The sequence below is a fragment of the Xyrauchen texanus genome, chromosome 8 (assembly GCF_025860055.1).
Source record: "Xyrauchen texanus isolate HMW12.3.18 chromosome 8, RBS_HiC_50CHRs, whole genome shotgun sequence".
Classification (NCBI taxonomy): Eukaryota; Metazoa; Chordata; class Actinopteri; order Cypriniformes; family Catostomidae; genus Xyrauchen; species Xyrauchen texanus.
In genome coordinates, this window is record NC_068283.1 from 47461436 (window position 1) to 47532389 (window position 70954).

The 70954-nt window shown below is 41.4% G+C and overlaps 6 protein-coding genes and 1 non-coding gene across 7 annotated transcripts; 1 reads left to right on the forward strand and 6 right to left on the reverse strand.

Moving 5' to 3' along the window:
• The first annotated feature begins 4858 nt into the window (after nt 1-4858).
• gucy2ca (guanylate cyclase 2Ca) lies at nt 4859-23240 on the forward strand. The gene is made up of 27 exons (XM_052132876.1): nt 4859-5166; nt 5799-5911; nt 6116-6183; nt 8728-8946; nt 9022-9140; nt 9262-9358; nt 11933-12047; nt 13183-13324; nt 13461-13543; nt 13658-13769; nt 13846-13927; nt 14059-14161; nt 14242-14304; nt 14384-14455; nt 16053-16157; nt 16251-16337; nt 16876-17008; nt 17135-17272; nt 17817-17905; nt 19504-19595; nt 19690-19848; nt 19926-20118; nt 22067-22241; nt 22496-22594; nt 22676-22770; nt 22895-22971; nt 23066-23240. The coding sequence occupies exons 1-27, from the start codon at nt 4971-4973 to the stop codon at nt 23238-23240; spliced, it is 3201 nt and encodes a 1066-aa protein (XP_051988836.1). The 5' UTR covers nt 4859-4970.
• A 133-nt stretch (nt 23241-23373) lies between these two features.
• LOC127648351 (tumor necrosis factor receptor superfamily member 13C-like) lies at nt 23374-29406 on the reverse strand. Its single transcript, XM_052133013.1, has 4 exons — nt 28396-29406; nt 28064-28240; nt 23901-26298; nt 23374-23468 (listed from the first exon to the last, which is right to left on the reverse strand). The coding sequence occupies exons 1-3, from the start codon at nt 28493-28495 to the stop codon at nt 26066-26068; spliced, it is 510 nt and encodes a 169-aa protein (XP_051988973.1). The 5' UTR covers nt 28496-29406; the 3' UTR covers nt 23374-23468; nt 23901-26065.
• A 376-nt stretch (nt 29407-29782) lies between these two features.
• Nucleotides 29783-37110, reverse strand: plbd1a (phospholipase B domain containing 1a). Its single transcript, XM_052132959.1, has 11 exons — nt 36811-37110; nt 34886-35108; nt 34620-34703; nt 34351-34489; nt 33804-33944; nt 32778-32922; nt 32469-32669; nt 31534-31674; nt 31185-31370; nt 30585-30691; nt 29783-30490 (listed from the first exon to the last, which is right to left on the reverse strand). Exons 1-11 carry the CDS (start codon nt 36875-36877, stop codon nt 30314-30316), a joined length of 1611 nt encoding a protein of 536 aa, XP_051988919.1. The 5' UTR covers nt 36878-37110; the 3' UTR covers nt 29783-30313.
• On the reverse strand, nt 37050-37122 carry trnar-ccu (transfer RNA arginine (anticodon CCU)). Its single transcript has one exon. It is a non-coding gene; the product is annotated as a tRNA-Arg (tRNA).
• Nucleotides 37123-37743: 621 nt separating this feature from the next.
• On the reverse strand, nt 37744-46571 carry pick1 (protein interacting with prkca 1). The gene is made up of 13 exons (XM_052132978.1): nt 46428-46571; nt 46176-46278; nt 45977-46088; nt 45774-45902; nt 45618-45684; nt 45411-45500; nt 45135-45188; nt 44971-45033; nt 43835-43968; nt 42221-42313; nt 42081-42131; nt 39912-40056; nt 37744-39837 (listed from the first exon to the last, which is right to left on the reverse strand). Exons 2-13 carry the CDS (start codon nt 46214-46216, stop codon nt 39596-39598), a joined length of 1221 nt encoding a protein of 406 aa, XP_051988938.1. The 5' UTR covers nt 46217-46278; nt 46428-46571; the 3' UTR covers nt 37744-39595.
• Nucleotides 46572-49938: 3367 nt separating this feature from the next.
• On the reverse strand, nt 49939-57332 carry LOC127648282 (alpha-2-macroglobulin-like protein 1). The gene is given in 35 exon segments (XM_052132870.1): nt 49939-49979; nt 50058-50163; nt 50253-50338; nt 50418-50503; nt 50606-50727; nt 50803-51021; nt 51109-51293; nt 51381-51543; nt 51622-51696; nt 51780-51936; nt 52016-52091; nt 52185-52361; nt 52450-52533; nt 52631-52682; nt 52766-52887; nt 52970-53096; nt 53172-53397; nt 53502-53568; nt 53571-53636; nt 53862-53949; nt 54062-54187; nt 54345-54494; nt 54567-54779; nt 54847-55074; nt 55155-55325; nt 55402-55511; nt 55604-55724; nt 55803-55917; nt 55997-56081; nt 56155-56320; nt 56407-56427; nt 56549-56601; nt 56694-56850; nt 56932-57115; nt 57250-57332. Coding segments are annotated over 35 exon segments (4308 nt in total).
• A 6080-nt stretch (nt 57333-63412) lies between these two features.
• Nucleotides 63413-70773, reverse strand: LOC127648281 (alpha-2-macroglobulin-P-like). The gene is given in 35 exon segments (XM_052132869.1): nt 63413-63453; nt 63530-63635; nt 63724-63807; nt 63891-63972; nt 64065-64186; nt 64262-64480; nt 64568-64752; nt 64839-65001; nt 65080-65154; nt 65238-65394; nt 65474-65488; nt 65490-65547; nt 65641-65817; nt 65906-65989; nt 66083-66134; nt 66218-66339; nt 66422-66548; nt 66624-66849; nt 66957-67092; nt 67304-67391; nt 67504-67629; nt 67787-67936; nt 68013-68225; nt 68293-68520; nt 68601-68771; nt 68848-68957; nt 69051-69171; nt 69250-69364; nt 69444-69528; nt 69602-69767; nt 69854-69874; nt 69996-70048; nt 70141-70297; nt 70379-70562; nt 70691-70773. Coding segments are annotated over 35 exon segments (4302 nt in total).
• Nucleotides 70774-70954: the final 181 nt, after the last annotated feature.

The following is a 70954-nucleotide window of genomic DNA, read 5'->3' on the forward strand; positions in this document are numbered from 1 at the left end:
AGCTCTTTATGTTATAAAGATTGGAATACATTTACTGCCTCTTATGTTAAAATGATTATCCTACTCAAATGCATGTGACACACAATAACATAGAATTATGTTGAAAGTAATCCGAAAGTAATCAGATTACATTACCATAGACATGTAATGTACAAGATTACATTACTGATTGCATTTTTGTCATGTGATTTGTAATCAATACCAGATTACAATGCAATGATTGTTACACAGATATATCTGTTCCCATCATGATATCACATGACTTCCTCTTTCTCAAAACAGACACGATATCAGAGACTAAAGACTGCGCACAGGTGTGTGACATCAACAGATCAGTTAATTCAACTTTGGGAACGCCCCTGAGTTCTAGCAAATACTGTCATCATCAGCGTATAAAACATATTGTATCTATGCAATTGAAACTAATGTGTTGGTTAGAAAGTGAAACACCTGAAGCGACAATAATCGTTCTTTCTGCATTAATGTGCATCTGTTCCTGCGGCAGAATGAGTTACAGACTTACTGGAACATGCAAACGGCCGTCACGCTTGAACCTCATCACACTTTTAATGCAAGTCAGTGTACAGTCTCTGTTGCAGACGCACAAACGGGAACATTTAAAGGTGGCTTCTGGATTTAAACTGGAAATCAGATCTGACCCGTTTCCAACTTCTGTTATCAGATCAAGTTTGTTTGTTTGTTTGTTTGTTTGTGAAGACATTCTGGGTCACGGGAATCATTTGCTCAATGTTGAGAAGTGTTGTGATGATGAATGTTTTGATTTTCTACTCAACTCTGACACACTGTAATGAAAAAGCCATTTCAGCCATTTAACGATTATTGACAGACAATGGAAGACACTTTACAACAAAGCAAACGCTAATAAAAGCATTTTATTCTTCATTGGCATGATAAGGTTGTATGAAACGCAGCCGGTTAGTTAAAGATCTGTGTAGTTAAAGGTTACAGGTGTAATATCAGGAGCTCAGGTTGAGTGGAAATTCACTACAATCATAATTCTGACAACATTGTGCTCAATGATCGAATCTTACGTCACTTTTGATGGAAACTACCTGATTATTTTGTGTACACGGACAGCCATCTATTTACTACTGACAGATGAAAGGGTGAATATCAAAATAACATTAGCACGTCACTTTTTCATCCAAAAGTCACGTTTTAAGGACCATTCAAACCGGTTTCGTGACAAGTCTTCAGAAAAGTACGAGATGGCGAAATCATTAGAAATTATACGAAACATTTAACCCCTAAGTCTAAACTTTTGTGTACCATGGAAGAAAGGAAATATTGGGCTTTGGTATGAGACGAGGGTAGCGTTCGTGATTGGTTGGCCTAATAGTCATTTTGTGCGATTTCACCATCTAATATTTTTACGTTGTGCCATTAAATTCAAGGCAATTAAGCACATTTCCCCCCAGAATTCACATTACCGTAATGCATCCATTTAACTTTTATGTTCTTTATTAATTATGTTGCCTCACAAAGCCAAAATACTGTTAGTCAACAAACATTGTTTAGGATTTTTTCAAAATCCCCAGAATTTCGAACTTTAATTCCCCCTAGAGCCTTCAAGCTACATCCACAAGATTTGGTACAGACCTTCAGACTGTTCTGGAATTATGTGCTATGACTTTTCTAGCTGATCAGACTTACAGTTTTCGCAAAGCGGACGATGAAAAATATGAAAAATCCCTTTGATTTACATTGGCGGAATGTTCGAATGGACCAACGGAATCCTCGTTAATTCAAACTCTAACATCAAAAATTCAAATGTAAACAAACCCACAAAAGGTGTTTAATATGCTTTAAGTTGCTCTCTCTCTCTCTATCTCTCTCTCTCTCTCTCTATCTCTATCTCTCTCTCTCTCTCTCTCTCTCTCTCTCTCTCTCTCGAGCTGGCTGTTTGTCTAACTGTAATATCTGTATAACCATCTAACTTACAACTTTTCAAACTACTTTAAACTTTAAACATTTTCAGACAAGCTCTGTCAAGCCAACATCAAAGTTTGTTTACAAATGTTACTTATTTAGTTCTAATTATTCTCAGTCTGGAATCTCCAGTCTGTTCATCACCCTTCTTTCTGACTCTTCGAAACCGTCCTGTCCTTCAAACATCCTCTCACGTTATAATTCAGCTATCTCAGCTGTTCTTGAAGAGCATGCCCACATCAAGACAAAGCTGGTGCCCTCTTCTCGCACATCTCCTTGGTTAACCCCTGAACTGCAGGCATTGAGGAGAGTGTGTCGTCGTCTTGAACATTGCTTAGCTCTTACTGAACATCAACTGAAGAATAGAGCAGCACTCAACACTGCACGCTCAATTTACCTCACCTCCATCAGCCAAAAGGCAAGTTGTAGACCTAAAGGCCTCTTTTCTAACCTCACCTGCCGGCTCAGGACTCACACAGCTCTGATGAACTTTGTGACTCATTTCTGCACTTCATTCAGGATAAAATTGTTTCCATTTAACAAACATTCACGTCAACCATTTCTGAAGATCCTCTGCACGAATGTCTGTCTGAACACCCTAACCACCCTTTCTCCTCCTTCACTCCCACTAGCCCATCATCAGTCAGTGATCTAATTTACATTCCAACTCATCATCCTGTCAGACCCTGCCCCAACCTCCCTTCTTAAACACTGTGAGTCAGTCCTTTCGGCACCTCTTTTGCACATGATAAACACACCTCTTGCATCTGCCATTGTTCCAGCTGATCTTAAAATTGCCGCTGTTATGCCAGACCCTAAAGGTCCTAACTTAGATCCATCTTCCCTCTGCAACTATCGTCCTATTCCTAAACTTCTGGAAAGAGTTGTAGCCTCCCAGTTACAATCACATCTTGCAGCAAATAATATCTATGACCCTTTCCAATCTGGTTTTCTTGCTCTCTGTCAAGGTTAATTTCTCAGTATTCTGATCTTGCTTGAGCTTTGAGCTCTGCTTATGACACTGTATGCCACAAAACACTCCTTTCCTGATTTTCAGGTACAGACAATATTTCACCTCTATTAAGAAAAACAAATCCCCTACAGCTCCTCTCACTCAGGGTATCCCCCAGGGCTCTGTACTAGGTCCACTACTGTTCATCATTTTTGTTCTCCCACTAGGTCAGATCATCCGTCGTCATGGTCTCAGTTATCACTGCTATGCTGATATGTACATTATAAATACATTTACAAAAACACTGTATCGACATATGCAGCCAGCATTGATGGAAATCTGACCACACACCCCTCGTACAAACTCATTACGACTCCTGGCCCATCTGGCTAGAGCTATCTCGTAGCATTTGAAGCCCTCACGACCAGACTGATAACAGCTTTCTTCCCCAAGCCATCAGACTTCTCAACTTCACTCCGATTCTCAGTTTGAGGCATGCACGAGTCACTGAGTTGCATGCTTTAATCGACTGTCACATTTTAACTGTCTGCTACTCAATAACTGCTATGTGCATAGAACATGTATCTCATAGTATGTTACGCTCACAATTTTAGAAACTGTCATCTTTCGCACTGACTGAGTACTAGTATAGGTCATAAACTGCCTATTGTCCATGTTCATTGTCAGTAATTTGTTGTGACTGTCCTATACTTATTAAATTATGCTTGCACGTATCACTTTATCCATAGGTATAGTATCGGTCAGTTTATATAGAGTATTTTATTTCGTTGATGTCAGTCTCATGTGGTCCTATGTTTGTCCAAATTTGTTTGTTTTTATGTAGCACCATGGTCCTGGAGGAACGTTGTCTCGTTTGCTGTGTACTGTACTAACTGTATATGGTTGAAGCGACAATAACAACCTACTTGACTTGACTTGACTTGAGGATATAAGAAATGTTGACATTTGTGTTAATATTGATGGAAATCTGACCAAACCCTCTAAAACCATTAAGAATCTGGGAATCACTTTTGAGCCATCTCTTACTTTTGAAGCCTACATCACTAAAACGGCTTTCTTCCATCTACTTCACATTGCACGACTTCACCCCATTCTCAGTTTGAGGGATACAGAATCACTAGTTCATGCTTTCATCGATATCGTCACATCTCGACTACTGTAACTGCGTCTTTACTGGCCTACCGGCTGAAACTATTGCCCGATTACAATACATCCAAACTCGCAGCTACAGTTCTCAGCAACACCAACCGTTCTGCACACATTACTCCCATCTTGTTTAGTCTTCACTGTCTTCATCTATTTATTACTGATTGATATTTTCTTTCAGCAATTTTGGTGAAATTCACCCACAAAAAAATAAATGATGTATATAGATACTGTATGTAGCTATCAGATTTCTCCTGGACATCCCACTGAGATCTTCCTGACATCCATCTGTCTGTAAACACTGATTCCAGATCTTAAAGAGAGATTTTTATGAGCATTTGTCCAGCAGTTTTACGGACATGCAATCTGTCTGCTTTTACAACACACAATTTATCTGACGTGACTGTTTTACAGCCCCGCACGACCTTTGGCCCCTCTGTGGTCTTCCAGGACGATTATTAGGCGTTCTGGTACGTTCTGTGACCAGCAGAAACAGAGATATATTATACTGAAACGATTTATGGGATATGTCAAAACTGAAGGATTTACTTTAGTGTGAGAGACTTGACTTCTAATAAATTAATTTCAGTTGATGGATCTCCATGAAGACCGTTGGTACGCTCAGATGAAGTGATTCTGATCAGGAATGACCACAGAGGTATGATGCATGAAGGTTTTTTTCAGAGGCTGATGTTGTTTGTTCGGTGTTGGTTGTTCATTAACACACAGAGACACACCTGTACATGTATTTCCTCATCAAGTTCCTGTTAAAACACAAATCGCTGCAGTTAAAAGAGGACATGATGTCTGTTTAGAGGCTTCATGGGACGTGTGGAATTAAGCGGGTGGACTTCAGGAATTACATTTACCGAGCTGTGATTCACTGTAGACGGAGAACGTGATGTTGGGTTTGTTGTGGCTCTGCTTCGCGTCTGTGTTCTGGGTCTCTGGATTTGACATTTTATCCTGTAGAAACTCGTCAGTCACAATGAATGTGGTTCTGCTGGAGGATGAAGGTTCGCCCTGGAGTCTGAAGTTTGTACAAAATGTGGTCGATAAAGCTGTCGATGAGGAAAACCACAAGAACAAGGTTGCAGGTGAGCAGAAGCACGCTTGAAAAGACTTTGAGTTGTTTTTGTTGGAGCTCCAGTAAAGTATGGTAGAGCATGTGAGCGTTTAATGTAAGTTCAGCTCTGGTATCGGGATTCGAGACCCACATCTGTGAGCAACATTGAGACTCTCAGTGTGTTTGTGAGGATATAAAGTGAAACATAAAAAGCATTTCTGCAGAGACATTAGATAGGAAGACATTAGTTGACAATCCTATTATGCACAAACACTTGAAGTAATTCTTACCATATTTTAAAGTGCATTAGTTAACAGCTTTAAAGCCGTGTAAAAGATGTATTCATTTAAGATACTTTTATTTTGTTCTGTTTGGGGAAGTTATGGACTATATTGAAAAGAAATATCTGACAGCGTGACATACGTGTATTGAGTTGTTTGCATGGGAAAAACACAGTTTGAGAGAGCATTAAAGAAGCAAGCGGTACCAAAACATGAATTAATACCTTCGACCGTGTTGAACAGCTTCTGTATATACAGAAAATGTTTTGTAGCCTGTTTAGTGACAGTACTGAAGAAGGGCCTGAAACTCATGTGGTCAAATATCAATCAAATATCCACAGCATGAATAATAATAAACTGTTGTGCTCTTTTATTCTTGAAGGGTTGGACTTCGTGATCAAGGTGCTGTTCAGTGGTTTTAACACGACCCTGTACCGGCGCAGAGGTTGCAGCAGCAGTACTTGTGAAGCCGTGGAGATCCTCAAATCCCTGCATGTAAGTTCTGCATTATTTCACTCTAATGTCCTGAAACTGCAACTCAAAGGACATTTCAAGGACTTTCCACTGCGTTCATGTTAATAAGCGTGTTGTCCTTCCTCAAGCGCGCTGGAAACCAGCGCTCTACTGGGCCGTGTAAAACCCTGCAGCGGTAAATAAAGTGACATTTTAAGAGATTTTTCTCTTTGTTTTGTCCACTAGAACAACAGTGAGGTCGGCTGTGTCATGCTGGGCCCGTCCTGCACATACGCAACTTTCCAACTGGTCGAGTAAGTTACTGATCATGGCTGTTTATCATTACTAACCCTAAAGCACTACATCAACCCCGTCACAGTGAGCTTAGCTTCAATTGGTAACCGAGTACATTCTGGTGGTATCACTGAATAATCACAACCTTAAGAAAACTGTATTTTGTCACACCCTATTATTTACAATCAGTATAGAATAGAGGTCGTCTGCTAGTGGAGTTTGCCGATACCGATATTTAAGGTGTTGGAAATGGGAGATTGTTTGCCTGATTTAAAATCGATTTATACTATTATTTAAAAAATGTATTTACTGTACCTTGAAGGGCACAGACAGGGAGGCAACAAGAGTCCAAAATGAACCAAATCCCAAAAGCTGTTTATCGTGCTGCCAAAATCCCAGTAATAATCGGAGAAATTAAGATTTGGTGGATCACGTGGGGATATTTGATTATAAATAAGCTTGAAATACACCAGGGACTCTTCTTCAGATATAATGCTCTATATGTAAGTATTTCCCAAGTGAGCATTTTATAGCTTATAGATTCACCAGATGAAGTTTTGTATATACGTTATACATATATACTGTATATATAACCAGATGAGGTTTATTGATGTGGAATCAAAAATAACACGGATTAAAAAAGTACTATCGACAACTACAACTACTGTAAGGCGGGGTGCCAATGTGTTTGCATTCAAAGGTAAAGAGCAAATGTATGATCTTTGAGAAAATCAACATATAACTTTCTCGCAATTAGCAACTCTTCCTGAGGCACCACACCCCACTGAGCGAAGACTGCAAATTCACACCTCATTGTTGCCCTTCCACATCTGACCCATTCTCTCCTCTCTCCCCTTCATCCATTCCCCTTCAGCTCAGAATCACCTCAAACTCACCTCAGATCTGTATGTAACAAAAGATCTATATCTGATGTCTACAAATAATGTAACTAGTGTAACATGTTTGGTATCATTTAAAATGTCTCAGTGCGTCTGGTATAGTGCTCTTATTCCCAGGTTTGTAAAACTTAATGACAACAAAGTTATAAGGTCTTTGCCAAATGCTTTATAATTCTGGGAGGTCTATCCCCCTCCTTGAAGGTTTAACACCAGGATGTCAAAGGATAATACCATTTGGTACACAATGTGTATTCTGTCTGGATATTTAGGGAGGGCTGGTCCAGAGCTCATGGTTCTCTGTAGTCAGAGGATCCAACACAGTTTACTGTGTGTAATTTAGATCAGGTGATTGCAATTCGAATTTCTTATGTTTTGATAAAATGTCTAACTTTGACTTATCACTGTCTAACTGGAATTGATGAATTGATTATGTTACCTGATCAATAAATTGTAAACATTTGATTTTATTCTGACTGACTCTGACATTGTGTTTCCCAAACAGATTGAACGATTCGTATGTTACCGCAAGTCTGCGTCAGATTAGTGACGACTAATATTTGGCATCGATTCAAGTGTACTTGGTTTGCAAAGACAAAAAGGGAATTTCCGTTTAGAACAGCAAACGCTGCTTGACCAATCTAAATTCGGGTGTCTAACCTCTGTTTTGATTTGATGTTTCTCCAGATAAGTGTACGTGGGAAACCACGCATGGCCAATCCAAAGCTATTATAAGAGAAGTTATGTTGGTCAACTTACATCTGTAATAGTGGCCGTGACCTCTACTGAAGAAAACGTTACGTTACATTCAAGTGTGTGCAATTCCATGGGGCTATACTGAAGTATCTTTGATTGTGTATACGTGAACGTGACCGATCTCAGGTATATAGCAATTACCTCTGTTTGATGATCCAATACTGGCCGCTTGTGATCGTGAGACCCGCGGTGTAGAGAAAAACACGCGAGGACCTCAAAGCGACATAGTTTCCTAATCTGAACTTTTAATGATGCTCAGATATCATTAAAACCGTTTTCATTTATGGAGTCAGATGAAATAACGAGGTAATGCATAAGAGAAAATGTATTTCATTTAATATTGTTGTGTTGCGTAACAAGAAAGACAGTAACGCGCAGAGACCTTCACCTGTATTATTGGAGACCGCCATTGGACCGATAAACGGGCTTACACTACAATATCAGGAAGATAAGACCCTTCCTCTCTGTACATGCCACACAACTGCTCGTTCAGTCCCTTGTCATAACTAGAGTGGACTACTGTAACGCTCTCATTGCAGAACTTCCTGCATGTGCAATTAGACCCCTGCAAATGCAGCAGCACGTCTGGTCTTTAATGAACCTAAGAGAGCACATGTTACACCACTCTTTGTCTCTCTCCACTGGCTGCCGGTTGATGCACGTGTCAAATTCAATGCTCTGATGCTGCATACAGAACAGTCACTGGGTCTTAAGAGTTAATATGTTGTAATGTTAAATAGTTTCGCCATCAGTCAAGTCATAGGCATCAGAAGTTTCTGGTGGGGTTTGAGGCAAATCTAGGTGGGCATTGCCCCTCCAGCCCCCTCCCCATACCCAGTCATGCATACAACACACAAATGACTCCGATAACAGAAATGAAGCCAACTTTCTGTCTTTCTCTCTCTCTCTCAGTCAAGAAATTGGTTTGACTTTAACTATCCCGATCATCTCAGCTGGTAGTTTTGGTCTGTCGTGTGACTATAAAGAGAAACTCACCCGTCTGTTGCCTCCTGCACGCAAAATTGCCGACTTCTTCGTCCATTTCTGGAACGAGGACATTTTTCATCTGAAACCGGAGTGGAAAACAGCATATATCTATAAAAAACCCAACAACACAGAGGAATGCTTCTGGTAAACACATGATTACATACTACAGACAACATAAACACACATAACACAAACATACACTAAGATGTTTTCTGGCAGGTATATAAACGCTCTGGAGGCGCCGTCCGCTCTGTTCTCATCCAATGTCTCCAGAGAGATGCTGAGGAGCCAAGGGGAGCTGACAGCAGCCCTCAGAAACCCTGATCGCCATAGCAACAGTTGAGTAAACGCCTTATCTATCTGTCTGTCTAATTTTGATAATAACAAGGTACTTTGATATAATTCATTGTATTACATTTTTCATGGTATTTACATGGTACAACGGTGTGTTTGTTGCAGTTTTTGTTGTGTGTGGAACTCCAGATGATGTTCAGTTCATTAAGAACACAAGCAGTGTTCCAGCAGAAGTGCTGTTTGTCCTCATTGACCTGTACAAGTGAGTCCATGATCTTCATCTTCATAAAGCCACCTCAGATCCTTTCACTCACTCTGCTGCACTGATGGGAAGTCCAATTTATTGTAGTGAATCAGTTCATTCTGACATTTCATTTAAACAATCAGGTTAAAATTAACGACTCACCTATTCACTTGAATGAGCAGCGTAGTGGCAGGCTGAAGTAGCAGGAACAAACCAGATGATGAAGATATGTGAAGAACCCAAGTGCAGTTTATTTACAAGGTGCAATAAATCCAAAAAACTTAAATACCAAACGTGAAATAACTCCAAAGTGAAAACAAAACTTAAACATGAACTTAACTAGACTAGACTACTAGACTTGACTTGAATAAGACTTGATAAAGTTGCCACAAAGAATACCTGACAAAGAACAAACAAGAGGGTTTAAATACACAGACTGGGGGCGCTGTGTACATAGCTGAGGGCGCTACAGACAACAGGGGACCAGAGGGCGCTGAAGACCACAGGGGACCAGAGATCACTACAGACCACAGGGGACCAGTGGGCATTGAAGACCACAGGGGACCAGAGGGCGCCACAGACCACAGGGGACCAGTGGGCATTGAAGACCACAGGGGACCAGAGGGCGCCACAGACCACAGGGTACAAGAGGGCACCACAGACCACAGGGGACCAGTGGGAATTGAAGACCACAGGGGACCAGAGGGCATTGAAGACCACAGGGGACCAGAGGGCGCCACAGACCACAGGGTACAAGAGGGCGCCACAGACCACAGGGGACCAGTGGGAATTGAAGACCACAGGGGACCAGAGGGTGCTGAAGACCACAGAGGACAAGAGGGCACCACAGACCACAGGGGACCAGTGGGAATTGAAGACCACAGGGGACCAGAGGGTGCTGAAGACCACAGAGGACAAGAGGGCACCACAGACCACAGGGGACCAGTGGGAATTGAAGACCACAGGGGACCAGAGGGCATTGAAGACCACAGGGGACCAGAGGGCGCCACAGACCACAGGGTACAAGAGGGCACCACAGACCACAGGGGACCAGTGGGAATTGAAGACCACAGGGGACCAGAGGGCATTGAAGACCACAGGGGACCAGAGGGCGCCACAGACCACAGGGTACAAGAGGGCACCACAGACCACAGGGGACCAGTGGGAATTGAAGACCACAGGGGACCAGAGGGCATTGAAGACCACAGGGGACCAGAGGGCGCCACAGACCACAGGGTACAAGAGGGCGCCACAGACCACAGGGGACCAGTGGGAATTGAAGACCACAGGGGACCAGAGGGCGCCACAGACCACAGGGTACAAGAGGGCACCACAGACCACAGGGGACCAGTGGGAATTGAAGACCACAGGGGACCAGAGGGCATTGAAGACCACAGGGGACCAGAGGGCGCCACAGACCACAGGGTACAAGAGGGCGCCACAGACCACAGGGGACCAGTGGGAATTGAAGACCACAGAAGACCAGATAGTGCTGAAGACCACAGGGGACCAGAGGGCGCTACAGACCACAGGGGAACAGAGAGCGCTGAAGACCAGAGGGCACTACAGACCACAGGAGACCAGATGGCGCTACAGACCACAGGGGACCAGATGGCGCTACAGACCACAGGAGACCAGATGGCACTACAGACCACAGGAGACCAGATGGCGCTACAGACCACAGGGGACCAGATGGCGCTAAAGACCACAGGGGACCAGAGCGCGCTACAGACCACAGGAGACCAGAGGGCACTACAGACCACAGGGGACCAGAGGGTGCGACAGACCACAGGAGACCAGAGGGCACTACAGACCACAGAGGACCAGATGGCACTAAAGACCACAGGAGACAAGAGCATGCTACAGACCACAGACCATATTAGGATGGCCAGAAGACTGGGGTGGAGCAGGCTGGGGGCACGGAAACCAAAGCTGGAAGAGGACCCGGAGACCAGGTCGGACCAGGCGATCAGGGCAGAGAGTTTAATGACCGGTGTGGAACAAGAGGGTTTAAACACACAGACTGGGGTAATAAGATAACAAGAAAGCCAATCACAAGACTAAACTAATAAAATAACGACCAATGACAGAACTGAAGTGATAAAAGACCAATAAACCAAAGACCATAAAAAACAAGACACATGAAACATGAGGAAAACAGGAAACCACATGACTAAGACACATGACAAGAAACAGGAAGTAAATGCATTTCAAAATAAATCACTTGAAAACAAAACATGAACAAAAACACACATAGATGTGACAGTAGCACTGGGAAGTCCAATTCTGTTTAGTGACTTGGTTCATTCGGACTGTTCATATAATTACTATGGTTCAAATAAACGATTCACCAATTCACTTGTATGTAGTGTTGGGAAGTCCAATTCATTGTAGTGAACAACATTTATATCGACTAAACAATATAACTATATTTAAAAAGTAGTATTATTTAATTCGGTAATCAGAACATACAATTAAATCAGCTGACAGTTACGAATATACTGTAGTTAAATATAAAGTTTCTCCCCTAAATCTGTTAGCTTGTAGTGTAGCTACAGTTTCTCAGTGTTTGAACCTTCCTGTGTGTTTCAGTGAGGGATATCACATCAACCAATCCAGCTTTGAGCACATGAGGAACGTGCTGGTGGTCACCACACACAACTTCAGGAACTTCTCCAACAACAACTTCTGGAAAATAAACAGCACGGTAAATCTCGCTCTCTTTTATTTCAAAGCCATTCATGTCAAACGGCAAAGTTAACACAGAAATGATTATTATGACATCATCTGTTCTCCCTATTGTTGTTCCAAATTACCTTCTTTCCTCATTATTGAAGAACACTTGGTCACTCTTTTGCACATAATGAAAGTGAACGAGTCTGGACACCCATCTTTGTGTGGGAGGACCCATATTTAAGCAGTTATTCACTGGTAATCATCCTCTCCAGTGAGCTGTTATCCGCTGCCACCAGATCATTGAGTCATTGAGTTAAACTCAAGAACCGGACCTGATTCGCAAACAAATATTCGTTAAAAACAGCAATTAATGAAGGTCTCCTTAGCAACCAAATTGGCCCGGTTGCTAGGGAGGGTAGAGTCACATGGGGTAACCTCCACGTGGTCGCTATAATGTGGTTCTCGTTCTCGGTGGGGTGTGTGGTGAGTTGAGCGTGGATGCCGCGGAGAATAGCGTGAAGCCTCCACATGCGCTACGTCTCCACGGTAACACGCTCCTCAAGTCACGTGATAAGATGCGCGGATTGACGGTCTCAGGAAGCAATTGAGATTCGTCCTCCACCACCCGGATTGAAGCGAGTCACTACGCCACCACGAGGACTTGGAGCGCATTGGGAATTGGGCGTTAGGAAAAGCGGAGAATAAAAATGCATTAAGGCGTTGCCACGATTTTTGCCGTACTTCTACGACTTTTTGTAAACAATAAAATTACGTCACTGTGACTTCATTGTGAGCAACAACTTGGTTACAAAAGGTAAGTGCTCACAATGATGTCACAGTGATGTACCACATTTGTTTTTTTGGCCACCTTGTATATGACATTTGGTACACATATTTTATTAGACAGGGAAAACAATGTGGTTGGAGCCGCCGCACGATACCAGACGATCAGGGATGCTCGACAACTGAACGCGTGTCTCATCGCCACATCGTGTGTTTACAGTGTCAATAGCTTTAGTGTAATGAGATCGATCAAGCTGCCGTTGTTTTGAAAGCTTTGATCCGACATTATCCAATCCAGCATTATCCAGTTGGTGGAATAGGGGCATAAGACTCGTGGCTACGCCAGAGGTTTGAGCACAGCTAATTAAATTCTCACCCTGCAGGTGCTGAACGATTACGTGGTCGGTTACCATGACGCTGTGCTTCTGTTTGGTCATGTGATGAGAAAGAATCTACTAGCCATTAAGTCGTCCGACGAGACCAGCGGCATCATCGAAAACCCCTTCAGAAACATGTCGTTTGAAGGTGAGACTCGTTTACTACCTAGTGTCCTGAACAAACACTGTCACGCTGGATGAGTGAGCAGGAATCAGGGCCGTATACTACTGAAAGTGTGTGTGTGTGTGTGTGTGTGTGTGTGTGTGTGTGTGTGTGTGTGCAGGGGTTGGTGGACACTATGAATTAGATGCTAGCGGTGACAGAGATCTCAATTTGTCGGTAGTTTACACGACTAGTACAAACCAGGTGAGACGCTTTATAAACTCACGTCCTTCCCTACAGTTTAACATCCTGTTTTGCGTGTATAATTGTGACATTATGGCAGTAAAATGTCTCTTGCGCTCTCTTGTTTGTCTTCAGTATAAGACGCTGTTTGTGTTCGACACGTCCAGTAACAAAACGAAGCAGAATCACTCGAACCCTGACCTGCCGTGGGCCGGATCCCGTCTGCCCAACGACAAACCCGCTCACGGTAACTGCATCACTCCGACTTCAATAAACTCCCGCTATTAAAGGAGCTCCATGTCATTTGTGTGTTTGTTTTTCAGCATTAGAGGTTCAGAACATCATCATGATCGTTCTCGGCCTCAGTGTTGTCATGGCGACTGCGATTGCTTTTATCTTGTACAGGTACAGCACGAGTAAATCTCCACATTTCACCCTCACATCAGGTTATAGTTCACATGAAGAAGATGAGCCAATTTTGAATAGCGACTTCGTGGTTAGTAAGAAGTGCAGTGACTGTATGTGTGTGTTTTCAGGCAGAACAGACGAGTGCGTTTCAATCAGAAGAAATGGTCCCACATCAATCCAGCGCTCATCACACCACTACACGACAAAGCCACAAACTACATCAGTCTCAGAGTAAAGCTGTCTGCGTGTCTTATATACGATGATCTGTTTGTCCTCTCTGAACATGTGTTCACTGACTGTGTTTGTTGTAGATTGATGAAGATAAGAAGGGGGACAGCAGCATGCAGATACACAAGGGCCGATATGACAAAAAGGTGGCGTTCACTCTCTCATGTGTGTGTGTGTGTGTGTGTGTGTGTGTTGTGTAATCTCTCTCTCTCTCTCTCTCTCCAGCCGGTCATCCTGAAGGAGTTGAAGAACACAGATGGGAATTTCTCGGAGGATCAGCGGATTGAACTCAACGCAGTAAAACACTCGTTTATACTTTATTATAAATCTCTCCATTATATCCCGTCTCAAACTCAAGCATTCTCATGACTGTAATGTCAAACAATTATGATATAGTATTTACATTTACAGTATTTTTACATCTTAATAGTATTTGTGGTACTGCCGTTAATTTACAATTATTTAAATAAAATAGTAAATTAGTGAATTACAGTAAGATTGTTTTACTGTCTTTAATTTACAATAAAATAGTAAATTAGTGAATTACAGTAAGATTGTTTTACTGTCTATAATTTACGATAAAATAAAATTGTGAATTAGTGAATTACAGTAAGATTGTTTTACTGTCTTGAATTTACAATAAAATAAAAATAAAATAGTAAATTAGTGAATTACAGTAAGATTGTTTTACTGTCTTTAATTTACAATAAAATAAAATAGTAAATTAGTGAATTACAGTAAGATTGTTTTACTGTCTATAATTTACGATAAAATAAAATTGTGAATTAGTGAATTACAGTAAGATTGTTTTACTGTCTTTAATTTACAATAAAATAAAAATAAAATAGTAAATTAGTGAATTACAGTAAGATTGTTTTACTGTCTTTAATTTACAATAAAATTTTAATTAAATTGTAAATTAGTGAATTACAGTAAGATTGTTTTACTGTCTTTAATTTACAATAAAATTTAAATTAAATTGTAAATTAGTCAATTACAGTAAGATTGTTTTACTGTCTTTAATTTACAATAAAATAAAATAAAATAGTAAATTAGTGAATTACAGTAAGATTGTTTTACTGTCTTTAATTTACAATAAAATAGTAAATTAGTGAATTACAGTAAGATTGTTTTACTGTCTTTAATTTACAATAAAATAGTAAATTAGTGAATTACAGTAAGATTGTTTTACTGTCTTTAATTTACAATAAAATAAAATAAAATAGTAAATTAGTGAATTACAGTAAGATTGTTTTACTGTCTTTAATTTACAATAAAATTTAAATTAAATTGTAAATTAGTCAATTACAGTAAGATTGTTTTTACTGTCTTTAATTTACAATAAAAATAAAATAAAATAGTAAATTAGTGAATTACAGTAAGATTGTTTTACTGTCTTTAATTTACAATAAAATAGTAAATTAGTGAATTACAGTAAGATTGTTTTACTGTCTTTAATTTACAATAAAATAAAATAAAATAGTAAATTAGTGAATTACAGTAAGATTGTTTTACTGTCTTTAATTTACAATAAAATAAAATAAAATAGTAAATTAGTGAATTACAGTAAGATTGTTTTACTGTCTTTAATTTACGATACAATGTAATTGTAATAAAATAAATACATTGTGTATAAGATTATATTTCAGTAATGAGAATCACCTTTGAGAACTTAAAACAGCATCTGAACACGTTACCGTACTGAGAACAAGATTGTGACATACAAATTTGTTTAATTGTCATGAAAATGTCACAGTTTCAAAACAGCTTCATGGTCCTAAAAATCAGATAAAATATATTTTCTCACAAAAATATAATTTGTTGTTGCTGTCTTTGGTTTTGGGATGCAATATGAGCACATGATGGTGAAGATAACACTCTCTGTCCCTCTCAGCTGCTGCGCATAGATTACTATAACCTCACTAAATTCTACGGGACGGTGAAGTTTGAGTGTGGGGTGTTTGGAGTTTTTGAGTTCTGCGAGCGAGGATCACTCAGGGTAAAACTGTCAGTGTTATTAAAGACAACAGATGAACACATGAGATCACTGCTGTCCTGTATCAATGTTCTCTCTTGTTGTTTGTTTTCTCAGTATGTGCTGAACGATAAGATCTCGTATCCGGACGAGAGTTTCATGGATCTGGAGTTTAAGATCTCAGTCATGTACGACATTGCAAAGGTGTGTGTGTGATTTATATCTGCACAGATGTTTTACTGCGGTGTCCATAAACACACTTTTAGAGTTTGAAGAGTTTATGGCACTGGGAATATAACTCTCATATTATGTTCTCATAAACATGTGAATGGGGGGCGTGGCCTAAAGTCAACATGAAACGAGACATTAAACCAGAAGAAAGTGTAGGCGGGGCTTAATTTGATCCATCAGGACTTGATTGGATGGCAAAAAGTGGGCGTTTCATACCAGAGTTTGCAGGAGACTTTAAAAGGGGCGCTTAGTGATTTTTTGCTAATTGCTAAATGAGTGGCGGTGGCATAGTGAGCTAAAGCACATAACTGGTAATCAGGAGGTTGCTGGTTCGATCCCCACAGTCACCACCATTGTGTCCTTGAGTAAGGCACTTAACTCCAGGTTGCTCCGGGGGGATTGTCCCTGTAATAAGTGCACTGTAAGTCACTTTGGATAAAAGCGTCTCCCTAATTCACATGATGTTGTGCGTGTAAATCTGCTCACTGTCTCCCTCTGTTGGTGATATCAGGGAATGTCGTACCTTCACTCCAGTAACGTCGGCGTTCACGGGAGACTGAAATCGACAAACTGTGTTGTGGACAATCGTATGGTGGTGAAGATCACGGACTTCGGCTGTAACACGATCCTGACGCCCGGGAAAGGTCAGTTTTGCAATCTGAGACGATACTGAGACATGCATGAGAATAATACAGTTTACCCAACTGCAGAAATACCATTGAAATAGGTTACATCAATGAACATCATTTAATTGTGTCTGTGTGCGTTAGACTTGTGGACGGCGCCCGAGCACATGCGTGTTCAGGGAATCTCTCAGAAAGGAGACATCTACAGTTTCGCCATCATCTCTCAGGAGATCATCCTCAGAAAGAGTCCGTTTCACACCAGCTGCTGCTCTGATACTTCAGGTACAAACACAACACATTCATGCTCTTTAAAGGTTTTCTGAACATTACAATATGACTGAAAGGACTCCAGCCAGGTCTCCTTAGCAACCAAATTGGCCCGGTTGCTAGGGAGGGTTGAGTCACATGGGGTAACCTCCTCGTGGTTGCTATAATGTGATTCTCGCTCTCGGTGGGGCATGTGGTGAGTTGTGCGCGGATGCTGCAGAGAATAGCGTGAAGCCTCCACATGCGCTACGTCTCCATGGTAACACGCTCAACAAGTCACGTGATAAGATGCGCGGATTGACGGTCTCAGACGCGGAGGCAACTGAGATTCGTCCTCTGCCACCCGGATTGAGGCGAGTCACGACGCCACCACGAGGACTCTGAGTGCATTGGGAATTGTCCGTTCCACATTTGGGAGAAAAAGGGGAAAAAAGGATGTTCCATTAACGTTATTTAAATATTTGTTCCTAACCTTTAAATAATGTTAGCCAAAGTTGGTGGAACACACAGTATCCTGTGACACTCATCTGATCTACACATCTGTCTCACTCTGTTTCAGAGAAACTGTATCATGTTCAGAATCCGAGAGGGCCGAATGTCTTCAGGCCGGATCTCAGTTTTGAGTCCGTTGGAGAGACTGAGGCAGAGGTACAAATATCTTCTTAAACATCACACAATGGAGCGCAACGGTCTGGCTGCAGAAGTTACAATCATATTCATTTTCTTCACAGACAAACAGAATTTAATGATAAATTATAAATATATTATATAGATATTTTCCCTTTTCTCCCCAATGTGGAATGCCCAATTCCCACTTCTTAGTAGGTCCTCGTGGTGGCGCGGTTACTCGCCTCAATCCGGGTGGTGGAGGACGAGTCTCAGTTCCCTCCGCTTCTGAGACGTCAATCGGCGCATCTGATCACGTGACTCGCTGTGCATGACATCGCGGAGACTCTCAGCATGTGGAGGCTCATGCTACTCTCCACGATCCACACACAACTCACCACACACCCCATTGAGAGAACCACTAATCACCACCACGAGGAGGTTACCCCATGTGACTCAACCCTCCCTAGCAACCAGCCCAATTTGGTTACCCCATGTGACCCTACCCTCCCTAGCAACCGGGCTAATTTGGTTACCCCATGTGACTCTACCCTCCCTAGCAACCGGCCCAATTTGGTTACCCCATGTGACCCTACCCTCCCTAGCAACCGGGCTAATTTGGTTGCTAAGGAGACCTGGCTGGATTCAAACTCGCGACTCCAGGTGTGATAGTCAGCGTCAATACTCGCGGAGATACTTAGACCCCCGCACTATAAATCTTTAAAGTCAGTAAAGTGATCTCTGAGCTTGGTTCTACTAATTATTAAAAAATAATCGTGTTTAATGGCGCAATTCCTGTTGAAGAACTACACTACCCATAATCCTGAGGAGAAATCCACCAATCAGAGAATCACAGCTAATAAAATGCACCAAAAGAGCTCTGCAGCGACGAGTCGCTCTCCTGATGCTCTCAAACTACCTACTGTATATATTTGCATATAACTGAATATTTAGCAATGAAATTTAAATATATTGTTTCTATACTTATACTCAACTTTAAATCAATCCTTGTATTTTTACATTTAATTCGATTCCATCATTCACAATGATTCATGGGATTGTAGTTCAGACTTATTTTCTGGTTAATATCTAAACATTATTAAAACAAGAACAATTACTGGGCGATAAATGACGATTTTAAGTCTTAATTTCAGAGAAATGGAACAAAATTTGGTGGGTTTTATGTTTAAAACAAGACAAAAGTATTTGCCAATGGAGGAATAAAAATACACTCTTTTCCCCTTTGAATCAAGTTTTTATTCTTCCCAAATTGGCGAATAATTTTTTCTTGTTTTAGGCATAAAAGTTCCTAAATTTGGTCCGATTTCTCTGAAAACACGACAAAATATCTTGTCATTCTGCTTCTCAAGTACATTTATACAGTTTTAAGAATGCTTAGACATTCGTTCAATAAAACAAGACAAAAATACACATTTTTATCCGTGTTGTTGGTTTGGTTCATGGGTTACAACTCTTCAATGAAGGACTTCATGAAGCCCCAATGGAGAACACACTTCTGTAAGCGAGACCTGCTATAACAGTGTATCTGTGTGTGTGTGTGTGTGTGTATCTGTGTGTGTGTGTCTGTGTGTGTATCTGTGTGTGTGTGTATCTGTGTGTGTGTGTGTGTGTGTGTGTAGCTGTTTGTGTTGATCAAGAGCTGCTGGGAGGAGGATCCAGAGAAGAGACCGGACTTCAAGAGAATCGAGGGCACTCTGGGTAAAATCTTCAGGTGTGTGACTGAAGCCAGACTCGTGTGTGACGTTCATCTGATAATCCTCCAACATAGCTGACGTCCTGCTGTGTGCTTGAATGTGTTTCTGCAGTAACCTCCACAACCAGGCCAACGCCAGCTACATGGACAACCTGATCCGCAGACTGCAGATGTACTCCAGAAACCTGGAACACCTGGTGGAGGAGAGAACGGCGCTGTACAAGGCCGAGAGAGACCGAGCCGACCAACTCAACTGCATGCTGCTGCCGGGGTCAGACACACGGCCAAATACACCAGTTATAACCAGTGTAATGCAGTTAGAAGTAAACAGCTGTCTCTCTCTCTCAGGCCGGTGGTGCGTTCACTAAAGGAAACTGGCCGCGTGGAGCCCGAGCTGTATAATGAGGTCACTATCTACTTCAGTGACATCGTGTGCTTCACGACTCTCTGTCATCACAGCACACCGATGGAGGTGGTGGACATGCTCAATGACATCTACAAGAACTTCGACAGCATCCTCGACAACCATGACGTCTACAAGGTACATGCTAAAACCACCCAGAACACCTTAGCAACCATATAGCAACATCCTAAAACCACTTACAATGCCCTAGCGACAACATAGCAACGCCCTAGCAACACCCCATCACTGTGGTAGTGAGTCAGAAAATGTAAAAGTCCAGTTTGAAATGAAAACGATGTGATATTTCATGGTTCATTACACTTTCTGTGGCCCGCTCGGTTCTTCCGATGGCCAGTCCGCCCCTGATCGGCCCCAAAGTGCGTCGACCCACCGGGAAAATGCCCGGTATGCCAGATTACCAGTCCGTCCCTCTCCCTACCCTAAACTTTAAACCTAAACCTAACAGATAGTGTCAGAAAAAGCACATGTGAGATGAAAAACACAATTATGTTATTTTGAGGTGCTTCTACGTCACTTCGGGCTCACGTGTTGAGTCACGTGTTGAGTCACGTGTTGAGTCACGTGTTGAGTCACGTGTTGAGTCACGTGCTCTTCAGGACTCAATCCTCGATCAAGCTTATAAATATAGTTGATTATGTGAGGAAAACATTATAAGTCATGCGCTATAGTAAAAGTGTTTAGATGTCATAAAATGGCACCGCGTGAGGAGCAGAACGAAAAGTGTTTATGAGCCGTTTTACTCGTGAGTTGAGTGAAAGTGAATAAAAGGAATTGGTGCTGCGGAGCCGTTAGGGTTCATCTCACCAGGAATACTGCTGCGGTACGAACAACGAGCCACTTAAAAGTCATTTTGCAAACATGTAGATTTAGAAACATTTACAATAGAGCAAATGTTAAAGGGGTAGTTCACCAAAAACATGTAAATTCTCTCATCATTTCCTCACCCTCATGTCATCCTGGGTGTGTTTGACTTTCTTTCTTCAGCAGAACACAAATGAAGATTTTTAGAATATTTCAGCTCTGTTGGTCCATACAATGCAAGTGAATGGTGACCAGAACTTTGAAGCTCCTAAAAGCACTTAAATGCAGCATAAAAGTAATCCATAATTCTCCAGTGGTTTAATCCAAGTCTCCAGAAGAGTACATGATAGGTGTGGCTGAGAAACAGATCAATATACAAGTCCTTTTTTACTATCAATCTCCACTTTCACTTTTACATTCTTTTTGTTGATTCACATTTTATTTTTTATTAAAATTTGTATTGATTCATATGCACATAACAAAACTCAACACATATACGAAGAATGAACATTTTACATTTCAACCCCACTAATACAATCCCACCCTGACCCCCAAAGAACACCGCTGTGGTCCCACATAATAACACACACACACACACATGTAGTGTTTCCATGTTTTATGGGGACTTTCCATAGACATAATGGTTTTTATACTGTACAAACTTTATATTCTATCCCCTAAACCTAACCCTACCCCTAAACCTAACCCTCACAGAAAACTTTCTGCATTTTTACATTTTCAAAAAACATAATTTAGTATGATTTATAAGCTGTTTTCCTCATGGGGACCGACAAAATGTCCCCACAAGGTCAAACATTTCGGGTTTTACTATCCTTATGGGGACATTTGGTCCCCACAAAGTGATAAATACACGCTCACACATACACACACACACACACACACACACACACACACGCACACACACACACTCCAAAAATCCCCCCAAAAAATAAAAATAATAATTGCATTAATTCTTCATGCATATCGCCCCCTACTGGACAGGGAGAAGTATGTAATATTGATCTGTTTCTGACCCACATCTATCATATCACTTCAGAAGACATGGATTAAACCACTGGAGACTTATATATGACTTTTATGCTGCTTTTATGTGCTTTATGGAGCTTCAAAGTTCTGGCCATCATTCACTTGCATTGTATGGACCAACAGATCTGAAATATTCTCCTAAAAACCTTCATTCGTGTTCAGCAGAAGACAGAAAGTCCAGGATGTTGATTACTTCAGGATGTTTTCTCTCTGATAGGTGGAGACTATCGGTGATGCGTACATGGTTGCGTCGGGTCTGCCGAGACGCAACGGGAACAGACATGCGGTGGACGTTTGTCTCATGGCTCTGGACATTCTGGAGTTCTTGGGAACGTTTCAGCTCAGACACCTGCCGGGAATTCCGTTGTGGATCCGAATCGGAATACACTCAGGTACACACACACACACACACACACACACACACACACACACACACACACACACACACACACACACACAATAGAAACTCATGGGCCTCATTCATCATGAAATACCAGCAGAATACATTTCGAGGAAAAGGCGGAGAGAGTGTCAATGCAGTTCATTTAAATGAGTGGAACTGAAGAACGGGACAGGCTTTTGGGCTTCACTGCTAGTAGATTAAATGAGTTACTGTATTATATACACGTGTGTGTGTGTGTGTCAGGTCCGTGTGCTGCAGGTGTTGTGGGTAATAAGATGCCGAGGTATTGTCTGTTTGGAGACACAGTCAACACAGCGTCCCGAATGGAGTCCACAGGCATGCGTAAGACACACAAATACACACAATCTCATATGCACACATATAACACACACACTGTACAGTAAAGCATCAGTGTTTGTGCAGCTCTGAGGATTCACGTGAGCGAGTCGACCATTGAGATCTTACAGAGAACAGACTGTCAGTTTGAGTGTGAACGCAGAGGAGAAACTTACCTGAAGGTCAGAAACCCCAACACACCTGTACTAGTGCTGCACTGTGTAGTGTGCATACTGCACTCATGTATACTCCTTCCATCCACACTAATCCATCCTCATAATGTAAAACCGTGTGTGTGTGTTTCAGGGGAAAGGGAAGGAGATGACGTATTGGCTAACTGGAGTAACGGGGCGGAAATACAACCTGCCGACTCCACCGACAGCGTAAGAAAGCACACGCGCACCTCTTGTGATGAATCAAGTGCACTAGTCAGATCACACGTCATACTGAACTCACACACTGTGTTTGTAATGTCAGAGAGAACTTCCAGCGTCTGCAGCAGGATCTGGCCGACAGAATCATCTCTGCGCTCGACAAAAAAGGAAACGAATGGAGGAAAACACTCTCAACACGGCAGAGACGAACACAGAGACACAGCAGCGATAACCAGCCTGAATACCTGCACCTGACTGACCCCAACACACACCTGTAACACACGCACCTGTAACACACGCAGAACCGTAACACACGCACACACCCGTAACACACACACACCCGTAACACACACGCACACCTGTAACACACACACACACCCATAACACACGCACACACCCGTAACACACGCAGCACACCCGTAACACACGCGCACACCCGTAACACACACGCACACCCGTAACACACACACACCCGTAACACACGCACACATCCGTAACACACGCACCTGTAACACACGCAGAACCGTAACACACGCACACACCCGTAACACACACACACCTGTAACACACACACCTGTAACACGCACACACACCCGTAACACCACACACCTGTAACACACGCACTGTAACACCACACATAACTGTAACACACACACACCGTAACACACACACACCTGTAACACACACACCGTAACACATAGAACTGTAACACATGCACACACCTGTAACACACACACACCAGTAACACCATGAGAACCGTAACACGCATACACCGTAACACTGCACACACACCAGTAACACCATGCAGAACCGTAACACTACGCACACACCCGTAACACACACACACCCGTAACACACTGCAGTACACCTGTAACACACACACACACCAGTAACACACACACACCGTAACACTACGCACATACCGTAACACTGCATACATACCCGTAACACACACGCACATACCCGTAACACACGCACACCCGTAACACACGCACACCCGTAACACACGCACACCTGTAACACACACACACCTGTAACACACAAACCCGTAACACACACACCTGTAACACACAAACCCGTAACACACACACACCCGTAACACACACACACACACATCTGTAACACACACACCCGTAACACACAAACACCTGTAACACACACACACACATCTGTAGCACACACACACACACACACACATCCGTAACACACACACACACCTGTAACACACACCCGGAACACACACACACCTGTAACACACACACATCTGTAGCACACAAACCTGTAACACACATACACACACACGTAACACACACACCCCCGTAACACACACACACACACCTGTAACACAACAGACACAACCGTAACACACACACTCGTAAGACACACACACCTGTAACACACACAGACACACCGTAACACACCTTCATGTTGAATGACTGTCCCAGTCACTATTGACTTACACTGTGAGGACAGAAGACGCAATTAAAGTGAATGGTGACTGAGACCGTCATGCAGGTCTGTAACGAGTGAATGACGGCAGAACATTCATTTGTGGTGCAACTGTCCCTTTAAGAATCCTTCATGGTGTTTTTGTGTAAATCATATTTGATATTCATTGAGCCAATATGATGATTTTATTTTGTATGTGTCTTTTGTGCAATATGACTTCATAAACACTCTTTTCTTACCAATATATGAAGAGACAAACTGTATTGTATTACTCAGAATGTTTTATTTATCAAATACAGGAATATACATTATAAACACATGACACTGTTTCTGAACATCTTAAAAACAGAATATATCATTTTATCAGTCAGCAGAAAATCTCTCTTCAGAGACTGTTATTATTTTTCATGTTTGTGACTTTAAAGTAACAAATAGTGACATTTCAAACTGAATTCATCCCATATGATGATCTATAACTGTAAATAAACTATTATACACATGACAATCAATATGCATATAGCTGAACTCAATATATATAACTGAATATTGCGGGTATCGATGGCCTGATTTCAGATATAAACACAGTTTAATGTGTGCAAACGTCCGGTGTAATGTTCATTTAGCTCACATATAAAGACATTATCTTTCAGTGCTTTAATTATTCAGGGAGACTTCTAAATTTCACATTATGACAATATCAAAACCATACAGTAGATATAAACACAACAACTCTGAAGTGATCTGTAAAGAACAAGATCAGGATTAAAGAGATAAATCAATATTTCTACCCAGTTTTTAACCCTTTGTGCGTCACTTTAACAGAGTTACTCAAAGGTGCTTAGAGGAGAGCATTGTCCACGCCAAAACATCTGCCATAATAATATGATATATTAATATTATTTTCCACTTTCACTGACTTTAACCAACATCAGTCCTGATCATTTTCACCAAATATTCATTTTCAGGATTTTAACCCTTTAAATGCCAGTTTGTTTACATAATGAAACACAAAAAATGTATAATTTTCCATATACTAAATGCCAAGGGGAAATTATATAGATACACACTTATATCTGCATCATGTATTCAGTTGTCCTGCAGGTCTCTATAATACAGTAAACAGAGAATACACACACACACACACACACACACACACACACACACACACCTCTATAATACAGTAAACAGTGAATAGGGGAAAAGCTTGTATTTGCTCCACAGGATAAACATGAGGAAAATGGCGCCATCTGGTGGAAAATATTTAAAATGTACATTTTAAAGTCAGGGCTCCGTAATGAAAGTATAATATCATATAATTAATTTATGCTTTAATGGCACTGGGATCAAATATTGCAGTTTCAATGGGGACATTTTTGTCCTGAAGGTCCCGAGTGAAACTATTGTGTGTACACAGTGTGTTATAGATGTGTTATAGATGTATTATAGGAACTGAGGCTGAAATATCAAAATTACACCAAAATACACACCTTTGGCAAAATATATGCCGTTGGTATTAACAGCCAAAATTATCGAAAAAGCAAAAATGAAAAAGGCAAAAATGTCCCGAAGATCGCACAAGGGCTAAAATTTGAAGTTTGCACATATTTGGTTGCCGTTCGGATGTTTATTATTTACCATCAGATGATATTTTTATTCAGACGTCTACAGGTTGTCCAGTTTTGGTGGTGACGAGGGCGGAGTCTCCCAGTTCTGTCGCAGGAAGTGGCAGTCCATGCTCCGCCCTCCCATTACACATACTCCGCCCACACGGCCCCTCAAAGACTGGCACTTCCTGTGTCTTTCCGTTGAGGTGCAGCCAGGGAGAGAGCACTTCCTCTTCCTGATGTACTGCTTCCGTGGCATGAGGCGTCGAGTCCTTCTCACCAGCTGGACACATGCAAGAATAAACCAACACATAAATCAAACGCTGCTTTCCCTCGGCAGAAACTCCCTCAAATCATCGTTGCTTTACCTGGTCAACATGGTGTTTCTGGTGTGCTGGTGTCCACACCTGGCTTTACACCATCTTAACCAGAAACCATCGACCAACAGAGACAGCACCAAACCAGAACTACCCAACATAAACCAGTCTGGACCAGCATAGGGAAAACTAGAGAGAATAAAGGACCTGTACTTTCACTGTTGAAGCTGAAATGTGTCTTTTATGCACCACAAGTGCCACCAAACAGTTGGCTTGATAAATCCTTGTCTAAAAGTAAAACAAAATTACAAGTAGAGGTCATATACTCTCTCTCTATATATATATACACACACACAGAGAGAGAGAGAGAGAGATTTAAAGCAGATTAGAGGTCTTTATAGAGATTATTCAGCAGAGACGGGCCACTTCTATTAAAATGAAGGGAGAAATTGGAACGAGTTCAACAGTCAACAAATGTAGAAAGGAAGTCCCGCCTTAAAGTTAAAAGAGCCAATCACCTTTTAGATACAGACATCGCCTGTCAATCAACTCTAGAACAAGCATGAGCATTAGATATACAAGCCGGGGAAATGTTGTTTTTTAGCGAGATGTGAGGTCAGATTTGATTGCTGATTTTGAGATTTTGGTCTCTCTCCATTCAAGAAGACAGGAGCTCTGCTGAGAGCGGTCCAAAGATGGCCGACAGCGGAATGACTTTGCCTTTTGTGGGTTTGTTTACATTTGAATTTTTGAAAGTCATGAGCATTCCGTTGGCTGTTTTGAACATTCCATCAGTGCGAGTCTATGGAACTGTTGTCACGACAACACAATGATTTAAAACTCCCCTCATCTGCTATTGGTCGAACACACAGAACGTCCCACCTCAAACTCAAGCCATTGGTTGAATCAGTGTGTTTGGTTGGGCTGGATGGGTCAGAGGAATGCTTTGACAGCCTCAGAGTTTCACTTCAGGTCAAATCAGCCAACGGAAAGATGTTCTTATTGTTGACTCTGATACGATATGAGAAGGAATTGTCTCATTTAAATCAGCTTGTTCCAGCATATTCTTCTGACTCATACTAACTATGCTTCAGATTTCACAGCTGAGTTTACTGACGTGAAACTAAAGCGAACGCTCCAGAAACCAGCGAAGCTCACACTCGTGTTTGCTCACTGTCAGTAACGCTTTTAATATTGCTCAAGTGTAAGACAAGAGTCAGACAGAGTTGCCTTGAATTATGGCAGATAAATACACAAAGAGAACAGCAACAGTATGAAACACAACGCTGTCAAATTAGATCAGATTTGTCCTCTTGTGAACTCATCGGCCTCTTAACAACACTAAAACTGTTGAGTTAAATTTAACACAAGAGTGTCGTTGTGTTCTTCCTCTGAGAGCTGCAGACCGGCGTATGTGTGTGTGTGTGTGTGTGAGAGTGAGTGAGTGAGTGTGAGAGAGAGAGAGAGAGAGAGAGAGAGTGTGTGAGTGCGTTTATGTGTGTGTGTGAGACGGAGGCATGGGTAATGGGTGCATCCCTGAAGACCCCAAACACACACAATATTGTTCCCAGAAGTGAGCTAAATCCCTCTTTTATGGACATTCAGGGACGTCCTCAATTGGAAAACTGATTTATAAATGAAGCAACAGCAAATGCTGTTTTAAATATCTAAGAATGCTCATATTGCCTTTAGTAATTCTAATGATCAAGTCTACATGTTCTTGAGTCTCACCTGTGTTCTGTGAGGTCCTGTTGTGATGTCTGTAGATGATGAACCAGAACAGCAGCACCAGAACCGAACCGCTCAAGACCAGCCCAACACAGATCCACACGATGGGACTGACGGCAGACCAGGACTCTTCTGGACCTCTGGTGTTGAACACGGGCTTCAGAACCGGCGGAGGAGCTTCTGCACACACACACACACACACACACACACACACACACACACACACACACACACACACATGAGCGGTCTGGACTAGTCTGATGGTTTTAGAGAGCTTTGGGCACTTCTGAGCTAATAAGGAACATTATAAAGGGCAAGTACTGGCGTTTACTCACTGGTGCCGTGTGAAGGGGTCCGCTCCAGGGATTGCTGAGAGATACAGAGCTTGAGCAGAGAGTCCCACACAGAACCTGAAGAACATGACCTCCTCTCCATCACAACCACTGAAGACCTGATACAAGACTGAGAGAACGACACTGACAGGAAGAGACAGAAACTTTCACTTCTTCTTTTGTGATGAGGAAAGAGTGAATCACGGTCTCCAGAGACACACCAAAGAGATAGAGAGACACGACACGTGTTTGAGCTTCATTTCAAATGCTGTGTGTATTGTTTCAGACGGAGGTTACTGGAAGGTTGCAGGCTCAACCTCAACACAACTGCCCCAATATATGAAACCAAACGTAAAATCACAAGTAAACACACACCTGAAGGCAGAAAACTAATCGATGAGAATAAGTGAACGGTTCGTTGCTAAAGAAATGGAGGGATTATCTAAATAATGTTTTGGTGTAATCATCATTCTGGCACAAATGCTGTCGATTGATCTGAAATTACACCTGGAATATTCCCAATCCGAGTAATCACTATATGGTTGCTATGACAACGTGCAGTTAAAGGGATATTTCCCCCCATAAAGGATCATTTACTCACCCTCATGCCATCCCGGATTTTAGTAGAATATTTCAGCTCTGTAGGTCCATTCAATGCACGTGAATGTTGACCAGAACTTTGAAGCTCCAAAAAGTACATAAATGCAGCATAAAAGTAATCCATAAGACTCCAGTGGTGTAATCCATGTCTTCAGAAGTGATAGAAAAGGTGTGGGTGAGAAACAGTTCAATATTTAATACTTCAATTGTTTTTTTTTTTACTATAAATCTTCACTTTCACTTTTACATTCGTCTTCTTTTGTTTTTGGTAATTCACATTCTTCACACATATCGCCACCTACTAGACAGGGAGGACAATTTATAGTAAACAAAAGGACCTAAATATTGATCTGTTTCTCACCCACACCTATCATATGACCTCTGAAGACATGGATTACACCACTGGAGATGTATGGATCACTTTTATGCTGCTTTTATGTGCTTTTTGGAGTTTCAAAGTTCTGGTCACCATTCACTTGCATTGTATGGACCTACAGATCTGAAATATTCCTCTAAAAATCTTCATTTATGTTCTGCGGAAAGCAAGTCAAACACACCTGGGATGACATGAGGGTGAGTAAATGATGATCATTTTTGAATGAACTATCCCTTTAAGGAACCGGTTTCTTAGATCTCCATCCCGAGTCTTCACTCACCAGGAGATGGCGTCAGCTGGATACATGTTTTCAGTGTTTCTCCTTCATCAGTCACAAGATCTCTTACATATGAAATATCGTGACTGATCTTCTCTTGCTCAGGGCAGAAAAACACATTAAACGGGTGAAACTGTATCAAATAAAGACCAGAAGATCAACAGGACATCTTGCTCGTTTTATTGGTCAACACTAACAGATGATCACAAGCAGCGTGCATCAACAAACAAGAGCATGATCATGAGTAAATAAAGAGCAAAGGCTCGAGTACGGACAGACAGAAAGAGTCATTTTCATCCTCGTTCCCTGAGACTCACAGAAGGACCATTAAAGCAACATTCATTCAGAGCAACTTGTGCTTGATTGTGTTGTGAGAAATATTTCACAGAATCAGTTTCTGCATGATTACATCTGGAGAATAAGTGAGGAGGGCTTGATCATCGGCTCTTGTTCATTAACACCGACTGGATTGAACATGACTGAATGAATCTACTGAGCATTATCAAGCAGAAGAGACCAGAACAGACTTTGGAGCAGGTGTAATGGCTCCGGGACAGATTGAAGAGTTCAGATGGACTCCGGCGGCAGACTGAAGTGGATATTGGACAGAAAATGAAAGAGGAAATGAGATCCGTGTTCTCCGCTCACTGTCTCCCTCTGGTGGAGCATCATGGGATGAACAGCTGCGGCTGCATACTGATGAAGCTGAAGTTATACAGTCGAGGAAGACCCTGATGAGACGTGCTGTTAAACTTCTCCCAGGAGAACATGGGAAGTCCCCCCTCTGTGGTCGGACCGTTCAAGGCCTCCGCTACGAACCCCTGAGCCATGTGAAGATCCGTCACCTGCACAGAGAACAAGAGGAACCAGCAGTTTCAGTGGCACTGCAGGACTGTCAGTTAATGAGAGTTTAAGTTGTTTTGGGGTTGTGGATCTGACCTTAGTGTCGTAACATCCTCCAGGACTGGCGTGCTCCTCACGCAGGTCGTTACGGCAACAGATGGATTTACAGGGGTCACCCTTCGAATATGGATCATTCTTATAATCTGAATGATTGACAGGAGGAGTGATTGATGTGTGTGATCAGAAAGGCATTATATCACACACACACACTATATAAACTCGAGGTTCCAGTGATGCACTTACAATGGAAGTCAATGGGGAAGTTTTTAAAGGGTTAAAAAAATTGTCATCTTTCCACAGATGTGATTATTAAGTGATTTTATGGCACTGAAATCATGTTAACACACATATTGTTTACATCTTGTGTCTATACTTATGAATCAGTGAGTATTTTAATGTGTACAGATTAAACCCCATTGACTTGCATTGGAAGTGTCTCACTGGAGCCGCCATTTTTATGAAAAGGAGGGACAAGTCGGAAATATTTTTTGGTGGTAATCAACACTACACCACAGAAGCTGTGGACTGAGCTGAACCGGTGTTGAACCCAGAATATAAGCTCTAATAAACAGCTTGTAATGACTAGTAAACGTGTACTGAACTGTACAGAGGTCATGGGGTTGTTGCTATGGTTACCGTTGTATCTCATGATGTGCTTGAGGGAGGTCAGGTTGCTCACGGACGACTGATCTCGACGGAAGATCTTGGCGCGGGGGCAAAGGTCATAGGAGAAATCATCGCCGTACGCTTTCCACATCTTCTCGTATCCGCTCCGAGAGTAAATCTTGCGGTGAAACGGCACGTTATAGGACGGCCAGTAACCTACAGATCACACACAAGTACTACAGTACAAGCAGGAACATGTTTAGCCCACTTACATTTGTATTCTTCAGACATGTTATTTCACAGTAACCAGAATGAGATGTTTTGATTGAGGTGCCTGCGAGTGTGTGTGTGTGTGTGTGTGTGTGTGTGTGTGTGTCACCTCTCCTCAGCGTCTGTGTTTGATCCGAATACTCCACCAGTCCTGGGATCTGTTCCACTACAGTGAGCGCCCCATCATCCAGACTGCTGCCCAGACTCACTTTACTGACGTCCACAACCATATACTGGTTATTATACGTGCCTGACAGAGACACACACAAAAAATATTTTCCACCAGATGGCGCCATTTATCTCATGTTTGTCCTACGGAGCAAATACAAGCTTTTCCCTATTCACTGTTTACTGTATTATAGAGACCTGCAGGACAACTGAATACATGATGTGTGTGTGTGTGTGTGTGTGTGCAAGTGCATGTGAATGTGTGTGCGTGTGCGCAAGTGCGTGCGGATGTGTGTGCGCAAGTGCGTGCGAATGTGTGTGCGTGTGCCCAAGTGCGTGCGTGTGCGCAAGTGCGTGCGAATGTGTGTGCATGTGCGCAAGTGCGTGCGAATGTGTGTGCGCAAGTGCGTGCGAATGTGTGTGCGCAAGTGCGTGCGAATGTGTGCGCAAGTGCGTGCGAATGTGTGTGCGCAAGTGCGTGCGAATGTGCGTGCGTGTGCGCAAGTGCGTGCGAATGTGCGTGCGTGTGCGCAAGTGCGTGCGAATGTGCGTGCGTGTGCGCAAGTGCGTGCGAATGTGTGTGCGAATGTGCGTGCGCAAGTGCGTGCAAATGTGTGTGCGTGTTTGTAAAACAACAGTGGTATTATATAAACAAACTGGCATGTAAAGGGTTAAAACCCAGAACATGTATAAATATTTGGTAGTTATGATCAGGACTGATGCTGGTTAAAAGATTAACTCATTAAAAGTGGAAAATAATATTAATATATAATGGCAGTGTGTAACTTTGTTAAATTGATGCACAATACCTACAAAACAGATGACATCCAAAAATAAGAGTCTAAATCATATGCATCACTGAATGTTGCTGCTCACCGGAGTTGTATTGAGAGAAGATCTTCGCCCACTGATCTCCGGTGTCTGCCAGCACGTTTGCCAGTCGAACCCGCTGCCATGCGAACAGACTGGCAGGAGTGATGAGAGAGTAAAGTGACGTGTTGAAGACGTTATTAGTGGTTTGAGTCATCATCAGACCGCTGCCCAGAAGATAGAAATCATCCAGAGACACCAGAAACCCTGCGCAGTCCCACACAATATGAACACAACATGAACACAACATGAACACAACATGAACACAACATGAACACTGCAGTGAAACAGTGAGTGTTTGTGTGACGTGTGTACCAGGGTAGCTGCTGAAGGACACTTTTCCAGTGGCCGTGTGCGGGTCGATCAGTTTAAAGTCCCAGTGTTTGTAGATGCGCATTGTAGCGGCGTACGTGTACCAGCTGGAGTGAGCGAACAACAGATTCTCAAAACCGGGCAACATCTGAAACACACATACAGAACTGATGGACTGAATGATCGGCTGATTGACTAATGAAGTTATGTACAATTGGGCGATATGGCAATATATATGTAGTGAAGTAGACTCAAAATGTTAAATGCATGAACTTAAACGTTTCTCCCCTTTTCTCCCAATCTGGGATGCCCAATTCCCAATGCGCTCCGAGTCCTCGTGGTGGTGTAGTGACTCAATCCGGGTGGTGGAGGACGAATCTCAGTTGCCTCCGCGTCTGAGACCGTCAATCCGCGCATCTTATCACGTGACTTAAGGAGCGTGTTACCGTGGAGACGTAGCGCATGTGGAGGATTCACGCTATTCTCCGCGGCATCCACGCACAACTCACCACACGCCCCACCGAGAGCGAGAACCACATTATAGCGACCACGAGGAGGTTACCCCATGTGACTCTAGCCTCCCTAGCAACCGGGCCAATTTGGTTGCTAAGGAGACCGTATCAAGTTTATGACTATAATACAACACTGAACTGCTATTCATATTTGGAGGATTAGACTGGTTTGATTGGACATTTCTGTCACTTTTATTTTGGCGGGAAACTGAAAGTGCCGTAAACATGCATGATTGACAGTTTATATATCAATATTCCTCATTTCAAATCACTGTCGTGTATTTGTTTATGGTATTTGAATAATAACTTGTAGCAGTTCCAAACGTTTGGAATTCTGCAAATGTATCAACCTGCGGAACTTTCTTCTTTCACAATGAGCGTATCAGCGTATCACTCATGCACTGCGCTACAGAGTGTCGCCCCTTCACTCTGAAGCACTCTCAGACAAAGTGTTATTCGTTCAATCTTAGCCTCATGCAGTTTAATAATTACACGACTATGTGAATGGGTTCAGTACCTTTATAAGCGCAGAGCAGTGGCCCATAGGTGGAGCTTCATATTGACTCAAGCTGGATCTCGGCCTGGGCACCAGTGCTGGAATCAGATCCAACAGATCGCCAACAGCATTCAGAAACTGAACGGCAAACTGTGACAGAGGCTGCAGAGAGCGAAGAAGACATTAAACAAATCGCATTATGTTCAAAGATGGTGGAACGATGCTCTAAACGAGTCTCTCACAATCTAAAGAAAACCATTCGAAACCTCCCTTCTTCCTTTCAATCTTAACGGTAATGTTATGTTTAAACCGTTCCACCATGACAGTAATCGACTTGAGAGAGAAACTCGCCATAGACGTGGACCGTTAATAACGAATAACCACTAATCTCGCTTTAGCGCCCCCTGTGGCAACACTGAGAATGCAATGAATTGTTACGTACAGCAGACCGACACATTTCGGAACGCAACAACGGATAAATTGAGCTTGTGTAGCTGGAAGAGTACGTTTCTGCCTTTAGGATGAACAAACAAATGAACAAACGCAACGATAAGCGTAAACCGTTCACCTTCTTCCCCTGTTGTTTGGCCCATTCGGCCACTCCGGCCTGAAGTCCGTCCAGCTGCGCCAGAATCAGTCCGGTGTGAATCCAGAGCGGATCAGAACCGTTCCGCTTCACCATACGACGAGTCCACATGTCCTGCTTACTGCCAAACACACATAATTAACCATCAAAACCCGATACAGGATGCACGTGAATTGGGGAACGGAAAGCGTTCATGCAGCTGGAACTGCAGGCGAGAGTTGACGTTCACAACGAAGAAGAGAAATACTCACGCCATGAAGCGCTTCACTGCCACCAGCGTTTTAGGGTTTGCGATCAGCTGCGGGTACATGTTGTCGTAATGATCAAAAATCTCTCTAAAACACACACACACACACACACACACACACACACACACACACACACTGTTATTAATCTCAAACAACAGGGCTGAAAATGTGACCCCTTTTGAACAACATCTGAAGTACTCCGGCTCAGACGTTGGGTTTTAAAGGGTTTTAAGAGGTTTAAAGGGTTCAGAGACAATCAGCAGACGTACGGCGCAGTGAGGAAGCCCTCCAGATATCCCGCCATAAACATGGTGACCTCGTCCTTTTCTGGCGTCTGTCCATATCCGGCCCGGATCTCCAGCACACCCCAGCCCGTGGAGAGGAGCGTGTCGTTATAGTAACCGTAAGCGTCGCTCTGCGGGTCCAGAGCACCTTGCTTCAGAACAACGGTCTTATGGGTCGAGTCCCAGTACGCCGACGCCTTCAACAGCTCTGGATCAAACACACGGAGCAATGATGTTAATGTGTGTCATGTGCAGAGTGTCTATGTGTGTCTCCAATCAACATATAGAGAACTAAGAATAATCATCAACCACAAAGTTTGAACATCATATTTAAATGTGATCTACTTCCTTAAAGCGACTTCTGCTGTTTTTAACCACATGAGGAACCTTTATGAGGATATGAAGACGTAAAACACAACTCAAACTTGTGCACATTTAGCTGAAGAGACCGTACGGACCGTTTATCCACGAGACAATAAAACACTCCAATCTGCTTCAGTCGGAGACTTTAATTGGGTTTAATGTTGATTCTACATTAGACATTGCTTGATCGATTCAGGGTCGCAAAGGGTTTTCTGTTCCTCTTATTATGCCAGACAAATGTTTTATTCATGAGCTTTAATGTGCACTTCCTTCTTAAAGTTTCATCCAGACATTTAAATGAAAAGCGCTTTATAAGGTACTAGAGAACATGCATGCTAAAAATGCAATGTTTATTATATCATGTACTCAGTGTTGGGTGTAATTAATTACTGTTATTAAATTACTTTCTCATTGGCAAAGTAAGGGATTACTCTACATTTTCAGTAATTTAATTACAGTTACTTCTGATATAATTGTGTTAAATACTGTATAGAACAATTCTCTATAAAACAAATGTGCATGTAAAATAGAAATGTAACATCTAATATATGTTTTCTAATTTAACGCCGCCCCTTTAAATTCTTTGGCCAGTTCATGAATAATTAATTAGATTTTATATGATGTAGTTGAAAGAATTAAAAGAACAGTTTTATGTCCATCCTTGTATTTTTCATCTGGTCGAGGCTGATCAGGGTTTAGAAAGTAAATACTAATAAGTAATGACAGAGTTATTATTAAAGTAATTAATTACACAGAAGATGATGTAATTAGTAGTTAGTAATTATTTACTTTTTCATTGACAAAAGGGATTAATCTGCATTTTTCAGTAATTTAATTACAGTTAGTTCTGATGTAATTGTGTTAAATACTGTATAGAACAATTCTCTATAAAACAAATGTGCATGTAAAATAGAAATGTAACATCTAATATGTTTTCTAATTTAACGCTGCTCCTTTAAATTCTTTGGCCAGTTCATGAATAATTAATTAGATTGTATATGATTTATTTGTATATGATTTATTTGAAAGAATTAAAGGAACAGTTTCATGTCTATCTTTGTATTGTTCATCAGGGTTTTAGAAAGTAATTAGTAATGCAATTACTTTTCAGCCAGAGTAATTATTACACTGTAGAAGATGTAATTAGTAGATAGTCATTTGTTACTTTTTCAACACAACAATGCTTTTATTCTAGCAAACACCTCTGAAAGAAATAAACTTGAACTTCTCTGTATTTGCAACTTTATCTCTTAGATTCATCCTAAAGTAACCAAAGTATCAGATTTCAGATTTACTTCGGGTGTAATTTAATCTGTCGAAGATCACGTGCTTTTCCAGTTTGTTAATGATCATTATTATGGATTAAACGACCTTAACTTAAACCTCCATGCTTGGAATAAAGCCAAAGCACAACAGGTGTTGCACTGCATGCATATAAACACAAACAAATATACACTGAAGTTATGCTTTTACTTCAAACATGTCTGTTTGAATGAGGCACGAGCGCATTATTAAAGTCAATGTTTAATCAAGTGAATGTTACTTACTGTCGCCTCTCACCGATCCTGCAACACAACAGGCGAGAATAAAAACACAAAAGTTGTTGTTTGTCATGTTTATGTCGCGGCCGTTCAGAAACCGAAATTAAAGTGTAAAATCCGTCAGGAATGAGATTCCTCGTGACTAAACAACATCCATGAAACCCGCTCCACGCACGCGAGTTTAAGAGTTGATAAAGACGCCACTGACACGCTGAAAACACTCTCCAGAAAGAAAAATCAATCTTCACCCCAGATGGGACTCGAACCCACAATCCCTGGCTTAGGAGGCCAGTGCCTTATCCATTAGGCCACTGGGGCACGTTGCAATTCTAGGTGGGCGGAGACATTTATTAACGCTCCAATGAGAAATCAGTACAGAGTCACATGACCTCTTCAGCCGCTCTATGCGGAAGAAAACACTACTCATAATTCAGAAATGTAATTTAAAGTTTCAAAATATCCTTAAAACTCAAGTCGACATGATTGTACCAAAATAACGTCCACTGATATTTTAGTTTGATTAAAGTGAAAAAGATTTAGCAGTCATGTGTATTTTCCATGTTTCTTTGACTAATCCATATTTATTCCGCCTTCATGGAGTTGTGGCAGATTATTTGATTTTTTTGTTATTAAATACATAAGAATATGGTTAGCTAGTCTCTAGATTGCTTAAGATGGTCTTCCAGCCTTAAAAGCTTTGAATCCAACTAAAACCAGCAGTCAGACCGTCCTGACCAGACTTGAATACTAAGACCGCTCACTATTTGTCATATACCATTAAACATTTATATTTATACACCTGTTAAGACCAGCAAAGCGAACCGGTTATGCGGTTGGTGACCAGCTTAAACGACCAGTGAAAACCAGTTAAACACATTGAAATATGCCATTTAATGCATATTTGTACCATACATATATAGGTTACATTAAAATGCTTATAATCCATCCATAATACACGTTTCACCAGCTAGAAAAAAAAGGGTTAAACCAGCCCAAGATTGTTAGCTAGTCTTTAAAATGGGTTAAAATGGTCTTTCAGTCTGAAAAGGGCCTAAAATCACTTTAAACCATAAATCTGAGTGGCCTGACCAGGCTTGGATTATCCAAATTGGATCTAAACTAAGGCCAGCAAACCATGTGTCATACACCATTAAATCAACATATCTATACACCAGTTAAGACCAGCAAAGTGATCCAGTTATGTGGTTGGTGACCAGATTAAATGGCCAGTGAAAACCAGTTAAGACGACCATCATTTTGCTACCAGTGGAACGTTTGATTCGGGCACTTTCATGCTGGTTTTAGCTTGTCTACCTATAAAAAAATACCAGCTTACCAACCAGTGCCAATAACAGAACATCCATACCAATTTGGAACCAGTTAAGACTGTCTAAGACGGTCCAAACAGGCTTACACTGTTTTCATGAGCTCAACATTTTTAAAGCCTCCAAAAAGGGCAAATCCCATTGACAAGTGCCAAAGTGACTAACGTAGGGGTTTTGGTTACCAATGGGTCAATGGCATAAAATGGACAATAGTTAGTGATTTTGACTAGAGAATGTAACTAAAATGGGTTTTTAAGCAGGACTGATGTTTACATTTGGATATTTTAACAGATGGAGTTTGAATTACGGAGCATCCCATTGGCCAGTTTGAACACTCTGTCAATGTATAGTTCATCTATGGGATTTTTCACGTATTTGGTCTTCCGCTGTGTGAAAACCACTATTCCGATCAATTAAAAAAGATACAAAGAAGCGAGACAGACCAGTCTGAAGGTCTGTACCAAGTATGGTGGATGTAGCTCGAAAGCTCTAGGAGTTACAGCACAATTGATCATTTTGGTCCCGGTTTAGGGATTTTGTAACAACCCTAAACAAAGCTTGTTTGTCAAGCCAACATTAAAAATGGCACAGACCTTTGACTGGTTAATTAGATTTCATACTTTGCTTTAAAAAGTAAAAATGCCAACGAATGCCCTCAGGACTGAACTTGTGTCAGTCACAAGAGCACTGTGAATAATTTAGGAAGTAAAACCCCTACAAACATCACAATGATACTTTCCACCCATCTGTGTAAGATCAGCCTTACAACAATTAACACCTTTCAATTAGACTCATTTCTCAATGTAAATAAAATCTGATTTATATTATCACTCACACAAAACACATTTTACAAGCATTGCCTCTTTACAAAGCTTTTTAGTCTAAATAATAAAAGTTTTTCGTCCCTTCAACATATTTATATCTTAGGAGTACATCAACCCATTTTCACAGCGTTCTCAAAATGACCCACAATTTAAACGTAATCCAGAAAATACCACAAAAGATTATATTTCCCCAAACAAAACTATTCCAGTCATCCAGTGTTTAAGTGGCAAATAAGCAGTAAATAAAGCAAAAGTTGTGCAAAAACATGTTTAAGCGGCCAGTCGGCTTCATTAATGCGTTCTTCTTTAGGTCCCTTCAATTGAAACGTTTTAAATGCAAACAAAACAACGCAAAGATTTATTGTGAAACTTTTAAAATCAAATCGCCTGCACCAAAGGTGCGTCACCACAGTAACAGTAAAACCCATATTAATGCAACAGTGTTACCATGACAAGCAAAAGGTGCTCTCCGATTGACTGGGGTCTGAGATCGTGATTGGCTGTCAGTGTTTTGAACAGCACATCGTTAGAGAAATAAATAAACTTATAACATTAAATAGGTGCTTTGGTAGAACTCAAGTGTTAATGAAAACAAACGACTAATTAAAACTCGATATTGATCTTCATTTAAAGACAATTCCCTCATTCATCGTCGATGAGTTTCTCCGCTCCGTTCTCCTTCTGGCTGGACTCTTCCTCTCTGCTCTCCTCCTCCTCGTCGTCATCCTCATACGACAGGTTCTGTCCGCCGTAGTTCAACATGGTTTTGGACAGATCCACCTCGATCGGGAACACGTCCGCCTCCTTCAGGACGGCGTAACAGTCGTCATAGTAATGAGACATACCAGAAACGAAGCGCTGCAGCTGGAACACAATGTCCTGAACTAAAGAGAAAGAGAGACTCAGTGAGGTTATACATACTGTATTAAAAACACACCATAAATGAAACCGAACGCACCGTGTTTCTGGTCCAAGAGTTCGATTTTCTCCAGAACGTCTTTGCGCATTTTAGCGAAGCGCACGCGAGCTTCCTGTCGACAGCGCAGAATCAAGCGGTACTCATAGTTACCGGTGCTAACACGGTACAATGGGTCGCCCAATGCCTGAAAACACGCACAGAGAAATACATTTAACAGCAATAAAATCTCTTTTCGTAAATAATAGGACGAATCTCATGAAACATGTCAAGAAAATACCCTGCTCATATTTAACCCCAAGTCAACACAAAAAATTTGAAATTATAAGTTTATTATAAATTATAAGTCATAATAATCAAATATAATTGAGACATTATTTTCAGGACACTTGAGCTCATTTTACCCCCAATTCTCATTGCCGTAACATGTCAGGATGCAGAAACGGATTATGACTTGCAAAGGCCCCGGGGCCAATTATCTCCAATGGCACCCTCCACCCAAATGTTGTTGGGGTGTGTTCGTTGTTCAGTCGTGGGCCCACCCTGGTAGTCATGGGCCCCCCCCTGGTAGTCAAGGACGCAAATGGTAGTCAAGGGCCTCCCCTGGTAGTCATGGGCCCCCCTGGTAGTCATGGGCCCCCCCGGTAGTCAAGGGCCCCCCCTGGTAGTCAAGGACGCAAATGGTTGTCAAGGACCTCCCCTGGTAGTCAAGGACGCAAATGGTAGTCAAGGGCCTCCCCTGGTAGTCATGGGCCCCCTGGTAGTCAAGGACGCAAATGGTAGTCAAGGGCCTCCCCTGGTAGTCAAGGACGCAAATGGTAGTCAAGGGCCCCCCCTGGTAGTCAAGGACGCAAATGGTTGTCAAGGACCTCCCCTGGTAGTCATGGGCCCCCTGGTAGTCAAGGACGCAAATGGTAGTCAAGGGCCTCCCCTGGTAGTCAAGGACGCAAATGGTTGTCAAGGACCTCCCCTGGTAGTCATGGGCCCCCCTGGTAGTCAAGAACGCAAATGGTAGTCATGGGCCCCTCCGGTAGTCAAGGGTGCAAATGGTAGTCAAGGGCCTCCCCTGGTAATCATGGGACCCCCCCGGTAGTCAAGGACGCAAATGGTAGTCAAGGGCCTCCCCTGGTAGTCATGGGCCCCCCTGGTAGTCAAGGACGCAAATGGTAGTCAAGGGCCCCCCTGGTAGTCAAGGACACAAATGGTAGTCATGGGCCCCCCCTGGTAGTCATGGGCCCCCCCTGGTAGTCATGGGCCCCTGGGCACTGGCCCCATTGGCCGGTCGGTAATCCATCCCTGTGTGGAAGTTTTACTTTTCCCATTATTTTCAAATGTGAATTTTTATTTACAGAACAGTAATTTTTTGTTCCCGTATTACAGTAAAACATATGATGTTGTACAATGATTTTTATTTTATTGTTATATAATACTTATACTAAATATATAATAGATATTCAAATATATTTATTGAAATGCATTAGACAATATTATTTTATTATTATGTATAAATAATTCAATTTTATTAGATTTTTTTCTGCATTGCGGTAATAAGAATTGGGAGCAAAACTGTCAAGAAAAAATTAAAAATGTCCTAAAAAAAATAATGTGCAAAATATAATTTCATTTTTGTCATTTCAAAGTTTCCTTGAGCGTGAAAATCACCCAATCATAGTTCAATAAGTTGGGCAAATATCAGGTTTGACTTTATGAATCATTATGAAGATGCTGTTAATGACCGTACATTATTATTGTATAGAATGACATGTATTACATTATAAGCTGGAAACGAAGGGTGCATTGTGATTTAACATCCGTGACAGAAGTTTGACATTTCAGCTTGAACACAGAAGTCTCATGACACTTGCTGCTTTCTGCATGATCGTCCAAAATATTGATAAAATCCCCTCATAGACCCTCATGATATGCTGCATTACTAATCCAGAAACAGTGGAGGCAAATAAAACAGTCTGTGTGTGTGTTTAATAGAGATTTCACACATCAGCTCTGCTTTTATTGAATGGAGGATGAAAAAGCTCAAAATCGAGTTATTTAAATCAAACCGAATCATTCAAATCGAGTCAATCCATGCAAGGCAAATACAATGTTTTCATTATGACTCAAGGTAAAATGTCATTTATACTCAAACAGGAATTAAAAGGTTTAAATGGGGATTTGTTTAATGATATATGATGAGTAAATGATTGAACTCACGATACAGCTGTACTCTTCATCATCCATCTCCTTCACCTTCAGACAGTACGACTGAACACACAATAAACATCATCAATATAACCCTAATTTTAACTGACAGAGTTAATGCTTCTGGTTAAACATTGAATGAAGTTTCGTACCAGATACTCAAACTTGACGTCCAGGTATTTGCGGATGGTGAGTTTGGTGTCAGGAATGGCTTTGTGGAGATACGTGTTTAAATCATGCAGCATCTGAAGAAACACACACAGAGGATTAGGTTATTACCTTTTATTCTTATTAAATGAGATGTTATACGTAGGGCTGGTACTGATACAGATTTCCCGAATCAATATGGGTTTATTTCTGTTATAATGTCTGTTATAATGAACGGCTTGTAACGCAATTTAAATAATGAGCCCTTCCCGGACTCCTTAGGTTGCCTATTAAAGCCTGTAGACTGATTCTCATGTGAGGGGAGCGGGTCGCTTTGCCGGGACAATCCAAAGGATGTGACGTTTATGCTCCCGAGAGTCTCAGCGCTTCTCTTCCGCTATTCAACAGCGACAACAAACTGCAACACTAGATAACGTTATCATTTAGAGATGAATCCAGCACAACACGACTCCTACAAACTCTGAGTAAACCAAACAAACATTTATCCACTGAATCCCGTCAGGCTAAGTGGGAACGTTATCGTGGTCGAGCGAAAACTAGAGTGAACATCGACAGGGCATCTGATACCTGGGTCGACCATCGTTTGGTTTTGGGGATCAAAACCGACCCTGAATTGCTGTTCTTCTTATAGGACAGGTAAACTTACATAACTGCAAAGCATGTGAAATATAGTGCCGTAAGGATTGATCTGTGTGATCTTCTCTTTATACTAAAAGTCAGGTATACAGGATACATTTAAGCTAATACACTGGTTTATTGATCGTAGTACAACATATGACATACAAAACATACAATAGTGCAACAGTAAACCATCTGGTGTAGTTCAGTAGTATGTAGCTGTATGTGTCTATCAGTATGCTGTTAGCTGATATGTAGTTTTAGTTTAGTCTCAAAGTTTGTAGTAAAACAATCATAACTGTAATTTTAATTCTGCTACCTCATCTGTCAGCATGATGCTGGTGAATCCCGTTCAGCCTCTTTGTATGTTACGTCATTGTTTTGTCAGAGTGTGTGCACTAGCATTAGCAACAGATAGCTGCTGCAGTTCACTTATCAGCCACAGGTGTCACTAATAACAAGCGTATCTGAATCTTACGTACTGCACCTTTAACAAAAAACAGAGCCTTTAAATGAGCGCATGTTAACGAGGGGGGACTTGAATGGCTTTAACTCATCTGTTTAAATCATTATAGTTGTTTTTGATGAACAACTGAATGTAAAGAACAGAAACGGCATTAAAGGAGACTGTTTTCAATGACAAATGGTTCACGTGGGTCTCGTCTTTGGACAAGCTGCTGTTGAAAGGATCAAATATGATCACTGCAGTCGCATTGCGCAAAATTTGGTTGCAAATGCTTGGAGGGTTGCACATTGAGTGAAAGCTCGATCTTGGGGTTTAAAAATCGATATCGAGATTGCGCAAATGAAGATCACGATTAATCGGAAAATCTATATTTTTACCCACCTCTATTTTTACACAAGGTGTAGAGTTTTGATTGTTTTACAGCACACTGTATGTTTAGTTTGCTTTGCACGTTCAGTGATATTAAAGTTAGTCTCAATAAGAATATGCACGCTTTATATATCAAGGCTCTTACAGGTTTAATGGTCTTCAGCAGCTGAATGCCGAATTTCTCCATGTTTCGATGAGCTTCTGCAAACTTCACGAAAGCTTCACTGGCGGCAGCCTGCGGCTCACGAACACCGATGACAGAGAACACGTCCCCAAACGCTGAGACAATCAAACACAAGAGCACACATCACAGCTTGATCATATAGCTGAAAAACACTTGAAATATATTTCAGCTTTTTAAATGATACATCTCAACATGTGATGGGACAATTTGGTTGCTTAGGAGACCTGACTGGAGTCTCTTTTTTAAATCTTTATCCTTTGTGGCTCTCTAAAATCTTGGCCTGTAATGTGTTCATGTTCAACAGGAATGACTTACATTCATTCATTCATTTCGCAGATGTTTTTATACAAAGCGATTCATTTTAAAGAGCCAGTAGCACATTAATTGCTGCATTACAACGTTTGAATTAAGACAGAGATCAGAGTGCAACAGTTGATTTATTGCCACAACAATAAAATAGCTTTTGTACCTCTAAGTACATTTTTTGCATAATTCCTCAAATGAAGTGAACATTTGTTAAAATTGGATTCTGCAAATGAATCAGGTGCATCCCCAATTTAAATGTCAGCATTAACGCTCTTGTGAAAGTAATGACACACTCTTTATTCATGATGTTGCCAGTAAGATCATCAGGAATATATTATGATTTTTCAATATACCTCACACCACTAACAATCATCTAAAGTGTGTGTGTGTGTGCATGCGTGTGTGTATGAGTGTGTGAACGAGTGAGCATGTGAGTTCGTGTGAGTTTGTGTGTGAGAGACCATGTGAGTGCGTGTGAGTGAGTGCGTGCGTGCGTGTGTGTGAGTGCGTGTGTGTGAGAGAGCATGTGAGTGCGTGTGAGTGAGTGCGTGCGTGTGTGAGTGCGTGCGTGTGTGTGAGAGCATGTGAGTGCGTGTACGTGTATGAGTGTGTGTGTGAGTGAGAGAGCATGTGTGTGCGTGTGTGTATGAGTGTGTGTGTGAGTGAGAGAGCATGTGTGTGCGTGTGTGTATGAGTGTGTGTGTGAGTGAGTGCGTGAGGGCAAGAGAGCATGTGTGTGCATGTGAGTGTGTGTATGAGTGTGTGAGGATGTGTGTATGAGTGAGTCTCACCTCTGTGAGTTTGAGAGAGTTCATAGAAAGCTCTGAGCAGCTGTTTAGTGTGTTCCATCAGTCCTAAACAAACACACATACACGTCAGTTTAATTAGGTTTATGTTCAATCACTTTGATTAATGTGTGCAATCCAGCATGAGGTTTATGAGCAGTTTGAATCACCTTTATAAAGTTCTCCAGTTTTCTCCAGTTCCTCCAGTCTCTTCACCAGACCATCTAAACACACACATGCGTTATATACTGTGTACATTGTTTGGACACACATATTCATTCTTTACACTGACTCTTTAAAAAGACTGTGTGTGTGTGTGTGTGTGTGTGTGTGTGTGTATACACATGTGTGAGATTGTGTGTGTATGTGTTTGTGTGAGAGAGTGAATGTATGTGTGTGTTTTAGTGTGTATGCAAGTGTGTGTGTGTTTTAGTGTGTATTCTGACCGTTGCACAGAATTGCTCTACTGAGTCCCAGAGCGTCTGCTGTTCCTGAACTCATGTTCTCCACCAGACGATGCTTCACCTTCTTCAGAACTGACACACAAGATGATTCATCAGTGAACCCATGATGAACACAAGCACTCTACAGCTGCTAACTGTCTAAATCACACTTCATCTAGAGTAAATACAGGTGAAGTGTATCGATTTTACCGATGTCCAGAGATTTGCCCTGCTTCGGATCGGCCTGCAGTTTATTATACTGGATCACAACTTCACTCTACAAGTCAAACACACATTCAAAAACAATAACAACACTGTCCTACACAATGCTTTAAACATCTGCAATAAGAGTGTGTTGATGTTGACCTGCACTGCCTGGATCATCTTGGCCACTTCAACTTTAGTTTTTCCTTTCACTGGTTTATTGTTGACTCCAGTGATCTCATCGCCTGCTGCCAGTGTGCCATCTAGAGCTGCTGGAGTGTTATCAAACACCTGACACACACACAGGCATCAATGTGAACAACTTTAATCAATCTCATTCATTAAAAAGCATCTGACAGTGTCACCTGCACGATGTAGAGACACGGACAGAACTGAGCTCCGCCCCCAATACTGATCCCAATCAGGTTCTGTGCATCTTTCTTCAGAGTCACTGTTCCAGGAACTGTAGGAATACCACTGAAAAACACAAACACAATAGGATTACCACAATAACTGACCTCTCACTCGTCTCTATTGCAGTATATGACCTGTAATTAAACTCACAGTTTGTCCTCCTGCAGCTCATAGTCCATATCTGTGAACATTATCAGCTCTAATCGTGTGTGTTCAATGTGAATCAGATGTTCAAACTGTCTTCATTCACACACTGAAACAGAAACACACACTCTTCAATACTCATATTTACTCATATACAGATGCTCATCATTACTGACATTATTCACATATTATTATTTTGGCTACAGGTGTTCATCAGATAATAATAAAACAAACAGTTTATGAAGGTTTCTCTCTTACCGCTCGGTCGGTGAGTTGTTAAAGCTCAAAGACGCGTTAACATGTGAACTAATGTTTAATAAAAGTATTATTTTACGATGAATAGGGATAAATTCATCAGTTTAATCTAAACAACAGTCTGCAGCGGCTCGAGTGTCTTCTTCGTGTTTATTGACGGTTGGGAAACTATTGTCTCATTAGCGACACCTGCTGGACTGGAGTGTGCAGCGACAATGTTGTGGCCAATATAAACAATATTAATGACCAGAGGTGGGTAGATTAGACAAAACTGTACTCAAGTAGAAGTACAAGTACTAACATAAATAATTACTTGAGTAGGAGTAAGAAAAGTATCCAATTAAAAGAGTACAGAATATTAAATTATGGCTGAGCTACCACTTTAAAGAGGTAGTTCACCCAAAAATGAAAAATCTCATCATTTACTCACCCTCATGCCACCCCAGTTGTGTATGACTTCCTTTCTTTGGCAAAACACAAATCAAAGTTAAAAGTAATTTATAAGACTTCTGAAGATATGGATTCAACTACTGAAGTGATATGATAGGTGGCTGAGAAACAGATCAATATCTGTCATTGTTTTGTGCGGGGGGTAGTATTTTCATCCACAACTACTACACTGCTTCTGAAATTTATTTCAACACTGGAATCTTGTTGATTACTTTTGCTGACTTGTGATTTCTTGAGCTTTAAAATGTTCGCACCCATTCACTTGCATTGTATGGACCAAAATAGATCTTCTTCATTTGTGTTCAGCAGATGAAATAAAGTCATACATATGGGATGGCATGAGTAAAAAAGAAATTTCCTTTTTGGGTGAACTATCCCTAACCCTCTGGGGTCTGAGGGTCTCTTGGACCCTGGAGAAGTTTTGATATGCCTTGACATTTGTGCTTTTTTTCAGTTGCTTAAAAACATATTAATGGCTAAAGTCTGATAACACTGTATTCAGCAGAAACTGGGCTACAATAATATGTGAGCAATATGTGTGTACATGTTTGTATTTTTGAGAAAATAACGTTTATGCATGGTTTTTGACGTCATTGAAACAAGGCCATATAACACATACTAACCATTTGTCCACAAGACTTTTGAGAACTGGATCTTGTAGCCTTGAGTTTTTGCTACAAAATGATGTGAAAATCATCCTGATCACTCATTCATACAAAACAATATAGTACTTTAACTTTTGTAAGACTCTTTTAGTGTTAGAAAGGTCATATGCGAGGAGGCGTGAACTATCATGAATATTGATTGTAATCCACACCTGAGGAGACAAAAGACCCCTCCCCTGGGCCTATCAATGAGGAATGTGACTGTATGAATGTGAGGAGTCTTAATGATCAAAATAAAGTTAAAAGTAATCTGACTATACATTCTTTACATAGACTTCACTTAATTTTAGACCTACACTACCATTTAAAAGTCTCCTCTGCTCAGAGAGACTGGATTTATGTGATCCAAAATACAGTAAAAACATTGTGTGAACTCATTTTACAATTTAAAAGATCAGTTTTCCATTTAAATATATTGTAAAATGCATTTTGTGATCAAAGCTGAATGTTCAGCATCATTACTGCAGTCTTCAGTGTCACATGATCCTTTAGAAATCATAAGATGCTGATTTTATAATATGGGCATATTTAAAGTGCATTTTACTCATTTAACCTGAACACATATTTGCAAGCACAAGCTTTGATGATAATGAAGCAGCATAAACACTAGATAAAATATAATCTAAACATTCATATTTTTATATCAATACATATTTATATCATACAATTTAAATACCTGCTTTAGCTGAAACATTGAAATGTGACCAAAACTTGCCTATTAAGACACATTTCAAAACTCTGAATCCTGGCTGGCAAGTCTGGAAACAGTCCCACTAGTAAAATACGTACATGTTTATATATATATATAAAATAGCATATCAGCTAATTAAAACTAAACTTACTCATCCAAAATTGTATCCTCGGCTTGATCAAGTCTCTTCAAAATAAACGTTCATCGGAGTCTCACTCTTGAGGAAAATGTTAACTCTTCGTCACCATCCGGGAGTTTCCTCGCATGTGTATCGTGCGGTTTTTCAAACACGCAGAAAAATGAACAGACATGTTAAGGCAAAGTCAGGGGCGTTCACCATTTGTTACAGATTACATTGACAGAATGTCTTCAATTTGAATTGTTTTATTTAAAAGTAGACACTTCTTTCGACATACGTTTCATGATTGTGTGATAAGTACGAGTCTCTTCATTTGTGACGAGTTTCCAATATATGCTTGCAAAAACAGACTACTTACAGCTCACCCTTTTTTTACAAAAGCACAAGATTGTGAGGGTACACAAATAAATGTAAACCCTTTATAGTCTAATAATGTCTTAGACTTATCTGTACGCCCAAAAATGGAGTATTTGTCGTTTCCGCTGTAATGAAAACTTCCAGCAGGACACACCGGTGTGTCTGTTGACCCCAGAGGGTTAAGGGTCAGGTCTGGCTGAATTTGGAGAAGTTTGTAAAAACCTAGATACAGTGAAAACATCCCACAGGGACATTATATTTAATGCTGATATATAAACCAAAGATTATGCGTTATTACCTACTTTTGTAGCTTTAAAGTCCTGTGTGGATTCTCATTTCATGGTGGTTCGTTCAGTGTCGAAAGAATTTAGGGCATTAGTTCTGTACAGCAGTACCGCCACTCTCAACGCAGCCTGTGTAAGGCACCTACCCTGGTCGTAGAACACTGTGTCTGAAACAGTCCCCCATCCACTGCACCATTTTGGGTGTCCACACTTGTTGGGAGTGTTTGAATTCCAAGTCAACTCGTTCCTACTTGTTCACTAACCCACAATGCACTTAATTGCGAGAGAGAGAAGTGGTGGACATAAAGTTCAATGCGTCCTGCAAGGCTTTAATTCATGTTGATTTTATTAACTTGACAAATCATTACTTGATTAAACTAGAGGCAAACTGTTGTTCCCAGATTACCTTACACCCACAAGTTTTGGGCTTGAACCAATTTCTTAAACCAAATAGAAAATGTTTTAACAGTAGATATTAAGGTTATGGGGACTACCCATTATGCCTTGCACTTCAATTAGGTTTCCTTGGTCAAAAGGGCTTGTGCAACTAGAGTACAGGAATGTGTGGAAAAATAACTGATTCTAGGTCTCAAACACAAATGCATACAGTGTCAAACACGTTCGATGATTCAAACACTTGCAACAGAATGCGCAAGTATAGTTCTTTGATAACAGCACAAAACACAACCACATGACAAGCCTACAAGTATCATGTTAGGATCCAGGAAACTCACCCCTATCAAGATTAACTGACAGGACAAACAGACCTGTATCCAATTAAGCATTATGTGCTAGTTAAGAAAATCATGACTAGACCAAGTGCAATTCAGCAACAAATCAATAATGTTGGTCTAACAAGGAGACTACAGAAAGATTGAATGTATAACATTTTATTTAAGCCAAGCATCCTACAGCCAGTAGAGTACAATTATATGCAGGGGGATGTGTATACGGTCTCAAACTGATCACCTGAAATGGAAACAGGAAATAAGCCAATTTTCTCCTACAGAAGAGAGCAAAACCTCAGGCACATTGATAAAAGCATACTTGTTTGATAGTAGTCATAAACTCGGACTACAGCTGGCTTGAGATTTTTCACTGCTTGAACCGCCATCAGTTGGAGCATATAAGTCAGAGGTACATTCTTAGTAACCTGCAATACAAGAAAAACCATGTACATACTGAATGTAGCATATTTTAATGTAGCTGGTAGGGTTAATACATCCAGTATACACTTCTCACCGCTTTCAGATATACCAGGACACGATCATCTTCAGCATCAACACGCTCCACTAGTGGGGCGTGCGCGATTGGAGTGGAGCTCCAAGCTGTGGAAAGGACCCATTATTCATGGTTACATTATGTAGCTTCCAACATCTTGGGATTTCAGTCACCTTAAAAGAACACCAACCGTTGAGGTGTCTACCATGAAGCCTGACAGAATTTTAATGTCCACTATAACCATGTTGGTACTTCCTTTTGGTCCATTATATCTGAAGATAAAGTTCACGCAAGTTCAGAAATGCATTAGTGGCTCGTCCATTCACACATGAAAACACAAAAGCTTGATTTAGTAAAGGTAAAGCAGTGCTTACGTCACAGTGAAGTGGAGCATGAGTTTGTCTCCAAGTGGTCTACATTCTCCCTTCACTTTAGTTTCAACACTCAAGGTTTTGGTGGCTTGAACAGGTGGTGGGATGTTGTAGAACATTGCAACCTATGAGTGGAAGTCAAGTTCAAGGATAATTGGGACATGGAAGACAGACAGACACATGAGCCAAAACAGACAGACCTGCACAGACACGCATGCAGAACCAGTCACTTTAACACTGTATTTGCCAGGAACGTTCTTCAGCGGCTTCTCCTGATACAGCAGCCGGTTGTCTCGATTCACGTCAAATTTATAAACTTCACCTCCTGCCGACAACTGTACAATAACCGTACTGGAGCCCCTGGAGCTGAACACTGCAGTCGCGTACAAGGAGAGAGCCTGAAGAGCCACCACAGTGTCCTAATAACCACAAACATGGGTGAAACTGCATTCATATGGACATGAAATTACTGGAATATTGTGCACTTGTTGGGTAGTTTACAGAACCTGGGTGGAAGTAAAGCCTCCGTAGGAATTCTGCTGAGCCACAAGCCAGTTGACAATCCTGTTAGCATAGCCCAGATTAACTGCAGAGAGAGGGTTTACAGAAAGAACAGCTAACAGCACATATGAGCTGATCTCCACTGCCAGAGTGTCACCTGATACAGTCTGAGACCAATGGAGACGTCCTCCTTTAGGACAAGAGGGAGAGAAAAGGTCAAAAGACACCAAGAGGCAGACTAGAGCGCCTCAATTGAAATGTCTAGTATATGGTTTACCATCATTAACAGCAACATTGTCCAAGGCATTTAAAAGCTGTAGTCGAGTGTTGGTCTCTCTAGCCAGACTGAACGTGTAGGCAAGCAGAGCAGTGGTGTAGGTGTTTCCCAGGTTCCCAATGACAGACCTCAAGCATGACAAAGCACTGGTGACAACAGGATCCTGGAACGCAAATGTGACACTACAGCCAAAACTGGATTGTCAATAGCTTGTACAAATGAAACCCATTGACGGTTTTACCGTGGCTGGGATGTCTAGTTCAAGCAGTGATGCTGTGATGTAGGCGGTCATGGTCACATTATCACCAACTCCACCCTTGAACACATGAAAAAAATACATACAAATCAGAACCATCTCCGACCTCATGTCTATACGTTACAGTTTGTGCAAAGAAACACCTTCATGTCATTGTGGTACAGATTTCCCTGTTGCATGAAACAGCCATCTGAACCCTGCTTGCTTATCAGCCAATCCTTTGCACTCTGAATGACATGTGGATCAATGAAGATGAAGTTCTGTGCTTTGCCAAAAGACCTCAGGACAAAGGCAGTCAACCTGCCCAAGAGAAACTGAATTTACAAACTGGTTTATCCACTGGTGACAAAGACGACACTCGTGCAGCAATGAAACGCACCATGTATTCGACGCCTCAAAAACAAATGTGCTGAAGGAACCGTCACTGTGCCTGTAGTTCAGTTGGTTTTGGTACCCTGTTTAGGTCAAAAACAGTACAAGGGCAATGTTCAGATGGACATTGAAATTTTATATATAAAAAAAATAAAGTCCAAGGTCCTGTTGCATACCACTCCTAATGTAGCCTGTGGCTTGCTCTTGGATGGCTGGGGTCAGCTGCTGAGAGACTATCAGATACTGCAGAATGTAAATATTGGGAGAAAGAGCAGCTATATTCTGTTCTCCACAGCCATTTGGCATCTGTAATAGTCCATCAAGATTCTTCAAAGCACGGCCCATTAAATCCCCTACAACAGGAAAAGAAACCGGTTTAAGCTTATAAAGACATCTGATGAGGTACGGGCTGAATGGTTTAGTTCTCATTAAACGGTTTACCAATGACTGAAACTGAGCTTCTGGCTGATCCCTGGATCACATTTGTAGGAAGCGTCAGCACAACCTCTTCTAAAAGAGGGCTTCCTGCCATGCAGAGTGCAAAACAAATGGATAAGCACAGAGCATTAGGCTAACATTTAGCTGCATATTGGAGGAAAAAAGAAAGGGGAGGGGCACAAACCCTTTGGACACAGTAACCAACTCTGGGTCTTTATCCGCTCAACTCCTTCAGCCTACAAAAGCATTAAAACCAATTCCTCAGTAAAAGTACCAGCAGCTCAATTATCAAACTCCAGAAAGTTTAACACATGCTGACCAGTACAAGTAGACTTGTAGTCACTATGTCAATGCGTCCTCTTGCTGGCACACTCACAACCTCATTGCCACACATAGCCTGGGACTGCTCAGCCTGTGCACTGACAGTCACATTTAGAGCTCCTGTAAAATAAGATGAAATGAGCAAAACCTCACAAGACCAGACTATCACATCAATGTAGTGAGAATTGATCCAAAAACAGACCAAGAACAGAAGCCGTGAGAACCCATTTGAAGGTCGCTCTCTTATTGGTACAGAGACAAGATGAATACGGATCACTAGACACCGGTTTAAGAGTGTAGCCCGATGATGGAGCTGGAGTTACTCGTACCTGCCAGAGACAAACATCATTAGTGCACATTTTGAGACGAGGGGATGCCTTATGCAAAAATAGACAAACCCTGACCATGATGCACTTGGACTGATAGTTAAAGACAGTGGCCTTCAGCTCAAGAAACTCGCCACGGATGATGGAGTAAGGCAGGGAAAGCTCCAAGAAGAAAGGCTGGAACACTGTCAACAGAGCAGGAGGTGCCAAACCTAGACCGTTGGAGGACAGACAGAATGCCTCGGTCTCCCATGTGGTGATGCTGTCAGGAACCTTGATGGGAATCTTTGCAGAACCAGTGACCCTGTGTAGAAATGACAAAGTCAGAAGGCATTTAGGATATGAAAACATTGAATAAATGGCTTTCTGGTGTCAACCATTGACATTTAAGCAGATAACCCAACTAACCCCACATCAGCAAGTTGCCAGATCCATGTTTCCGGAAAAAGTCCTGACAGTCAGGTCAAAAGAGGAAAGTGCTCTCGTCAGCAACTGCTCCTTGCATGGCAACCATGGCAATTTCAGCTCTCTTATAATACATGACTGAAACAGATGAGCAATAAACAGTTCAGGCATAATTGTGTTAATCTATGACAAGTAAATAGTGTTATGGCACACTCCGGAACGAACAGCACAATAGACCATTACACAGCAAATAGTTGCAAAGTATATAATCTAAAGCAATAGGAAGAACGCCCCATTTCAAATATATATATTTTTTATTTTTTTTTTTATTAAAAATATTGTCAGACAACTGCATGGACCTACATTGGTTGCGATAATAATTCAGGCCCCTATACAGCAGGCAGTCTGGTTCTCGTACAGGCAAATTTGAAGCAATCTTCAACCCCACACTCTGCCAGAGCAACAAGACAGAGGTGAAGTCAATGTGATGTATTTAGTGACCAGTTAGTCAATTATCAAGCACCACAGTGCACACAATAAATGAGTCAGGAGTACTTGTGTACCTTGAAAGTTTCATAGGCTTTGTCTGTAGGAACAGCTCGACGGGGTCTAACAATCAGGCACTCCTGTTCATCCTCCACCTCATATGGGTAGTCTGACTGGGATCGCGTCGGGAGTAAATTGAAGACCTGGGACCATAGGAGTACATCTTTGTCAAAGATGCTCGATTTTAAACCCACAGTGCATTTATTAAATCCCAAAAAGCAATAGACCAAACCCTCATTTGAAACAAACTAGGACAAAGTAATAGATGGATCACATTCCAAAAGGAATTTCACCAAATACCGTTTCTGCGTTCAAACGTCTTCCTGGCTCCAAGATCCGGATGCTCTGATCCATTGCACTGAGGCCACACAGTGATCCTGGCTGAGCAGAGAGAGTCATAACATTCCCCTCACCAGGAACAGCCGTAACAGGGGAGAACTGCAGGGACACCTGCAAAAAACCACCAGTTCTCACTACAGGACACGTCACTTGTCCAATCATAAAAGAAAGTGTACTTCAAACCTGGTTTTTAAAACACATTTCAGTGTTAAATGTTGCGCTCCCAGCAACTACATTCTCACTGGGAAGAGCACTGAATGCCAGAATCTGCACTACTGGAGCAAAATCTACAGCAATTGACAGCTTGAACGATACGGTGCCAGAGGTTACAGAACCAGAAGTCCTCACATTAACGTTCTCAAATCCATGTAGAATTATGACTCCTCTGGACAACACCTGACAAGTCAAACCGGTGCGTCAGTGAAGACCAACAAAACATCCACTACAAAACTGATATACTCACCATATAGATAATGTCAGTGTTGTAGTTACCGGACTCCCCAACAAAAGAATATTTGATGGTCACAGTAACCTCAGCACCACATTTCAATGGCTGCACGAGCTTCACTATAGTAATTTCACTAAATGATGGCATGTAGGGAGTAGCAGGTTGGAAAAGACTAACAGTCCTTCTATCGGTGGTAAAGTACGGGCTTTTGTAACCGTAAGACTCCTCTGGAGTTGCACTTGCCTGGGGAACAATGAATGGAATTGGTTTCTTGCAAGTCAAAGTCTTCCATTTAAATCAGTGTACTCAATGAACAATCATACCACCAGATTAACATCAGCATTAGGCAGACTAGCTGTACGGAGGGAGAATGTGGCCAGTCCATTTTGGTTTGTAGTAAGATTCAACAACAGTTTGGGTGGCCAGCTGGAACTCTCCAGGAGATAGACTGCCTTGCGTGCAATTGGGGTCCCATTGAAATTAGATGCAGAGATCTGTTAGGATAGAAACATGTTGGTAAAATGAATCCAATGTGAAGTGCTGAACTGAAGAATCTTACATTTTATGTACCTTTCCCATTATGGTTGATCCAGGTTCAAAATACTCCGGCATGTCCACAAACGTGACATTGCCAATTTCAAACGTTAGGGATACGGTTATAGATTTTGTGATGACAATGTCTGGGAAGAAACAAAATGTAAACCCCACAAACATTAATGCACAGAACAAACTTGCAGCAGCTTACTTTTGTACAGGTCAGACAATAGCTCACCGGTTCCCTCTTCAGTGAGGTTCACGTTAATGACAAAAGAATCTTGCAGATGGTCCTCAAATTTGGTGTTTAAAAACACTGACATATTGAAGTTGTAGGAGGCACAGCCAGTGTTAGTCATCTTGTAGCAGAACACAAATGGTTATTGTCAAGTCAACCAGATAAGAAAAAGAAACCCCACTGTACTGTACTCACACACCTTAATGGTTTTATTCAGGCACAGAGGGGTCAACTCAGGATCCGAAATGTATTCAAAAGGGTTACGACAAACTTCAATCCATGTTTGCCCAGGTACAGGTTGCCCATATGTGTATCTGGGAAATAGTACAATGAACGGTCACTCACCAATGACAAGAGGATTGGGACGGTTAAGAAAATAAAGGCTTCACTTACTTGCCACAAACCTCAACTTTCAGTCCCACATCTCCAACACTACATATCTGTGGTGCTTTCACGGTAATGTCAAACTTGGGTAAAACTACACCAGATACAGAATGGTTACTCAAGATCTGAAGTTACCCATTTTGATAGCTTAACCAACTTTGACTTACCGTATTTTTTCACCTCAAAAACCTGCGAAATCATTCGTTCACCAATAAAAGCCTTCAGTGCATACATCCCTAGCCGAGCCTCTGGGTTTAACTCATGAGAAAGGGTCAATATCCACCTTGTGGAGGAAACATTTGTCCACTGACCAATTCGGTTACTCTGACTGTCCTATTAGAAATAAAATAGCACAAACTAAAGCAAAAGCACACACCAACAACAACACATCTCAGACTTGAGCAGGAGCAAATTCTTACCTCCACCACCACCAGACTGTACTGTAAAACAGAAACAAAACATTTCAATCTACACACTCCAGCACCAATGTAATTTAATATTTGCAGAACTCAAATTTTGATCAATCTTGCTCAATATGTTCAAAGAAAGATCAGGTCTAACCATTTGATCGAGAGGCACAAACTTGCCATCCATGGTAACAACTCTGAAATTCACTGTAAAAGGAGAAACATTACACGACACACATTTCAATATGAAAATGTACAGTAACGGATTCAACACTAATATTCATCCCAGGGTCATTCACCCATTTGTCCTGGATTATAGATGGGTTTGTCTGTTTGGATGAAGGTCACAGGTAGGGAAGGTCTGAACAGGACTTTCCTTTCTTCTGCCATTTTGAAAGCCCTCCCTTGAATTACCACCTTCACTTTCTGCACAGATTCTACCTCTACTTGAGGAGCCTGTAGTAGAGAAATGTTTCGTTAAAGGTACAACAAACCAGAAGGTAAAATTGCACACAGCTACACAATCTGATGACAGACCCGAAAGTTAAAGCAGCGCTGAAAGACTGTTGCAGATCTCTGCAGCACAAGTTGAGTGGTCACATTTTTCTCATTAAAGAGAGAAATGGTCATCGTGAGACTCTCGTTGGGTTTGAGAAGACCTGCACACAACTTGGCCTCAGACCCCGACTCAATCACTGCAGGAAACGTCACCATGAAAAATCTATCCAAATATACAAAGCAAAAGTCTTAGTCACATGGTTATTTCTGAATACATACTGACGTTCTGAAACAGAGTTTATACTATTAGCACAGAAAAGACAACAGGGAGCTAAAGCCCTTTTTAATGGTACTTACGGCCCTGATCTTTGTCCATTAACAGCAAAGAGGAACAAGACTAAAATTAGCCTTTTCCAAACACAAATCTCCTTCAAAGCCATGGAGACAGATCATCCAAGACTCAACAGAACTCAACCGTCTCTTTCAGAAATACTAAATAAGAAAGAAAGCATGCAGTTCTTTTCTCACTCATCTACACTGATATTTAAACACTTTTCCTCATTATGGGGAGGAGTTCATCAAGCTTGTTAAATTGAATTAGCGCTACAGCACCTTGAGCCAATGGAAACATCGTTTGGGTGGAGCTACAACCCTTCAAAATTGGTGTTATTTGGTATGGAGACTTGATTAACACTGATTGAATGTTGTGGGAGTTTGAGAAGCGCTACAGCTGGAGATGGGAGAGATGCTGAATCTGACATCAGAAACGTAAACAGAAACTTTTGTGTGAGTGATGAGAGAAGGAAACTACTGCATGAGATCTGTTCATTGTTGTTTCCAAGGGAGCGGTATTTTTCTAAATTTGATCTAGTGCACTTAAGAACAATATGAAATATGATTTTTGATCCTAGGTCTCTGGGAGACCATAGCCCTGTAATAATACATGGTGATATTATTGAACAGGTTTCTTCATATAAATACTTAGGAGTTTATATGGACAATTTACTATGCTGGTCTTCTCACATCGACAATCTTTGTTCCAGACTGCAGCAGAGGCTATACTTCCTCATGAAGGTTAAAAATGTTTGGAGTAAACCAGAGGATTTTGTTTCTATTTTATCAGTCTGTTTTTGAAAGCTTAATTAGATACTGTATTACTGCATGGTATGGAAATCTGACTGTTCAATCTAAATCAAAACTAGCACGACTGGTGCATTCAGCTCAAAAAATCATAGGGTGGGAGAAAAAGCGAACCATACTAGAACTGTACTGAGGCATCTATTTCAAGGCAAGCTAAAAGAATTGTCTCTGATGATACACATATTTTACACAAGTATTTTAATTTGCTACCATCAGGGAGAAGATTCAGGGTCTTGATGTGCAAGTCTAATCGTTATAAAAACTCTTTTGTTCCAACTGCGATCAAAATTTTAAATGGAGATTTTTTTATTGAATTGATGTAGTATGCTGCTAGTTTTTTTATATAATTCATTGAAATGTGTTATTGCTTATTATTGCATGTTATTGTATGCATTGTGTTGTGTGTGATTGATGTTGTGCACTGGCCGTGTCATGCGGTCCAAGACAAATTTCCCAGGAATGGGACAATAAAGTATAATAATAATAATCAAAAAGGAAGAGTATTCATGATTGAAAGAATGAATAAACAGGTAGGCTTAAATCATGGAAATATTTGTTACCAACACTCTGAAATGAATTGAACAATCTAGGCTTAAATTCCCAATGGTTGGCTAAGCCAGTATGTAGCATGGACTTCGATAAAGGGTAATTCTGTAACACATTAGTTTCAAAGGGCATTAGAAGACTGCTGGGAATACTTTTGAGTAATTTCAGTAGTTTGGGGTGGACCGTGAAAAAAGTAACAAAGTTTATTGACTGACAAGCATTGCTACCTACAGAGCCAGTGCCAATAACACCACCTCCTATTTCCAATGCCAAAAGTTGACGTCCATTTAAGGTGTCCGATTATGACAAAAATCTGAATTCATTTTTTTCCCCCTTAGTGTTCGTTTAAATGAACAGAACTGAAGAACTGCAGATTACAGTCACCTTGTCAGGTTGAGGTTCTATCTGACTGGAATAGGGCAGTATCGGCCGGCTTTTGTGTTCCCCCTTGGAATGATTGCACCGGTCTGGTTGTTTGGACCGCCGTGCACTCTCCGGTGATGTCATGGTTCTGTCAACCAGTCAAGTTGGACCACGACATCATCGTCCCCTGTCTGTCTGTATTTTGTGTTTGTTTCGTATTTATGTTTTGTGTGGATGGGTCTGGTGGTGGGTTATTGCTGTTTGCGATTTGCTGCCGTTTGCCCTGATGTCAATGTCATGGCACCTTGCCAGTTTGGGTGTTACGCCTGTCAGGACCGGGGCATCATCCTTCCCTTGTCCGTTTCTGTCAAAGCATGTTTACATTTTGCCCTTATGTGTTTCAGGGGTTGCTGGCATGCTGAATCAGCATTTCCATGGGAAACAAAACTTACAAATCTGTTGTATGGAAGGTTGCCAGGAGTTGGGCGGATAAATTATAATTCTTAAATAAGCAGGACAAGGCAGAAGTACCTTTTTATTTCTTCTTTATTTTCTGTAACAACAGGAACTCATACCCTCACTCACTACCCTTCTCTGTTCTCTTCTTCTCTTTTTCATCTCCCTTCTCTTCTCCCCAGGAGCGCCCTCTACTGTTTAACACAGGACACAACATACCCACCCTTAGTTAAAGTTACTAAGTGCCTGTTCCACTTAGACCACCATATACTAAGTATTTATTTTGTAACCAGTATTACAGAACAGTAACATTAATACACATTTAGCATATAAGTACTTTGAGCTATGTGACTCAGAATTTCACATGTCTTTAATTGTAATACTCCGAGTACCCTAAAGTCAGCAACAAAGTAAAAATTCAACACCCAGTATTTAACAGAACAATATGTGAAATAACCATTTTGTTTACAATGGTTCTTATTTCACTTTATTTTCCACATTGTTTCACCTGTGTACTTCTACTTTGTATAGTAACTGAAACAAAATACAAAGTCTTTCATCCACTCAGGTGCTTTTGCCGATCTCTCACTCCTCCTGATTACATCTGAACGCTCGTGACTGTGAACTGAAACTCTCTTTTGGTTGAGGAGGGAACTTGGTAAGCCTCATTCCATTCCATTTTTTCCATCACTCAGCAGGTAAGTATTTTGTCCTATTTGTTGACGAACAGACAAGGGTTGTGTATATTTGGGACTACCCTTAGTTACATGTTCTGGTTTTCTGACACTCACCAGATCTCCCTCATTGTAGAACATATGTTTAGCTCTTCTTCTGGTGTCAGTGTAGTTTTTGATTTCCAACTGTTTGTTTTTAACAAAGGCCTTTACTTCAGCACATTTGTCCACCTTTGTTCTCATTTTCCAATTGTGCAGGAGTTCAGATGGTGAAACACCAGTTGTAGAGTGTGGTGTAGCACGGTAGCTCTGCAAAAACTCCGTAATGGCAGGTTTCCATGTTTTTCTCTCCCTATCAGCTGACAAAAGACATTCTTTCAGTACCCGATTCCAGCGCTCAACTGCACTGTTGCACTGGGGGAGGTACACGCTTGTGTGCAACTGTTTGATGCCTCTTTCCGACAGGAATTCAGCAAAGGCAGATTAAACAAATCGAGGACCATTGCCTGTAACAACAAACAAGGGGTTACCTTCACAAGCAAAAATGGAATGCAGAACGGAAACGATCACATCCGTGGTGACTTGAGATGCAAATGCCACTTCCGGCCACTTGCTATAGTAGTCCACTAAGCAGATGGCAAAGCGACATCCAGGTGCGGCATTCTGAAAAGGTCAAGTCCAAGTTTCTGCCAAGGACCGTCAGGTAAGTCTATAGGTTGCAAAGGGGCAGGTGCAGTTTTGTCATTTAACTGGCATGGCAAGCAGTTAGCAATAACAGAATGCACTAAAGTGTCCATTTTTGGCCACCAGTACAATTCGCAAAGTCTGTTTAGTTCTGACTAGTCCTTGATGAGTTTCATGCGCTAGGTTGACAAGAGGGGCACGCAGGGGAGCAGGTACAATGAACCGATGCTCACCTCTCCTAATCAGTCCATCCTGTACAGACAATTCATCCCTAACTAAGAATAAAGGGGCTAAGAACGGGTTTATATCCTTATCACCAGGCCATCCGGCCTGTATTTGTGTCTTAAGCAAGTTCATTTTGGGACACGCTTCCGAAGCCGACTATACCTTCTTTACATAGACTTCACTTAATTATAGACCAACATTACCATTTAAAAGAAGTCTCTTCTGCTCACCAAGACTGGATTTATTGGAGCCAAAATACAGTAAAAACATTTATATTGTGAACTATTTTTACAGTTTAAAAGAAGTTTTCTATTTGAATATATTGTAAAATGCATTTTGTGATCAAGGCTGAATTCATCATCATTACTGCAGTCTTCAGTGTCACATGATCCTTCAGAAATCATAAGATGCTGATTTTCTAATATGGGCATATTTAAAAGTGCATTTTACTTATTTAACCTGAACACATTTGCAAGCACAGGCTTTGATAATAATGAAACCGTATAAACACTAGTTAAAATATAATCTAAACGTTCATATTATTTTTATATCATAATACATACATTTATATACTACAGCATACAATTTAAATACCTGCTTTAGCCGAAACATTTAAATGTAACTAAAACTTGCCTATTAGGACATATTTCAATTCTCTGAATCCTGGCTGGCAAGTCTGGAAACAGTCCCACTAGTAAAATATGTACGTTTATATAAAATAGCATGTCAGCTAATTAAAACTAAACTTACTCATCCGAAATTGTATCCTCGGCTTGATCAAGTCTCTTCAAAATACAAACACTCATCGGAGTCCCGCTCTTCTGTGGAAAATGTTAACTCTTCGTCACTATCCAGGAGTTTCCTCGCATGTGTATTGTGCAGTCTTTCAAACGCGCAGAAAAATGAATGAACATGTTACGGCACAGTCAGGGGCGTTCACCATTTGCATCGATCACCTCAGCACATGTGATCACATTAGGGATCATTAGCTGAAAATGGAGAAATTGTACATCGCTTTGTTACATACAGATTACATTGCAGGAGAATATGTCTTCAATTTGAATTGTTTTATTTCAAAGTAGACACCTCTTTCGACATACGTTTCATGATTGTGTGATAAGTATTGAGTTTCAGTTCATTTGTGACGAGTTTCCAATATATGCTCACCAAAAGAGACTACTTACAGCTCACCCTTTTTATTTTGCAAAAGCACAAGGTTTTGTTATTGTGAGTGTACCCTTTATAGTCCAATGATGTCTAACACTTATCTGTATGCCCCAAAATGGAGTATTTTGTTGTTTCCGCTGGAATGAAAAAAATCCAGCAGGACACGCCGGCGTGTCCGTCGACCCCAGAGGGTTAAGGGCTCTTGTCAGATCTGGCTGAATTGGTCGAGGAGAGGTTTGTAAAAACGTAGTTATTACAGTGAAAAACATCCCACAGGGACATATTTAATGCTGAAATAGAAACCAAAGCAAGATTATGCGTTACTACCTACTTTTGCCATTTCATAGCTTTTAAAGTCCTGTGTGGATTCTTATTTCATTGTGGTTTGCCTCGAAAGTATTTAGGGCATTAGTTCTGTACAGCAGTACCTCCACTCAAAACACAGCCTGTGTAAGGCACCCATCCTGGTCGCGGAACTGTCTGAAACTGTCCCCACCCACCATCTATTGCACCATTTTGGGCATCCACACTTGTTGGGAGTGTTTGAATTCTAAGTGAACCACTCGTTCCCTACTTTTGTTCACTCACTTACCCACAATGCACTCATTTGCCCATAATTCACTGTGGGGAAGACAGTGGTGGACAGCAAGGAGTTTAATGCTTCCTGCAAGGCTTTATTTCATGTTGATTTTATTAAATTGACAAATCACTACTTAAACTAGAGGCAAACTCTCGTTACCATATCACCTTACGCCCACAAGTTTTGGGCTTGAACTCATTTCTTAAACCAAATAGAAATGTTTTGACAGAAATTAAGGTTATGGGACTACCCATTATGCTAAGCACTTCAATTAGGTTTCCTTGGTCAAAAGGGCTTGTGCAACTAGAGTACAGGAATGTGTGGAAAAATAACTGATTCTAGGTCTCAACCCAAATGCATACAGTGTCAAACACGTTCGATGATTCAAACACTTGCAACAGAATGCGCAAGTATAGTTCTTTGATAACAGCACAATACACAACCACATGACAAGCCTACAAGTATCATGTTAGGATCCAGGAAATCCACAGCCCTATCAAGATTAACTGACAGGACAAACAGCCCTGTATCCAATTAAGCATTATGTGCTAGTTAAGAAAATGACGACTAGACCAAGTGCAATTCAGCAACAAACCAATAATGTTGGTCTAACAAGGAGACTACAGAAAGATTGAATGTATAACATTTTATTTAAGCCAAGCATCCTAAAGCCAGTAGAGTACAATTATATGCAGGGGGATGTGTATACGGTCTCAAACTGATCACCTGAAATGGAAACAGGAAATAAGCCAATTTTCTTCTACAGAAGAGAGCAAAACCTCAGGGACATTGAGAAGCATACTTGTTTGATAGTAGTCATAAACTCGGACTACAGCTGGTTTGAGATTTTTCACTGCTTGAACCGCCATCAGTTGGAGCATATAAGTCAGAGGCACATTCTTGGTAACCTGCAATACAGGAAGAACATGTACATACTGACTGTAGCATATCTTAATGTAGCTGGTAGGGTTAATATATCCAGTATACACTTCTCACCGCTTTCAGATATACCAGGACACGATCATCTTCTGCATCAACACGCTCCACTAGTGGGGCGTACGCATTGGGTGGAGCTCCAAGCTGTGGAAAGGACCCATTATTCATGGTTACATTATGTAGCTTCCAACATCTTGGGATTTCAGTCACCTTAAAAGAACACCAACCGTTGAGGTGTCTGCCATGAAGCCTGACAGAATTTTAATGTCCACTATAACCATGTTGGTACTCCCTTTTGGTCCATTATATCTGAAGACAAAGTTCAGAAATGCATTAGTGGCTCGTCCATTCACACATGAAAACACAAAAGCTTGATTTAGTCAAGGTAAAGCAGTGCTTACGTCACAGTGAAGTTGAGCATGAGTTTGCCTCCAAGTGGTCTGCATTCTCCCTTCACTTTAGTTTCAACACTCAAGGTTTTGGTGGTTTGAACAGGTGGTGGGATGTTGTAGAACATTGCAACCTATGAGTGGAAGTCAAGTTCAAGGATAATTGGGACATGGAAGACAGACAGACATATGAGCCAAAACAGACAGACCTGCACAGACACGCATGCAGAACCAGTCACTTTAACACTGTATTTGCCAGGAACATTCTTCAGCGGCTTCTCCTGATACAGCAGCCGGTTGTCTCGATTCACATCAAAGTTATAAACTTCTCCTCCTGCCGACAACTGTACAATAACCGTACTGGAGCCCCTGGAGCTGAACACTGCAGTCGCGTACAAGGAGAGAGCCTGAAGAGCCACCACAGTGTCCTAATAACCACAAACATGGGTGAAACTGCATTCATATGGACATGAAATTACTGGAATATTGTGCACTTGTTGGGTAGTTTACAGAACCTGGGTGGAAGTGAAGCCTCCGTAGGAATTCTGCTGAGCCACAAGCCAGTTGACAATCCTGTTAGCATAGCCCAGATTAACTGCAGAGAGCGGGTTTACAGAAAGAACAGCTAACAGCACATATGAGCTGATCTCCACTGCCAGAGTGTCACCTGATACAGTCTGAGACCAATGGAGACGTCCTCCTTTAGGACAAGAGGGAGAGAAAAAGGTCAAAAAGGCACCAAAACAGACTAGACGCCTCAATTGAAATGTCTAGTATATGGTTTACCATCATTAATAGCAACATTGTCCAAGGCATTTAAAAGCTGTAGTCGAGTGTTGGTCTCTCTAGCCAGACTGAACGTGTAGGCAAGCAGAGCAGTGGTGTAGGTGTTTCCCAGGTTCCCAATGACAGACCTCAAGCATGACAAAGCACTGGTGACAACAGGATCCTGGAACGCAAATGTGACACTACAGCCAAAACTGGATTGTCAATAGCTTGTACAAATGCAACCCGTTGCCGGATTTACCATGGCTGGGATGTCTAGTTCAAGCAGTGATGCTGTGATGTAGGCGGTCATGGTCACATTATCACCAACTCCACCCTTGAACACATGAAAAAAATAAATACAAATCAGAACCATCTCCGACCTCATGTCTATACGTTACAGTTTGTGCAAAGAAACACCTTCATGTCATTGTGGTACAGATTTCCCTGTTGCATGAAACAGCCATCTGAACCCTGCTTGCTTATCAGCCAATCCTTTGCACTCTGAATGACATGTGGATCAATGAAGATGAAGTTCTGTGCTTTGCCAAAAGACCTCAGGACAAAGGCAGTCAACCTGCCCAAGAGAAACTGAATTTACAAACTGGTTTATCCACTGGTGACAAAGACGACACTCGTGCAGCAATGAAACGCACCATGTATTCGACCTCAAAAACAAATGTGCTGAAGGAACCGTCACTGTGCCTGTAGTTCAGTTGGTTTTGGTACCCTGTTTAGGTCAAAAACAGTACAAGGGCAATGTTCAGATGGACATTGAAATTTTATATATAAAAAAAATAAAGTCCAAGGTCCTGTTGCATACCACTCCTAATGTAGCCTGTGGCTTGCTCTCGGATGGCTGGGGTCAGCTGCTGAGAGACTATCAGATACTGCAGAATGTAAATATTGGGAGAAAGAGCAGCTATATTCTGTTCTCCACAGCCATTTGGCATCTGTAATAGTCCATCAAGATTCTTCAAAGCACGGCCCATTAAATCCCCTACAACAGGAAAAGAAACCGGTTTAAGCTTATAAAGACATCTGATGAGGTACGGGCTGAATGGTTTAGTTCTCATTAAACGGTTTACCAATGACTGAAACTGAGCTTCTGGCTGATCCCTGGATCACATTTGTAGGAAGCGTCAGCACAACCTCTTCTAAAAGAGGGCTTCCTGCCATGCAGAGTGCAAAACAAATGGATCACAGATCACTAGGCTAACATTTAGCTGTATATTGGAGGAAAAAAAGGGGGGGGGGGCACAAACCCTTTGGACACAGTAACCAACTCTGGGTCTTTATCCGCTCAACTCCTTCAGCCTACAAAAGCATTAAAACCAATTCCTCAGTAAAAGTACCAGCAGCTCAATTATCAAACTGCAGAAAGTTTAACACATGCTGACCAGTACAAGTAGACTTGTAGTCACTATGTCAATGCGTCCTCTTGCTGGCACGCTCACAACCTCATTGCCACACATAGCCTGGGACTGCTCAGCCTGTGCACTGACAGTCACATTTAGAGCTCCTGTAAAATAAGATGAAATGAGCAAAACCTCACAAGACCAGACTATCACATCAATGTAGTGAGAATTGATCCAAAAACAGACCAAGAACAGAAGCCGTGAGAACCCATTTGAAGGTCGCTCTCTTATTGGTACAGAGACAAGATGAATACGGATCACTAGACACCGGTTTAAGAGTGTAGCCCGATGATGGAGCTGGAGTTACTCGTACCTGCCAGAGACAAACATCATTAGTGCACATTTTGAGACGAGGGGATGCCTTGTGCAAAAATAGACAAACCCTGACCATGATGCACTTGGACTGATAGTTGAAGACAGTGGCCTTCAGCTCAAGAAACTCGCCACGGATGATGGAGTAAGGCAGGGAAAGCTCCAAGAAGAAAGGCTGGAACACTGTCAACAGAGCAGGAGGTGCCAAACCTAGACCGTTGGAGGACAGACAGAATGCCTCGGTCTCCCATGTGGTGATGCTGTCAGGAACCTTGATGGGAATCTTTGCAGAACCAGTGACCCTGTGTAGAAATGACAAAGTCAGAAGGCATTTAGGATATGAAAACATTGTGAATAAATGGCTTTCTGGTGTCAACCATTGACATTTACAGCAGATAACCCAACTAACCCCACATCAGCAAGTTGCCAGATCCATGTTTCCGGAAAAAAAGTCCTGACAGTCAGGTCAAAAGAGGAAATGCTCTCGTCAGCAACTGCTCCTTGCATGGCAACCATGGCAATTTCAGCTCTCTTATAATACATGACTGAAACAGATGAGCAATAAACAGTTCAGGCATAATTGTGTTAATCTATGACTGTAAATAGTGTTATGGCACACTCCGGAACGAACAGCACAATAGACCATTACACAGCAAATAGTTGCAAAGTATATAATCTAAAGCAATAGGAAGAACGCCCCATTTCAATTTATTATTTTAAAAAAAAAAAAAAAGTCAGACAACTGCATGGACCTACATTGGTTGCGATAATAATTCAGGCCCCTATACAGCAGGCAGTCTGGTTCACGTACTGGCAAATTTGAAGCAATCTTCAACCCGTTGCTCTGGCAGAGCAACAAGACAGAGGTGAAGTCAATGTGATGTATTTAGTGACCAGTTAGTCAATTATCAAGCACCACAGTGCACACAATAAATGAGTCAGGAGTACTTGTGTACCTTGAAAGTTTCATAGGCTTTGTCTGTAGGAACAGCTCGACGGGGTCTAACAATCAGGCACTCCTGTTCATCCTCCACCTCATATGGGTAGTCTGACTGGGATCGCGTCGGGAGTAAATTGAAGACCTGGGACCATAGGAGTACATCTTTGTCAAAGATGCTCGATTTTAAACCCACAGTGCATTTATTAAATCCCAAAAAGCAATAGACCAAACCCTCATTTGAAACAAACTAGGACAAAGTAATAGATGGATCACATTCCAAAAGGAATTTCACCAAATACCGTTTCTGCGTTCAAACGTCTTCCTGGCTCCAAGATCCGGATGCTCTGATCTATTGCACTGAGGCCACACAGTGATCCTGGCTGAGCAGAGAGAGTCATAACATTCCCCTCACCAGGAACAGCCGTAACAGGGGAGAACTGCAGGGACACCTGCAAAAAACAACCAGTTCTCACTACAGGACACGTCACTTGTCCAATCATAAAAGCAAGAAAGTGTACTTCAAACCTGGTTTTTAAAACAAGTTTCAGTGTTAAATGTTGCGCTCCCAGCAACTACATTCTCACTGGGAAGAGCACTGAATGCCAGAATCTGCACTACTGGAGCAAAATCTACAGCAATTGACAGCTTGAACGATACGGTGCCAGAGGTTACAGAACCAGACGTCCTCACATTAACGTTCTCAAATCCATGTAGAATTATGACTCCTCTGGACAACACCTGACAAGTCAAACCGGTGCGTCAGTGAAGACCAACAAAACATCCACTACAAAACTGATATACTCACCATATAGATGATGTCAGTGTTGTAGTTACCGGACTCCCCAACAAAAGAATATTTGATGGTCACAGTAACCTCAGCACCACATTTCAATGGCTGCACGAGCTTCACTATAGTAATTTCACTAAATGATGGCATGTAGGGAGTAGCAGGTTGGAAAAGACTAACAGTCCTTCTATCGGTGGTAAAGTACGGCGTTTTGTAACCGTAAGACTCCTCTGGAGTTGCACTTGCCTGGGGAACAATGAATGGAATTGGTTTCTTGCAAGTCAAAGTCTTCCATTTAAATCAGTGTACTCAGTGAACAATCATACCACCAGATTAACATCAGCATTAGGCAGACTAGCTGTACGGAGGGAGAATGTGGCCAGTCCATTTTGGTTTGTAGTAAGATTCAACAACAGTTTGGGTGGCCAGCTGGAACTCTCCAGGAGATAGATTGCCTTGCGTGCAATTGGGGTCCCATTGAAATTAGATGCAGAGATCTGTTAGGATAGAAAGACGTTGGTAAAATGAATCCAATGTGAAGTGCTGAACAGAAGAAGCTTACATTTTATGTACCTTTCCCATTATGGTTGATCCAGGTTCAAAATACTCCGGCATGTCCACAAACGTGACATTGCCAATTTCAAACGTTAGGGATACGGTTATAGATTTTGTGATGACAATGTCTGGGGAAGAAACAAAATGTAAACCCCACAAACATTAATGCACAGAACAAACTTGCAGCAGCTTACTTTTGTACAGGTCAGGCAATAGCTCACCGGTTCCCTCTTCAGTGAGGTTCACGTTAATGACAAAAGAATCTTGCAGATGGTCCTCAAATTTGGTGTTTAAAAACACTGACATATTGAAATTGTAGGAGGCACAGCCAGTGGCAGTCATCTTGTAGCAGAACACAAATGGTTATTGTCAAGTCAACCAGATAAGAAAAAGAAATCCCACTGTACTGTACTCACACACCTTAATGGTTTTATTCAGGCACAGAGGGGTCAACTCAGGATCCGAAATGTATTCAAAAGGGTTACGACAAACTTCAATCCATGTTTGCCCAGGTACAGGTTGCCCATATGTGTATCTGGGAAATAGTACAATGAACGGTCACTCACCAATGACAAGAGGATTGGGACGGTTAAGAAAATAAAGGCTTCACTTACTTGCCACAAACCTCAACTTTCAGTCCCACATCTCCAACACTACATATCTGTGGTGCTTTCACGGTAATGTCAAACTTGGGTAAAACTACACCAGATACAGAATGGTTACTCAAGATCTGAAGTTACCCATTTTGATAGCTTAACCAACTTTGACTTACCGTATTTTTTCACCTCAAAAACCTGTGAAATTATTCGTTCACCAATAAAAGCCTTCAGTGCGTACATCCCTAGCCGAGCCTCTGGGTTTAACTCATGAGAAAGGGTCAATATCCACCTTGTGGAGGAAACATTTGTCCACTGACCAATTCGGTTACTCTGACTGTCCTATTAGAAATAAAATAGCACAAACTAAAGCAAAAGCACACACCAACAACAACACATCTCAGACTTGAGCAGGAGCAAATTCTTACCTCCACCACCACCAGACTGTACTGTAAAACAGAAACAAAACATTTCAATCTACACACTCCAGCGCCAATATAATTTAATATTTGCAGAACTCAAATTTTGATCAATCTTGCTCAATATGTTCAAAGAAAGATCAGGTCTAACCATTTGATCGAGAGGCACAAACTTGCCATCCATGGTAACAACTCTGAAATTCACTGTAAAAGGAGAAACATTACACGACACACATTTCAATATGAAAATGTACAGTAACGGATTCAACACTAATATTCATCCCAGGGTCATTCACCCATTTGTCCTGGATTATAGATGGGTTTGTCTGTTTGGATGAAGGTCACAGGTAGGGAAGGTCTGAACAGGACTTTCCTTTCTTCTGCCATTTTGAAAGCTCTCCCTTGAATTACCACCTTCACTTTCTGCACAGATTCTACCTCTACTTGAGGAGCCTGTAGTAGAGAAATGTTTCGTTAAAGGTACAACAAACCGGAAGGTAAAATTGCACACAGCTACACAATCTGATGACAGACCCGAAAGTTAAAGCAGCGCTGAAAGACTGTTGCAGATCTCTGCAGCACAAGTTGAGTGGTCATATTTTTCTCATTAAAGAGAGAAATGGTCATCGTGAGACTCTCATTGGGTTTGAGAAGACTTGCACACAACTTGGCCTCAGACCCCGACTCAATCACTGCAGGAAACGTCACCATGAAAAATCTATCCAAATATACAAAGCAAGTCTTAGTTTCAGAAAGTCAGTATTCAGAAATAACCATCTGACGGAGTTTACACTATTAGCACAGAAAAGACAACAGGGAGCTAAAGCCCTTTTTAATGGTACTTACGGCCCTGATCTTTGTCCATTAACAGCAAAGAGGAACAAGACTAAAATTAGCCTTTTCCAAACACAAATCTCCTTCAAAGCCATGGAGACAGATCATCCAAGACTCAACAGAACTCAACCGTCTCTTTCAGAAATACTAAATAAGAAAGAAAGCATGCAGTTCTTTTCTCACTCATCTACACTGATATTTAAACACTTTTCCTCATTATGGGGAGGAGTTCATCAAGCTTGTTAAATTGAATTAGCGCTACAGCACCTTGAGCCA

Excerpts from the sequence above, each read along its gene's own strand:
- LOC127648351 (XM_052133013.1), bottom strand. The coding sequence starts at position 28,495 with ATGGAGAGGAGGTCATGTTCTTCAGGTTCTGTGTGGGACTCTCTGCTC. Across the intron at positions 28,241-28,395 it reads GACCCCTTCACACGGCACCA|AAGCTCCTCCGCCGGTTCTG; the intron begins GTGAGTAAACGC and ends GTGTGTGTGCAG. Across the intron at positions 26,299-28,063 it reads CAGGACCTCACAGAACACAG|CTGGTGAGAAGGACTCGACG; the intron begins GTGAGACTCAAG and ends GCATGTGTCCAG.
- gucy2ca (XM_052132876.1), top strand. The coding sequence starts at position 4,971 with ATGTTGGGTTTGTTGTGGCTCTGCTTCGCGTCTGTGTTCTGGGTCTCT. Across the intron at positions 12,048-13,182 it reads TCTGGAAAATAAACAGCACG|GTGCTGAACGATTACGTGGT; the intron begins GTAAATCTCGCT and ends CTCACCCTGCAG. Across the intron at positions 16,338-16,875 it reads TCATGTACGACATTGCAAAG|GGAATGTCGTACCTTCACTC; the intron begins GTGTGTGTGTGA and ends TGGTGATATCAG.
- plbd1a (XM_052132959.1), bottom strand. The coding sequence starts at position 36,877 with ATGACAAACAACAACTTTTGTGTTTTTATTCTCGCCTGTTGTGTTGCA. Across the intron at positions 32,923-33,803 it reads ACTGCTCTGCGCTTATAAAG|ATGTTGCCCGGTTTTGAGAA; the intron begins GTACTGAACCCA and ends TGTGTGTTTCAG. Across the intron at positions 30,491-30,584 it reads GAGGATGTTACGACACTAAG|GTGACGGATCTTCACATGGC; the intron begins GTCAGATCCACA and ends TTCTCTGTGCAG.
- pick1 (XM_052132978.1), bottom strand. The coding sequence starts at position 46,216 with ATGTTCACAGATATGGACTATGAGCTGCAGGAGGACAAACT. Across the intron at positions 45,685-45,773 it reads AGATGATCCAGGCAGTGCAG|AGTGAAGTTGTGATCCAGTA; the intron begins GTCAACATCAAC and ends TTTGACTTGTAG. Across the intron at positions 42,314-43,834 it reads TGCTGAAGACCATTAAACCT|ATGCTGCATGATTTAAACAC; the intron begins GTAAGAGCCTTG and ends GTGTTTCTTCAG.